General features: G+C 42.5%; 1 protein-coding gene across 1 annotated transcript; it reads left to right on the top strand.

The window, feature by feature from the left end:
* The first annotated feature begins 25,524 nt into the window (after positions 1 to 25,524).
* Positions 25,525 to 60,637, top strand: natd1. The gene is made up of 3 exons (XM_041206076.1): positions 25,525 to 25,715; positions 43,579 to 43,697; positions 55,848 to 60,637. The coding sequence occupies exons 1-3, from the start codon at positions 25,616 to 25,618 to the stop codon at positions 55,989 to 55,991; spliced, it is 363 nt and encodes a 120-aa protein (XP_041062010.1). The 5' UTR covers positions 25,525 to 25,615; the 3' UTR covers positions 55,992 to 60,637.
* Positions 60,638 to 61,173: the final 536 nt, after the last annotated feature.

The following is a 61,173-nucleotide window of genomic DNA, read 5'->3' on the forward strand; positions in this document are numbered from 1 at the left end:
TAGCAGCTGTAATATGTGCTATGTTTGAGGACAAGGGGAAAAGCTGCAGGGAGGAGAGTCAATGCAGACCAAGGTGTGGGCTCAGAAGGCATAGGCAGAATAGAAATGTAGTAGTGATAGGTGATTATAATTAGGGGCATATGTAGAATCTTCTACAGCAGTGCTCCCCAAACATTTTCCCACTGTGACCCCATTTTGGGGCTTGAAAATTGCTGTGACCCCTCAGTGGGAGCTGTGAGAGAAATTGGAGGGGGAGACTGTAAGAATGGAGTGGGGGCCTATGAGAGTAGGTGCGGGGGGAGAACTCTGATAGCTGGGAAGGAAGGGGGTGACAGGCGTTTAATCTTCATGGGTTTTTAAAAGCTTACCTTTTCAATGGGTCTTCTGGAGCAGCAATCAGGCTGCAAACATTGGTCATTTAGGCCAAGGCCACCATTAAAAAAGAAGCAATGATTTAAAGGGGCCTCGCAAGTTGGAGCTCCATGGCAGCCATTGTTGCCTCGGAGCTCGTGACCCCAGAAATTCATCTTGTGACTCCCAGTTTCGGAAGCCCTGCTCTACAGTCACGAATAGGAGTCCTGAAGCCAAAGTAAGGAATACCTCAAGGCAGCTGGAGGGGATTTTGGAAAGGGAGAGGGAAAATCCAGTTGTCATGGTCCATGTCAGAACAAACATTGTAGGTAGGAAGAAGAAAAGGTTGTGCTGAAGGGAAAACAGGATTTCGGTGCTAAAATGAAATGGTGGACTTTGGGGGTAAAAATATCTGGACTATTGCCTGAGCCTTGTTCAAAATAACATAAAGATAGACAGGAAAGATTAGGAAAGAGGGGCTTCCTTTTCATGGGGCACTGCTAGCACTGGGACAGGGCTCTGTCAATGGTGATAGGCTCCATCTGAATTGGAGAGTGTAAATAGGGAGATAGTAAAGTCGTTAAGACTATGGGAGGAATTGACAAGAAATGAAACAAGTCTAAATATAAGCAAAACAGGGAAGGAGAGCATAGGACACACCATAAAGAAGGACCTTAAATGGCCAGGGAATAAAGTAAATTATAGAATAGGAGTTAATAGATGGTTAAACATAAAGTATAAGGGGCTGAGAATAGAGCTTGGGAACACAATGGACAACAATATAGGCAAACATTGATGGGAAAGCTTTAGCAAAACGTTCAACAGAATCTAGAAAAAATATAGTCTGTTAATAAACACAGAAAAGCTAAACTCTAATGAGACATCATGAATGAATAAAAACATAGGGGGAAAAAATTAAGGTAAGGAATGAGGCATGCACTAAGCCATTGGATGGCAGGGGAGAGCATAGGGAGAATACAAAGAGATTAAGGGAAAAGTCAAAGAAACCATTAGGAAGACAAAGAGGAACAAAGAAATTATATTATCAAGGAACATAAAACAATAGTAAAATATTCTACTAGCACATAAATGAAAAAAAGAAGGTTGGGATGGCAACAAGGCCGCTAAGGGAAAATCAGGATAAAATCACAGGCAGTAATAGTGAAATGGCAGGAATTTAAATAAATTTAAATAAATTAAATAAATACTATGCTTCAGTATTTACCAGGGAGACAGATCAAGTGAACATGAATGACATCAGAAGATGAAATTAGAAAGGATATAACTGCATTTAAAATAAAAAAAAGGAGAAATATTAAATAAACTAATTAAATTCATAAAGGATAAAACCCCTGGTCTGGGTGTATTGAATCTGCACATTTAAAAAAAATTAAAAGAAGAGGTACTGTTACACATATTTAATAACTCATTAGGGAATGTTGTAGTGCCAGAGGGCTGGTGGGTAACCAACATTATATACATATTTAAGAATAGAAATAGAACAAGTCTGGGGAACTGTAGACAAAACAGCTTAATATCGATAGTAGGAAACATAATGCAATGCCTACTGAAGAAGAAAATAGAGGAACATCTAGAAATCAAAAATGTAATAAAGAGTAGTCAACATAGATTTCAAAAGGGAATGTTTTGCTTGACCAATATCATTGAATCCTTTGAAGAGGTAACATGGAGGGTAGACAAAGGTAATATGGTAAATGTAATTGATCTATGTTTTCAAAAAGCCTTTGATAAGGTGTCACATGACAGATTAATAAGTGAGGTTAAGGTGTGTGGAATCAGGGGACAAGTGAAAGAATGGATTGCTAATTGGCTGCAAGCAAGAGAAGACTGGTGGGTAACCAACATTATATGCATATTTAAGAATAGAGATAGAACAAGTCTAGGGAACTGTAGACAAATCAGTTTAATATCGATAGTAGGAAAAATAAAAATAATAAGTGAGTAAGGGTGAAGGGTGGAAGTGGTATCCCACAAGGACCAGTGCTGCGATCAATGTTGCTCATAATTTATATAACCACAAAGACTTTGGAATCAAAAATACAATTTCTAAATTTGCTGATGAAACCAATTTGGGGTAGATAGTCAATTCTGAGGAGGATCGAAACAAATTATGAGAGAATCTTAATTAACTTGCAGAATAGGCATACAATTGGCAAATGAATCTCAACACAGATAAATGAGAGATATTACATTTTGATGAGAAAAATTAGAAAATTATATATTCCTTGGAAAATAAGAATCTAAGTGGGGTAGAAGGATCTGGGCGTACAAATACAAAAATCATTATAAGTTGAAATGCAGGTTGATGAGGACATTAAAGAAAGCAAACCATTTTGGAGGGATGGAGTTGAAAAGTAGAAAAGTTATTGTTAAACTTGTCTCGAACTTTGTTGAGATTACATTTTCAATGCTATTTGCAATTCTGGTCACCATATTATAAAAGGGCATCAAGCAGGTGCAAAAAAAAAGATTAAAAAGATTATATCAGAAAGCAAGGCTATGTTAATCAGTGGCTTCTATAAGAGGCAACTGAACCACAATTTTTACCCAGACAGCAAGATGAAAATTTATCCCACTATTGTCACTTTAATATAAGTGAAACTTTATTCTGCACCTAACCCATGCTGTACTGGGAGTACTTGATGCCATTATTAAATGTCAAAAGTATTCTATTCCCAAAAGTACCAATCCTTACAAAGTCCCTCATCCCTAAGAGTAAAAATGAAGTATCATGAATACTGAAAACCTAAAATAACAAGTTGGAATGTACAGCATATTGATAGTATCTGAAGCAAAAAGATAAGTTAACATTTCAAGTAAAGTTGAATGTTTCTTTGAAATATCCTATCTGAAACATTAACCTATTTTCCTCTTTCAAATGCTAACTGGCTTACTATACATATCCAGAATACTCCATATATTTTTTACTTTTACAAGGTACATAATCATAATTGCATAGAAAGTCCTGTACCATATTGACAATTCAACTCCATTTAGCAAGGGAGAGAATTAGAGAAGTTTATTATCTTCAGCAATTTCGAAACCAGCCTATGCTGGTTGAAGAAATCTATGACTGCCGCCAAGTAGATATTAGGCCTGGCTCCAGAATTAATTATGTTTCCAGTTTGAAGCCAATCAACATTTAACGTTTGGCTGACTGCAGAACATAATACTGTATTTTTCACTTGGTGACTTGCCCTTTTGCTGCAATAATTGGAGCTAAGTAGTTAGATGATGTTTCAGATCCACATGATTTATTGCTCTGAAAGAAAAGAAAGACTTGGATTTCTATAGTGCCCTTCACAACCTCAGAATTTCCTCAAGCATTTTAATGCCAGTGAAGTATTCATGAAGTGTAGTCACTGTTGTAACATAGAAACTGCAAAGACTATAGGCCCTGATAACATTCCAGCAACAGTATTGAAGACTTGTGCTCCAAACTAGCCATCAAGTTGTTCCAATACAGTTACAACACTGGCATCTACCCGGGAATGTGGGAAATTGCTCAGGCATGTCCTGTACACAAAAAGTAGGACAAATCCAACCCGGCCAATTACTGCCCCATAAGTCTGCTCTCGATCATCAGTAAAGTGATGGAAGGTGTCGTCGACAATGCTATCAAGTTGCACATACTCAGCAATAACCTGCTCACTGATGCTCAGTTTGGGTACCACCAGGACCACTCAGCTCCTGACCTCATTACAGACTTGCTCCAAACATGGACAAAAGAGTTGAACTCCAGAGCTGAAGTGAGAGTAACTGTCTTTGACCAAGTGTGGTATCAAGAAGCTCTGGAAAAACTGAAGTCAATGGGAATCAGGGGGAAAACTCTCCACTCATTGGAGCCAAGCACAGTGAAAATGGTTGTGGTTGTTGGAGGTCAATCGTCTCAGTTCCAGGGCATTACTGCAGGAGTTTCTCAGGGTAGTGTCCTAGGCCCAACCATCTTCACCTACTTCATCAATTACCTTCCTTCCATCATAAGGTCAGAAGTGGGGATGTTCGCTGATGATTACACAATGTTCAGCAGCACTTGTGACTCCTGAGATAGTGAAGCAGTCCATGTCCAAATGCGGCAAGACCTGGACAATATTCAGGCTTGGGTTGATAAGTAGTAAGTAACATTCACATCATACAAGTGCTAGGCAATGACCATCTTCAAAAAGAGAGAATCTAACCATCGCCCCTTGACATTCAGTGGCATTACCATTGCTGAATCCCCCAGTACCAACATCCTGGGGGTTACCATTGACCAGAAACTGAACTGGACTAGCCATATAAATACTGTGGCTATAGGAGCACATCAGAGGCTGGGAATTCTGCAGGGACTAACTCACCCGCTGACTCCCCATAGCCTATCCACCATCTTCACTTTCCTGGATGAATGCAGCTCCAACAACACTCGAGAAACTCAACATAGTTCAGGACAAAGCAGTCCACTTGATTAGCACCCCATCCACCACCTTAAACATTCACTCCCTCCACCACCGACGCACAGTGGCAGCAGTGTGTACCATTTACAAGATGCACCACAGCAGCTCACCAAGGCTCTTTTGACCACACTTTCCAAAGCTGCAACCTCTACCACTTGGAAGGGCAGCTGACACATGGGAACACCACTACCTGTAAGTTCCCCTCCAAGTCACTCACCATCCTGATTTGGAACTATATCGCTTTTCCTTCACTGCCACACTGCCGCTGTGTCAAAATGCTGGAAATACCTCCCTAACAGCAATGTGGGTGTACCTACACCACATGGAATTCAGCAGTTCAAGAAGGCAGCTCACCACCATCTATGGACGGGCAATTAGGGGTGGGCAATAAATGCTGACCTAGCCAGTGACGCCCACATCACATGAATGAATAAAAAAAGTCAAAACACTGCAGCCAATTTGCACACAGCAAACTTCCACAGAAAGTAATGTGGTAATGACCAGATAATTTGTTTTTAGGTGCTGGTTGAGGGATAAATGTTGGCCAGGACACCAAGGGGAATTCCCCTGCATTCATGGAAATAGTGTAATGGGATCCTTTCCATACATCTGAGAGGACAGTAAGTCTCTAAGTCAATACCTCTGACAGTGCAGCATTCCCTCAGTATTGCAACAGCGTGTAAACCTAGATTATGTGCTTAATATGCTGGATTGGCACTTAAACGCACTTGGACCTTCTAATCCAAAGGTGAGACCACTGAGCCATGGCTGAGACAATCCCAACTCTCAATAGGTTTGTGTGAAATGGGAGAAGTACACAAGAGCTCAGTGGGAGTAGGGCATAGCTTTAATTCTAATGATAGGGTTGAACTTCAATAACTGAGCTTAAGATCATTTAGAATTTTGCTATTTAGTGAATGTAGGACAAATTTAGTTAGAATGCAAACTATCTCCTTGCCTCTGCTCTGTCCAACTCATCTTTAATCCGAGTATACTTTAATGCTTCTGTCAGATGTGCACAACAAGATTCAATTTATGCAAAGCATAACACACCCAAAAAGCTATTAAAATACTTTTAGAATAAACTGCAAACTAATATAGTGCATTGCTATGGGACAGAAAGTGCAAATTGTGCTGTTGAGTAGGAAGCATCATTATGTAATTTAAGCAGAGTGTATGCGCGGGACTGACGAAAATGGTTCAATCATGAGGAGGTCTAAATAAATAAAAGAAAATCATCAATAAATCCTATAAGGTAATTCAAGAGAAAAATCTTTACCCAGGGAGTGGTTAGAATGTAGAAATCACTACCACACTGAGTAGTTGAGACAAATAGCATAGATTAGTTTAAGGGAAAGCTGGATAAATGTATCAGTTGGGCCAAATGGCCTGTTTTTGTGCCATGTAAATTCTATGTAAATTCTTTGCTTTGTGGGAATTGATTAGGTCAGTAGCCTGAGTAGATAAATACAGAGAGGACTAAAGGCAGGAGCTATTACACCAGGGAATCATTTTCCAAGAATGCTTTGATGGCAAGGAACTTTGGCCACTGCCAATTCTCAGAAAATTGTGGACAAAGTTTTAGTATTTTGTCTTATAAGTAAAATCCCACAAGGGAACTTCTGGGATTTTTTGTTCTAAAGTTTTTGCAATGACAGATTCACAGGGGTACTTATGGAACAAGACTAACTACATAAGGCTAAATTTTGCATTAGTCTAAGTTGAGCTCATTTTAGATTTTTCCCCAATTCTGCCTCACTTAAATAATCAGAAAAGGGTCATTTTCTCAACAAAAACATTTTTTATTTTGCAAGGGTGTAGAGACATGCGTTCACTTCAATCTCAATTGCATCAAGTACATGCAATGCAGATTCCAGCATAATTCCATGCATTCCCTCCTGAATTTCCATTCACTCATGAACAAGGCCCCTGCCGCCCATGAGCTTATTGTGGATGATTACATAAACATTTTCGTCTTGACCAAAACTTAACTGAGGGAAGCTAATACCTTCCTCCTAAATGAAACTTCCCGCCTGACTAATCTTCCACTACTTGCCCCACCTCTGGCACCTTCTCCTCCTTTCAGCATCATCCCTTGTTCCACCACTTTAATTTCATCCTTGGAAATGTCAACCTCTATCTCAACTCATCATGTTCTCTCTCCTCTGATTCAATGCCCTCCAATCCTCCCTGTGATCTCCCCCTCCTTGTAACTCTTCTTAACCACATACACAGCCACTCTCTTGATCTTTGTCATTTACTTGGCCACACTAGCTGTACTTTTATAGTGCCAATCACAGGTAAGACCATCTCTGATCACTTCTTTGTATTCCTCTCCACCCACTTCCCCATTAAAACCATTACTCTTTCTCACCCTCGTCATTGCCTTCTGGTACAGCCCACACCTCCTCTCCCTTAAATCCAAGGCCAGAATCTTCTGGTCGATAGTAAAATGGCACGCGGTGATGTCGGGCGAGTATCTTGACGTCACTGCATGTCATTCTGATCTTCAGTTCGGCAGGCACGCACTGGAGTCAGCTGCACACCTGCCAAGCTGGGTCTATTAAGGCCACTTATCAACTAATTGAAGTAGTCGTCAGGGCTGCCCGTCCAACCTTAAGGTTGGCATTTTTCATGGAACCTCATCCAAGGGCAGGATGAGGTTTCATGAAGCGTTTATAACTTTAATAAAAATTTCTATTAAAATTCATTGACATGTGGCAGCTCTTGTGACACTGTCATATGAGGGGGCATGTCTGAATAATTTTTTTAATTCTTTTTTTCAAGTTTTCCTAATCAAACTAATCTCCCTGAGATAGCTCTGTGCCTCAGGGAGATTTCTGCACTCTTTCGCACGCATGCGTGAAAGAGCACAGGCCCCGACTCAGCCTCCTTCCCCCACCCGCACAGGGAGTGCTTAGCCTACGTAAAATGGCGGCGTGGGTGGTGATGGGTTCCGCGCCCGCCCATGCCCGCTTCTGCTCAGCCCCCCCGACGGGGAGAAAAATTCTCCCCCAAGTGTTGCAGCCTTGAACAGATATGCTGGACAACTGATTTATCTATCTATCGCCAAATCTGGCAAGACCATATGAAGCACTATTGGATCCCACAGTCCTCTGCCAAAACTGTTCACAATTCCAACATCATTCTGGAATGTAGAGGTAATGGCCGGCTTCTTGACTCTATTGAAAACCATTCTTTTAAACCCCTTTCCCCCTGTCTCCTCCACTGTCACCTGCAATAACAAATGTGAGGAGCTCATGGATGTTTCTTTCACTAAGATTGAGATAATCTGTTCAGCTGCTTCCCTCCTATCCCACCGGTCTGAGCTCCCTCTAAAGCTTTCCCCTGTGCTAATCCTGAACTTACATCTTTCTCCAGTTTCTTTCCTATCTCCCGTCATGCCCTCCCCCAGTTCAATTCATCCATGAAATTCACCTGCAGCTCCCTTGACCCTATCCCCGCAAAATTGCTGACCACCAAACTTCCCTTCCTGGCTCCTACGTTAGCAGATATTAGCCAGGATTTTACATGATTTTAATAAAAAAATTAAAGCGGGCATGCTCGATGGGAGCGGGTGGGGTGGTTGCAGAGCCGACTACCACCCGCGATCGGCTCGGCACCACGATTTCATGCGGGCAAGCCAATTAAGGCCTGCCCAGCGTGGATCGTGAGCAGCAGCACTGAGCGCTACAAGTGCGGGTGGAGCGAGGAGGGAGAGTTGGGTTCAGCACTCTTTCGTGCATGTGCACAAAAGTGCACTTCAATCTCTCTGAGGCACAGAGCTGACTCAGGGAGATTGAAGCGCTTTTTAAAGAAGTTATTAAAAACATTAAAATTTAATGTGGCTGTGTCACATGAGATGGGACATGTTTTTATTTTCAAAATAAAGTTCTCATATAATCAATATTAGGTTTAGGAAACCTCATCCCACTTATGGATGAGGTTTCCTAAAAAACATAAAGGCTGCTTGGCCTCTTCGCCTGCCTGCCAACCATTAGGTTGGACAGGCAGCATAAATTTGGAGTTAATCAGTATGTTAATGGCCTTAATAGGCTCTCAATTATCTGGGGGCACGCAGCTGACTCCGGCACGCGCCCGGCAAATGAAATATCACAAGACAGTGCGATGACGTCGGGATGCACACCCTACATCATCCAGCGTTATTTTACGTTCCGGCGTGTCGGGCCTGTCCCCGTACACCGAATGTAAAATTCTATCCATTGTTAATGGTCCTCTCTCTTCAGGTATCGTCTCTCTCTCCTTTAAACCTGCCATCATCACCCACTCGCTTGAAAAAAACAGCCATTGACCGCTCTGTCCTTGCAAACTGCAATCTCATCCTCAACCTCCCTTTCCTTTCCAAGGATTTTGAACATGCTGTCACTTCCCAAATTCTTGCCCATTTTCCCTATCGAACTCCATGTTAAAACACGTTCAGTCAAATACTGGGTATTGTATCCCAATAGTGTGTTTGCTGTGTCAGTTCTCCACTTGTCTTGATGGTGAAAAGGCCAAGCCTACAGTTAGCTCCCTTTCCAAAGTCTGCCTGTGTTAATGACTGTGTGGGTGTGCTCTGTAAATTACCCTTTTTCCCACAGAACAACATGACATGAGCTCTACACTGTATTTATCTATAGATTTCTGGCTAGATCAGCTGGAAAACTCTGTTGCTCCTGGGCTAACCAGTTTTGCTTGTTTTCAGTTCACACACACTGGCACTGAGTAGAACATGTATTTTACCGTAATATATTTTCTCAGAATCAAGAATTGCTTTATTGCTGTGACATAAAACACTCAAAACATTGCTTAAGAATTGTAAACCATTTACCTGTGTTCCTTCTCTGCTGTCCCTTTTCCCTCCTTGTTCTCCTTCTAACTCTTAGTCACATCTCAGTGGATAGCACCCTCTTGCTTCTTTGTTGGAAAGTCATGGGTTCAATCACTGTTCCAGAGACATCAACTAGTCAGGTAATCCAGGTGCAGTAATGAGGGAATGTTGCTCTGTCAGAAGGGATGTCTTTTGGGTGTCAAACCAAGGTCCCCATATTCTCTGTTTGATGGATATAAAAGATCCTGTGGTGCTATTTTGAAGAGGTTCAGGGGAATTTCCCCAACACTTTTAGGTGATTACAACAAGTCCAGGAGACCATTCCAGTCTTGAGTGAGGTCAGACAATCACTTCTTTTTTCCTTCTATATTTCCCCTCATAGAAGCCAGCTCAGAACCAGCTGACCTCCTTTTGTTTCTTTTACCCGTCAGCATTCCACAAGCCGTAAAGAGATGGATAATAAATTAATCTGTGTTTGTTCCTTTTGGTTGACAAAGACCAAATAAACTCCCTGATCTTGGTGCAGTATTGCTATGGGGATTTATACCTGAAACAGGCAGACAAGACCTTGGTTTAGTGTTCGACGACAGTATCTCCAGCAAAGTGAAAAATGCTGTGGGATTTTTCTGAACTGACAGATGGCACTTTGATTTAACATTTCTTCTGGTGTTGGGGGCAATATTAGATTGAAACTATCAGAATTTCATTGCTGAGGACAAGCTTGCTATTGTTCTTAACTGCAGTCTATTAACCCCTGCCCTCCAATCTGAGATCATGATTATATTTTTTTATTCGTTCATGGGATGTGGGCGTCGCTGGCTAGGCCAGCGTTTATTATCCATCCCTAATAAAGCATAGTACACAATACCTGACTCTCTGATATTTTCTATCAACTCAAACGTAATAAAACACTTTGTTAGGTCTCAGCTGGAGCATTGACATTTCTGGGCAGCACACCATAGGAAAGACGTAAAGGCCTTAGAAAGGGTACAGAGGAGCTTTACCACCATGATGAGGGACTTCAGTGATGAAAAAAAAGGCTGGGAAAGTTAGGCCTGTCCTCCTTAGAAGGGAGAAGATTAAAAGATGACCCGAGAGAGGTTTTCAAGATGATGAGAGGTTTGGATAGAGTAAATACTGAAAAGATATTCCCTCTGGTGAGAGGCCATAGATTTAAAATTATTGGTAAAAGATCTAGAGGGGAGATGGGAATTTTTATTCACTCGAGAGTTGCTGGAACCTGTAACATTCTGTCTGAAAATGTTTTCATAAATAATTTAGAAATGAGTTAGACAGGTAGTTGAGGATGAGGCACTTATAGAAGAGAGAGTATGTATGACTAAGCACAGCTTTCAAAGAGCCAGCAGAGTCATGATGGGCCAAATGGCCTCCTTTTGTACTGTAAGTTTGTTATGATTCTATGGAACTCAGATTTCAAATAGACACATTTTGTGTCTCTGATCCTCTTTGAGATGTGAAACCCAGTTTCCATACCCACTAGCCAGTTCAACTGAGAGGATGGACTGGGCTGAGTTATTAACTTGTTATCATGTTGTCCTTGGGGAAGAATGTACTTAATTGCTCCCAGCTAGCATCCGGACCTACCAACACATAAAGAGGGGACAGGTAGGACTATGTTTGAATGACAGCTGACTAATTCAGTCCATTGAAAACTAGATTTGTGCAATACTAAGTGGAGAATTATTGGTTTATAAGGGTTGCCAATGTTCCAGGATTGGTCTGGAGCCTCCAGGAATTGAAAACTCAATCTCCAGGACACTGGTGTGTGTAATCCTGAAGAAAAATCATCAAGACATTAAAAAAGATAGTTTTAAAAAAAAAATTTCTTTGACCAACTCTCTACAGGAATAAAAATATTGAAAATGGCCGGGGGGGGGGGGGGAGGCTGTTTGGCTGACAGGTAAGCATCATCCAATTGGATAATGAGTCTTTTTGCTTTCCAATTGGCATAGCAAGGCAATACGTCACAAGGATGGATATGTTGGGGGAAGAATGGCTGGAGTATGGGGACAAGTCATGTGATGAAACCTCCAGAAATACATATAATCAACCCTATCGACTTAAGGTTAATTTTAGCAAACACTTATAGTTTTAAACATGCTCTTTATTTTCTTCTGTGAAATACTGAGGTAAAGCATTCCAAATTACAGTGATTGAAAGCTTTATAAAAGGTCTGGACAAATACCACATTGATACTGGAACTGTGTTTGTTATTGAGTTCCATAGGCAACTGCCCACGGAAGGCTGCATGCAGTGATCAATCATCAAACAGTACTGAGTCAGAGGGCACAGTCATGGAACTTCCTGTGCTTGGCTTTATTCAAAGTTACATCAATACTGACTCAGCAGAAAATAAACTTTTTAAAGAAGAATTTCATTATCGACAACAGTATAATCTTCGATGCTAAATCCCTACAGTTCTAGTATTAACAATTCCAAGTCACAGTGTGGGTTTTGCATTATTCTTCTCATCCTTACGGTAGAGAGCTTGTTAGTTGTAGTATCATCAGAGGTCCTAGTTGGCAAGTTTTATCCACTACATCTTTTGGTTAGGAACAAAAAGGAAAGGCCATTCAGCACCTAAAGCTTGTTCCACCATCCAGTTACATTATTGCAACTCTGTCTTTTTACCCACCTCATGTGATGCAAATCAATCTCAGAAATGTCCCATTTTCTCTTTAAAGCATTTCCAGTTGATTGGCAAATTTCAGATTGTTCTAGTTTTGCTGGCAAAAGTACATCTTGAGTAATAGGCCTGGAGGACTGTAGAGTGGTTTGACAATTTTCACTTTTAGTTTTAAATGTTTTTTTGGCAGATAGTCATGCAAGCAAAAGATGGCCCAAAAAGCAATATTTGATCGGGTAACAGCACATTTGAAATACTTGACGGAAAAGAACAAAGCTGTAGGAAAATGGCTTTTTTACATCAGGTTTTCTTTTTTATTCTTTTGCATATCTTTTTCCAACATTGTGGTTGATTCAGGGATGTGACTTCCAATTCTGAGTGCATGCAGTTTTTAGTTAATACATTTTATTGATATGTGGAAAAGTTTCAGGGCTCCCAAATACAGTGGGCTTAGATTTTCTGTTGAAGTTAACTGTGGTAGCAAGTACCAAAAGAATGCAACGTAAAATTCCTGAAAAGCAAATTGACTGACTTATCGCCTTTCCACTTGAGTTCTGAGATTTCCCAAGGGAATTTACAGAGGACACAGAGGGAGCAATGCCATTGTTCAAATAGAAACATAGAAAAAACAGAAAACTTACAGTGTAGAAGGAGGTCATTAGGCCCTTTGCGCCTGTGCCGGACAAAAAAAAAAATTCCCAGTCTAACCCAAGCTTCTGTGTGTATATTAATTGTGTTTAATTGTATGTGGGTGGTGGGCATTTACTGGGGCTTCACTTGAGTCCCTATAAATAGACATGGACTGAAATCGTGGTTCTTAGCTTAGGAGGTATATACTTGTAATGTGTAATTCTGTGAATAAATATATAATTGTATGAAGGCAAAATACTGCAGATGCTGGAAATCTAAAACAAAAATAAAAAATGCTGGAAAAACATCTGACAGCATCTGTGGAGAGAAGGACAGAGTTAACATTTCGAGTCCGCATGACTCTTCTTCAGAGCTAAAGGGAAGTAGAAATGTGGTGAATATATATACTGCTTAAGTGGGTTGGAATAGGTGAAGCTGGATAGAAGGCCAGCAATAGGTGGAGGTAAAGCAGAGATTGGGAAATATGTAATAAAGAAAAGGTCAAAGTGTTGTTAATAGTGGTGGTACTGGCTGATGGTGACATTAAGAGTGGAAAACAGAATGTAATAATGGCAGGACCAGGGTAAGCACTCTGGAAAGTGACAGATGGCCCAAGTGGGGTCGGGGTGGGGGGAGGGGACGGTGGTGGGAAAAAAGATCGAAAAGGCTAAAAGCTGGGGATAAAACAATGAATAAAACCCTACCCTGATGTTTATCACATTGTGAGCCAATCAGCCTCACTGAAACTTTGTCTTTTTCACGAGGGTTTCCAATCTCCACATTTGAAGAACTTGCCTTGGAAATCTCTCCAAACATCACTGCCACTCAGGTGGTTTCAACAAAGTTCCACCTCCAGGGTTTCAATCTCACCTTCTGAGATTCCTTTCCCCTGGATCTCCGACTGCACTCAAACTTCACCTATAACTTCAGACCCTCAGCCACGCCAAGCAGAACACCACCACTCCAAAAAGCCCACAGCAAAGGGCCGCCAATCTTCAGCTGCCTCCTCGGATCTTCAGGGCTTCTCTCAAACCCACTTCACTTCAAGTCTGCTCCCAGCAGCTCTCTTTACCTCGGAGCCTATTTGTTAGCTTCTTTCTCTCAACTTTACTTAGCAGGATCTGTTTCTGATCTCTGTCCTTGTCCCTTACCTGGGATATTGTTCTGGAACCTCTTTCTATCCCACTCTCTGGTTTGGGACCTTCTCCCTGACCCCCTTTCTGTGTCCTGCTCCCTGGAGCACCTTCCTCCAGAATGGTGCTCTGGTTCTAGGTCACCTGGCCTGCAGTTTCTCACCATTTCACTACTTTGCCTCCTTTTCTTCTGTGCATGTGCGCAGGGCTAGTTCCTGGCCTGAAGACGCGAAAACAAACAAAATTGCATGTGTGGCCTCTTCTCGGTCGGCGCTTGCACAGAAGGCCTAACGCCAGCTGGGAACTGGAGTTCCCAGCCTTCGACTTCAGGTTAAGGCAAATATTTGCGTTTTGTGGCATTTTCAATTCAGTATACTATAATCACTGTTCACACTGTGGTCTCCTCTACACTGGGGAGACCAAACACATACTGGGTGGCTGCTTTGTGGAACACCACTATTCATGTTCAACGAACATGGCCCCGAGCTTCCTGTCGCTTATCATTTTAATTCTCCACGTTGTTCCCACTCTGACCTTTCTGTCCTTGGCCTGCTGCAGTGTTCCAATGAAGTTCAACACAAGCTCGAGGAACAGCACTCCATCTTTTGTCTCGGCACTCTACAGCCTAATGGATTCAACATTGAGTTCAACAATTTCAGGTCCTAACCTCTGCCTCCATCTTGTTTTCTATGTTTGTTTTTGCTGGGATGGTTTTGTCTCATTTCTTTCTTTATCCTTTCATGTTGCTGTGATTAGCATTCACATATGGACACATATGTTGTTTCTTTACTATTCCCATTACCACTCTCTTTGGCCTTTGCATCATGAAATCTTTTTTTGTTTAATCTATCCTGCCCTCCAACCTATCACAGATGTTTCCTTTTGTTCTTCTGCATCCTCCCCCCTTAAGCCACCAGCTCAAATCCTATTGACTTTCTATCTTTCTTCTGCTCTGATGAAAGGTCATCTTGACCTGAAATGTTAACTTTGTTTCTCTCCACAGATGTTGCCATGCCCGCTGAGTATTCCTGGCATTTTTCGATTTTAACTGTAAGTTGTTGGGGTATGGTTACCCTCCAATGTCCTAAGAATCTGAACCATACAACTAGTGGAAGAATGAGGTGGATATGCGAACACAAGTTTGGAGATATGTGTGAAAAGATGAACATAGTCATGCATACCACAGCCAACTATAAACTCTGTGAAAGGAATCATGCAGTGATTGATGAAATGCTGCATAAAATTTTTCGCTGATCAACCAGACTGCAAGTTGACCAGCATGGAGCATGGGCAGTTCATGCAAAGCATTCGCTCCAAATAGTTGGGGGATATAGTCCTTATCAATTAGTCTATGGCAAAATTCCAAATTGCCTTCTGTGCTGTGTGACAGTGCTTCTAATCTAGAAGGAACTACAGCTAGGTCAATTTGCTCTGCACATTTGAATGCTTTTCATGTAGGGATATGGCTTTCATCGAGGCTGAAGTCTCAGAGAAAATTTAGACAGCGTCGATCATCGTGCAAGATTGTAAGAGACAGAATTTAATTTAGGAGATTGGGGGCTTTGTTCGCCTTCAGCACCTGACCCCTTCAGAAGCACAGCGTTACTGGTCACAGATGCTAGTATGATAGGGACCAAGCCCACCTTAAAGGTGCTGAGAGCACACAGAGAGAATGATGGAACTCTGTGACACCTGCCCACTATATTCTGGCAGCAATGACAAGCACCACCGGTGGTGCATCAGTAATGTTTCCAGGGAGTGTGAGGTCTGAAGGCTGCACAGAGCACAGGGAAGAGGCCCTGGACTGGGACACCTGCCTTTATCTTGTGCAGTAAGGTTTCACATCTGAGTGACAAAAACACTGCTCATCAGAACAAGGAGCCACAGGCAGGGAGACATTCTTGGGAGTTTATTGACAATAGTGAACTGTATATACAAGTGATTAACACCCATGCCCAGGCTGTGCAATTACATCTTCTTAACTTTCCTAACCCTGCCGCTATGTCTTGGTGCTCCTCGGACATCCACAGTGGATGTGGAGGCAGCCTGCTGACTGTAATGACTCTGGCGGGCATTTTCTGGAGGGCCAAGACCTGGAGGGCCCCGGCCTGCTTTCAGGGTCTTGTTGTGGCACCCTCCTCAAGCTGTGGAGCTGGAGCTGCTGAGGTCACAGGAAGAAGAGATTAGGATGAGCTGGACGCTCCCAGAGTCATCTGGATGGATGGCCCCAATGGGGTACACCTGCTGATCCTCCTCCTTATGGGTGCCCAAGGGCCCCTGGCTGAATCCTTGAGGAGAAGGGATAGCTGGGGTGAGATCAGTCTGCCCCGCACCCCTTTCCTGTACACACTGTTGGAGGCCAACTATGATGTCGGTGATGGAGTTAAGCCCGTACAACAGTGCAGGACCAATATCCTAAACCAAGGTCTCCATGGCGGCCACCATCTACCAGTGTTGACCTCAGTGCGTTGGCATGCCAGCACTATCATCTTCGCCTGAAGGAGGATGAAATCCGCCATTGTGCCTTGCAATCTGGGGAGTGCAGCGGACATCCCTTCTTGATGTTCCCTAGCTTGCCTTTGCAGCTCCAGCAACTGTGACATGACCAAGTCCAGAGGCTCGTCATCTGACTTGGACTTTGCAATGTTCTGGCCTCCATCAGTTCTCCGAGTGCCAGGGACCTGGGAAGTCCCAACCGCCACCTGCTTTGGATCAGGAAGTGCAATGTTCTCACCAGATTGTGACTACTGTAAAGCTAGGTCCTACTGAGGTGTGTATCTCTGCACTGGTGGAGGGTGTTGGTGAGCACTGGACTTCAAGGAGGGTGCCTCCAGGTTTTTCTTCAGAGGTTTCTTTGGGGCTTGATTGGAGGCCCTGCGTCGTGGACTCCATTGGTTGTTTCCCAGATGTGCCTGTGGAAGAAAAGGGGAGATAATTTGTGCATGGCAGTGGCCTGTGAAACAGGATACATCACTCACTGAGTGGTTATCTGATGGATGTTTCATTGCTGGGTCCTCACTTGGTAGAGCAGCACCAACCTCACCATCAGCACAGGATTGGACCAGATTGTGGCCGGCCAGCTGGATGGCTCTATTTTCAAAGTCAGTGAGGACCTTGATTTCAGGCATTCCTCCATCAGCCTGTGACCTCTCCTTCTTGTTGTGGGCCAGCTTGTCCTGCATGAATAGAGATGGGGAGAGTGTAAGCAGGACGCCTGCCAGGCCTGATGATAAGTATGCCTGGCATGTGTGGGTGGTGAGTGGTCCCATGGACAGGATGAGGACAATGAAGGTATGTGTGAGGTATGTGTGAGACAGTGAATGGTGATGTCCCTTGAACTGGCTGTGAGTGAGGGCTCTGTGGATGTGTGATAGGTTGGGGAATGTGTGAGTTGACAGTGATGAGAAGAGCGACTTACCTTGGGAGAACGGAGGAGATCATGCATCCTCTTGCAGCACTGGGTGGCTGCCCTCTTTTGAAAGGCATTGGTGCTGACCACTGCTGCCACTGATTCCCAAGCAGAATTAATGAGTTTGCTGCCCCTCCTACTGCCAGAGCGGGGGTAGAGAACATCACGGCGGGCCTCCACTGCACCCAAAAGGTGCTTGAGGGACGCATCATTGAACCTAGGGGCTGCAGTCTTTTTGCCTTTTAGGGCCATGTCTTCTTTGCAGTAGTCCTGGGTGGGAAGCACTGAGAGGTGTGCGAGTAGCTGGACTTTAAATATGGCACCCAGCATGCTGAAGTGGCAAGGTGAAGGCGTGGCGGGCGAATGTGAGCCCACCTGCCCGCCACGGAAACAACGTATTTCCCAGGAATGGATAATTAATGTGGCAGGCTTGGGATGATATGGCGTGAGAAGCCGCCATTGGAGTTGGTGGGTAAAGCATAATTTTACCCGCCCGCTATCACACTTAGTGCAAATCTGGGATGATTCTGCCCTTGGTCTATTTTAAAAGAGAGGGTCGTGGAGAATATGAATTGCCTGGTAAGGAAATAGGTCATGATAATAAAGACAGTCTTTATCAAACATGGCAAACTGTGAAGGTTCATTAATCGGAATTAATGACCAAATCCTGGACACAATGCAATTGATAGAAGTAAATGAAGCACTTTGCACCTTAAGTGCTGATATATTTTGTGATGAAGGTCTTGAGGAACAGAATATGGTTGATCAAGAGCTGGTTAGTGGTAATTTGAATAATCATGATGCAAAAGATCACTGATGTAAGGGTTGTTTGTTGTCTCATGGAAGGGTCTGGAAGCTTGTGTGGTTGAACATTAAGGCTAGGATTTTTCCCTGGTCAGGTGGGCTCGGTGGGGTGGGCGGGAGCGGTCAGGAAGCTGACGACCACCCTTGATCGGAGACAGACCACGATTTCATGCTGGTGGGCCAATTAAGGCAGCAACTTCTTTAAATCATAAATAAAAACAAAAAAACTGCAGATGCTGGAAATCCAAAACAAAAACAAAAACAGAATTACCTGGAAAAACTCAGCAGGTCTGGCAGCATCGGCGGAGAAGAAAAGAGTTGACGTTTCGAGTCCTCATGACCCTTCGACAGAACTTGAGTTCGAGTCCAAGAAAGAGTTGAAATATAAACTGGTTTAAGGTGTGTGTGTGTGGGGGGGAGAGAGAGAGAGAGAGAGAGAGGTGGAGTGGGGGTGTGGTTGTAGGGACAAACAAGCAGTGATAGAAGCAGATCATCAAAAGATGTCAACAACAATAGAACAAAAGAACACATAGGTGTTAAAGTTAAAGTTGGTGATATTATCTAAATGAATGTGCTAATTCAGAATGGATGGTAGGGCACTCAAGGTATAGCTCTAGTGGGGGTGGGGAGAGCATAAAAGATTTTAAAAAAATTTAAAAAAAAATTTGTATTTTTTTTAAATTTTTTTAAATCCCCTTTCTGCCTGCTGTTGTGCCTGGTTGTACATCTGATTGAGTCTTCCAACTCAGCTTTGATATGAACATTTTCTTGTGGAATAGCTTCACCTTCTTTTTGCGGGTTTTGTTTCTTTTGGGTTATGTCAGATAACTTTCCTTCATTCATAACCAGCTGCTCATTCCACACTGTCACCTGCTGTTGCAGTTTGGGTAATGTGTCAGCACTTTCACAAAGTTCAATTTTTGAGCCTTTCAGCTGCTTCTCAGCCATTTCCTCCCTGTGCACTAAACCCTTTGGCTCATGCACTTCATTGCACTGACATGGCCTGTGAGCAAGTTGTGGTTTGCTTAGGTATTGTTTCCCTCAGCCTGGGGTCATCTATCTCCTTTGGCCTGGGGTCGTCTGTCTCCCTTGGCCTGGGGTCGTCTGTCTCCCTCGGCACGGGGTCTTCTTGCTGCTTTGGTGCTTTATTGGTCCTTTATCTAAGATCTGTACTCTCCACCACTTGAAGTTCAGAATAAATTAAACTAAAAGGCTTTTAGTATCTCATCAAAACTAGCTGAAGATTCACCAATGACTCGCATTAGGATTACTTCATCCGCAAATACACCAAACAAGTATAAAAACCTATTAACTAGGCCTTCATCTGATCTCTTGCTTAATCCTGATGTAATCTAAAAATTTTCTTCTCCATGACGCCCAATTTTGGGTCTTGTTTGGCCCTTGCCTTAGCCTAAATTGGTCTGGTAAGGTTACTTAGCTATTCATGGCTGTTTTGGGGAATAGCTTTAAATGGGGAGTACTGCATTAATTTTTTTTTCTTTCAAGGTGGCTCCACAGTAACCTTCTTTTTTCTTCTGTTTGTTCTTCCGGAGCTTGTTGGGTTTCAACAGGCTCCAACTGCGTTGACAGGAATAGTTTTTTTAAACTTATTACCTTTGCATAAAATAATTAAAACAAGGGGCAAGATTTTTAGTTCGGCGGACGCCCATGATTGTGGCGGGCTTGGGAGCAGCTAGGGAACAGATCCCCAACCACGATCAGCCCCTGACCATGATTTCACGTTGGCTGGCAAATTAATGACCAGCCAGCATGAAAGGTGCACTGAAAGGCTCAGCGTTGTCAGGGTTGGGGCGGGAGGAGTGCAAACATTGAGGTCAGCGCGGGCGCAGGGGAGCGCGGAATGAAAGCTCCCTGAAGGCAGAGAGCTGCCTCAGGGAGCTGAAGAATTTAAATGTGAAAAATAAGGATGTTAAAAACTGGGAAAAAATGCCCACATGTCACCAGAACACATGGATGATGAAAATTTGATTCAAACATTTTTTCTTTTCTTAATTAATATTGGAAACCTCATCCCGCCCGTGGATGAGGCTTCCTGTAAAATGCAAAGGTTGCCTGGCCATTTTGCCTACCAGCCAACTGTAATATTGGACAGGCAACAAAAAATCTCAGTTAATTATTACTTTAATGGCCTTAATTGTCAGGGTGGGGCATGCTTCCAACTCTTGCGTGCACCCGCCGGCCGAAATATCACGCGAGCGTCCCAAATTCATCACGCACTATTTCACGCTCGAGTGGGTCAGGCGCATCCCCACACACTGAGCGAGAAGTTTGGCCCAAGAAGTTTGGGCCATCTAGTGGATATTTAAACCCGCGAGATGTAGTGGAAGGTGATTTTTCAGCTCTGCCTTCAGTTTCAAAGCTTTCTCTGTTTATTGAATCAAGCTTGGCCACCATATGTTATGGTGAGGACTGTGGACCCATGCTGCAGCTTTCTCCCAACTGTGCTCTGGGATGCTAGTGCTGATCCTGACTGCTGCTGATTTTAAAAGCTAATTTCTGCTTTTTTACTGTATTTTGCTCACCCTTTCTGCAATTTGGTTCTTCTTTTCATCTGCCTTTCAGCCTTTTTATTTCTTTTTTTGAATGTTCTCAGAATCACAGAATCACACAGTGCAGAAGAGGCCCTTCGGCCCATCAAGTCTGCACTGATACATGAGAAACACCTGATCTACCTATCTAATCCCATTTACCAGCACTTGGCACATAGCCCTGAATGTTATGAGGCGCCAAGTGCTCATCCATGTACTTTTTAAAGAATGTGAGGCACCGCCTCCACCACCCTCCCAGGCAGTGCATTCCAGACTGTCACCATCCTCTGGGTAAAAAAGTTTTTCCTCACATCCCCCCAAACCTCCAGCCCCCCGCCTTGAACTTATGCCCCCTGTGACTCAACCTTCAACTAAGGGGAACAGCTGCTCCCTATCCACCCTGTCCATGCCCCTCATAATCTTGTACAACTCGATCAGGTTGTCCCTCAGTCTTCTCTGCTCCAATGAAAACAACCCAAGTCTATCCAACCTCTCTTCATAACTTAAATGTTTCATCCCAGGCAACATCCTGGTGAATCTCCTCTGCACCCCCTCCAGTGCAATCACATCCCTCCTATAATGTGGCGACCAGAACTGCACAGTACTCCAGCTGTGGCCTCACCAAGGTTCTATACAACTCTAACATGACCTCCCTACTTATGTAATCTATGCCTCGATTGATAAAGGCAAGTGTCCCAAATGACTTTTTCATCATCCCACTAACATGCCCCTATGGACACATACGCCAAGGTCCCTTTGTTCCTCAGAACTTCCTAGTGTCGTGCCATTCATTGAATACTTCCTTGTCAAATTACTCCTTCCAAAGTGTATCACCTAACATTTTTCTTTAGAAGTCTCCCACGTGGGACCTTGTCAATGGCTTTGCTGAAATCCATATAAACTACATCAACTGCACTATCTTCATCTACACACCTGGTCACCTCCTCAAAAAATTTTGCTCAGCCTTTTGTGATCTGGCTAGGTCCCTTGACTCTGCATTAGCATTTGATCAGGTCTGGCAATGGAACTTTGTTGGGCGATTTTTCAGCTGTGTCTTTGATTAAGGCACACTTCTCACAGGTCAGACAGCAGTTCCTTTACTTTTTCATATTTTTGGGATTTTGGGGTCCATCCTTCACTGCCACCATGTTGTAAATGTTGATTGGTATCTCACTGAGAGGTCTGGAGGCTTGTGTGGTTGAACATTAAGTGTTTATTAATAACTCATAACTATATACATTTCCAGGGTATAGACCTGCATGGGTGCTGTCTCCATGCTGACTTCTTCCAGACTACTACTGTACTCAGTCTGTTATCATGTGATTCTCTCCATCAGACTGTGGGCTGTACTTTTTCCCCACTCCCACATTAACCCCTGCTATGTCCGAAAACCTTTATACGACAATCATATCCAAAGGCCAATTGCCCAGTATGAGTATTCAGGGTTGATATATACATATCAGAAGGGCCAATGAAGGGATGTGATAATTGTGGAACAAGCAGGAAAAGCTAGTTTAGTTTGGGAAGTTTAAATGTCGGTTGAATGTTCAGGATAATGGCCAAGGAATGAGATTGATGGATCGATGAAAGAGTGGGAAGTAAGAAAACACAGTGCAAGTACTGTTGGTGGGTCTGGAAGTAACTCTTGTGTCAGGGAACAATAATGTATTGGAGAAAGATCCTCTGGTAGTACAAGAGGACAATCTCCCAGTAGTGATCCTGACAGACATAAAAGTGCAAGTAAAGGCCACAAACTTGAATGAAAGAAAAGTCACAGAACAATCTCATTAACGAGCAAGAAGCAGAAGTCCTCAGATTCATGAAGTTTTGATGGTTGTCAATAATCTTGAGGATAAACTAATAAGAAAGATAAAACAAAGGGAATTAGATAGTTGGAGAGAGTTTGGATACCGAGGTCACCAGAAAGGATCATCCAGCTTTGTCACAATTGTGGATTTGTACTGAAATGGTCCTTGCAGATGGAACTGAAAGAGCTAACGTAATGTTAGCCACCAGACGGCTACCGAGTGATACAGATGTTGACGGTCCAACAGCTGAAAAAGTAATTTTCGAAATCAGTTTAGTTCTTTCAGCCACTTATTCACAGAAGTGTAGATCAATTGACATAAAAGCTACATTTCTGCCGGGTGATACTTTTTTAGCGAGAAGTGTTTCTGAAACCACCCAAAGAGGTAGCAGGTGCAAAAAGGAGTCTATGGAGACTAAACAAATGCATCAATGGCCTGAATGCTGCCTCCAGTTTCAGTGAGATCTGTTTTGCTGAAAATAAGTTGTGTTCAATTAAAAGCTGATCCCACACTGTTATATTAGGACCACAAAGGAAAACTGTCAGGCATCTTCAGGATGCACATTGATAATTTCTTATGGGGTGGTACTGTGGAATTTGAGAAATGTGTTATTAATAAAAGTGGAGTAGAATTTAAAATTGGGAATCAAGCTTTTAAATATATTAGTATAGATATTAAGCAGAGTAGGCCTGAAATAACTTTAAATCAACCATCCTATTTAGAGACGTTATTCCCATCCCAGTTAATTGTCCTAGGTTCTCACAGAAAAATAATGTTATAATAAAGAAGAAAGAGGGCATTTAACAAGCTTATTCATCAGGTGAATGGCTTATACACTCAGACTAGACCAGGTGCCAGTTTTAATGTGTTGGAGTTAAGTATGACCATGAAATGCCCTAAAGTCGAGAATGCTTTAAGGTCAAATAAGACATTGAAAACATTAAATCCAGAGAAATGCGTACTTATGTACCCATTCTTAGGTGACCCAAAGAACATGAAACCAGTCATGTTTAGTGATGTTTCACATGCTAATCTTCTTGATGAGTATTCTGGTGTACCTATTTCATAATATTTTTATGGGTGAAAATTGGAAATGTTGTCCTTTAGCTTGGAAGCTAAGAAAATAAAAAGTGTTGCTAAAAGTACTTTGGCTGCTGAAATACTGTCTCTACAGGATTATTTTTGTCAAATGTTTTAAGGGAGATTCTTTACAATGGGTGCGCTGAAGATAGTATATCCATTGGATGTTATGCAAATAATCATTCATTATTGGATAATATGCACTCAGCAAAAGTATGTTTGAGAAAAGGTTACATTTTCACCTTGCTGGCTTGAAATAAATGATGGAGAGAAAGGAAATCTCTAAAATTAAATGGATGCATGTATGTCATCGGTTTTCCGATTGTTTGATGAAAAGAAAATGCATGTAGAAAGAAATTGTTAGGGGTCATAAAGGAGGGATGACTTGCAATATAATGCTTTTGAAAGAGTATGAAGGTTTTTGATTTAATTTGCTTTGAAATTTTGGTTGTACATATAAACTCTATTTTTTTATTTAAAGAGAGAGAAGGGAATTGGTTAATTGTATATTAATGGTGTTTAATTGTGTGCAAGTGGAGGGCATTAACTGGGGATTCACTTGAATTCTGATAAGGAGACACAGACTGAAACAGTGGTTTTTGGGTTAAGAGGTGTCTGCTTGCAATGCATAACTCTGTAAATAGGTGTGTATAAAAGTGTGTAAAGGTTGGCTCCAGTTCAATCCATCACAACTGGTTTTCTGGATTGCACATCTTGGTCTACAACCCTGTAGGTTCTGGCACTTCAAGAGCATGCACAACTATTTTTAAACACAATGACGATACATCCTTGCAGAAGACCCTCACGCCCTGCACTCCACTACTGAGTGAAAGATCTAAGGCTGTGCCACTCACAGGTCAGATCTTTCACCTGAATTTCATACCACAGTCAGTCACACAAAAGGAATGGTTGGGGATCTCTCTGCATTTGACGATGGATGCTAAGCTCCAAAGTATAGACAGAACAGACAAAATTAGCTAGCATTCCTGCTCCAGTCATGCATAGTATAAAGCATGCATGTGTTTGTGTGTGTGTGAATACTGGATGAGGACAGCATCAGACTGGGGTTAGATGCTGCCCTCGGTTGAATAGCCTATTGACGATAACTCACTTGTGCAAGCTGCATTGTGTGTAGTGCATGTGTGAGCATGTATGAGAAAGTGTCTGTTTGTATGTCCGTGCGAGAAGGTTTGTGTATGTGTATATGTATAACTACTGTGTGTGTGTAGATGTGTGTGAATTTGCAAGTGAGTGTATGTGTGCGAGAACATTGCATATGTATGGATATATATTCTATAATTGCATGAATGTGTATCTGCGTGAGATAAAATGTGTTAATATTGGTGTTTATGTGTGTATATAACTATACAGGTGTGTATGTGTGCAGGAATGTGTATGTACATGAGAGTGAAAGCATGAGTGTATATAACAGTGTGAATATGTATGTGTGCAGAAAAGTGTAAGAATAAGTGAGTGTGAGAGAGCATGTGTGCACGTTTATGAGTATATGCAAAAATGTGTATATATGTGTATGTGATAGTATGTATAACTATGTATATGCGTGTGAGAATGTGGGTGAGATCAGTGTGCATGTGTGTGAATGTATGTATATGTATGAGAGTGAGTCTGTTTTTAAGTGTAAGAATGAGTATAAGTATGTGTGACTGTATGTGTGTGTGTAAGAGAGAGAGAATGTGTATACACTGGAAATAAATGTGTGATTGTGAACTCAGCCAACCCCAGCTATGTAAAAGGTAGGCGTGGAATGTATCAGGAACAGTTTGCAGCAGGCGGATTGGCTCCTGGTGCCGCACGTGGTTTCACAGCTGATTTCCTGTGGCAATGTTTATGTCAGTTTCCCGAAGCGATCGGTGAACATGAAACCCTAAAAGAGAGAGGAAAACACTGGCTCCACGGAGATGGCCGAGTCCAACGCGATCCCGGTGCAAGACGAGAACAACTGTCCCATCAAAGTGGACCACGACCGCAAAAGGAGACAGTTCGAGGTCCGGTTGAACGGTAAGCAGCAGAGATCCTCTCCATATGTGTCTCACCTTTGTTTTCAACCAAAGGGAGATTATACTCCTTAAAAGGGCAAACGCTTTCTCTGACAAACATCTCATTTCCATCCCCACCTAATTCCGCAAAGCAACAAACAATATTCAGCGTTAAAAACTTAAAGGGCCTTTTTACACATAAAAAATGTTCTACACCTTGTTTTTACCAAGCTATTTATAACCCCAATGGGCCGAAAGGTTAACCCTTTATTTGCTCCGTCTCTGTTGTTTCCGACTCTGACTCCTGCACCCCTCCCCAGCCCCAGTCCCTTAATTATATCTCCCGCAGAAATGCCCCTCACTCCCAGTCACTAGAAGGGGCGTTACTGTTGTCCCCAATGTTGATGTGATTTCTCCCATAATTCGGTGTAAAAATCTAACCTGGACGTCGTGCCTTTTAAGTGGACTTTTTCCTGGCCTGTGCGAGCTGCATTGCCAAGTTATATAAAGTTGAAGCCACACGCCCTGCCTTTGAACTGAATGCGAGCTCGGGGTAGATGTCAGGGAGGTGGGGGTTTGGCTGGGCGGAATAAACTGTATTGTATAGGGAATAGCGGATATTCAGACTGTGGCCTCATCCCAGGGGACTCCTGTTAGGGTACAACTCCAAGGAGGGAGCTTGCCCTCCCCCCGCGTACCTCAGTCAAGTGGCTATTTGGAAGCACTGTACCCGCAGAAGCCGTGGGTGGGGAATAGTGGAAGAGGCAGCGACTTCATTGCTGCGACCCTCATCCTACAGATACCACCCCCCCCCCAACAAGGGGCTCAGTGGACAGTCCTCAGGTACAAGGACTCTGAATGATTTTCGTCTCATCTGTCTGTCCAATCCATGGAGTGCTGAAAACAATTTTAAGACCTCCGTCCCAAGCAAAAATTAGTTTAACAGCTTCCATTTACTGGCACGTTTTAAAATAGCAGAATGTCCCAAAGGTGTTTCATAGGAGTGTAATGAGACAAAAAATTGACACTGCACTAAAGAAGGAGGGTTTTTCTTAATCCTTTCATGGGATGTGGGTGTCACTGGTAAGGTTAATATTTATTGTCCATCCCTAATTGCTTTAAGAATGTATCAATATGGGTGACTAAAAGCTTGATTTAAAGAGTTCCAATGAGCATCTTAAAGGACATGAGAAAAATGGACAGCTTCAGGGAGGGAATTCCAGATTTTAGGAACAGGATGGAGGTTGTGGCTGCTCATGGTGGGACAAAGCAATTGGAGGACTGCAGAGTCATTCAAATGTTGTAGGGCTAGAGGAGGTTACAGGGTTAGGAAGGAGTGAGGCCTTGGAGGGATTTGAAATTGAGGATGCAAACTTTAAAATGGAGGTCTTACTGAGCTGGGAGCCAGTGTAGATCAGTGAGCACAGGGTGATGGGTGAACTGGATTTAGGCTAGTAAGGGTCCAGGCAGTAGAATTTTGGTTCAGCTCATGTTTACAGAGGCTAGATGATGAGACCAGTTTGGAGAGTATTGGAATAGTTGAGTCTGGGATTGATAGATAAGGGTTTCAACATATGATGGACTGAGGCAGTGGGCGAGATGGGTGATGTTACAGAGGCGAACGTAAGTGGTCTTTGTTACAGAGTGGTTATGGAGCTGAGCTGAAATAGGATGCCAAGGTTGGTATCAGTCTGGCTTAGGCTTAGGCTGAGACAGTGACCAGAGTGGGGGTTGAAATCGACAGCTAAGGAACAGAGTTTGTGGTCCCGTGGGTGTTGCATCTGAGAAGCTGCTGTTTTAAATAACTCAGTATCACAAACAAAAGTCACTTCACTTGAAAATATTTCATGATATTTGAAGCATTTCTGAGCTATTTCTGGGAGCTGTGATAAGCTTATGTATAAATGCAAGTTCTTCCTTTTGGAACACAATGAGCAGCACATTTGAACACGGAGCCAACAGCTCCTCCCAAGGACAGCAGGCTCCCATGGAGTTGTTGCATAGTGATATCCATTGAAGGGATTACCGATTGCAGCCCAAGAGGTTCTTGGGGTAAGTATTCAGAGTGATAGGGTGTGGAATTCACAACCAAAATCCTCAGCACAGCAAGGTCCCAATCTCCATCCTGCCAACAGAAAATGTCTGGAGGTTCATGATCACAGGGAGAGAAAGGAGATTGATGCTGAAGCTGTGCTTGCACAAATCCTGGCAGTTATTACATGGAGGAGCCTGGTGACCCACTTGGTTTAGCCATGCTGCCCCTTTGTCAAAAGTAAATTATTGTTCACCCCCTACTCCAGGCACAACTTAGAAGTAGTGTGGAACTTAACTACTGCAGGACAAAATAGTCAGCCAGGGTTCCTGGTCCAGCTGACCATCTGTGATCCATACCCGTTATAGAAAGAAAAAGAAAGTCTTAGTTTCTATAGCATCTTTCACAAACTTGGGACATCTGAAAGTACTTTATAGCTAATGAAGTACTACTGAATTGTAATCACTGTTGTAATGTCAGAAACACGGTGGCCATTTTGCACACACACACAGCAATGTGATAATTACTAAATAATCTGCGTTTTAGTGATTTTGGTTGAGGGATAAATATCAACCAGGACACCGAGAATTCCCCTCTTCTCTGTAATAGTGATATGGGAGTCTTTGCGTCCATGTGAATGGGCTGATGGAGCCTCGGATTAACATCTCTTCCAAAAGACTCCTTCAGTATTGCGCTGGAGAGTCAGCATAGATGTTGTGCTCAAGTCTCTGGGAAGGGGCTTGAACCCACAATCTCCCCAAGAAGCTGTTGAGGTTGGGGGCCAATTGAAAATTTCAGAAATGTGATTGATAGATGTTATCAAGGCAATGGTAATAAGGAATTTGGAACCAAGGCAGATAGATGGAACTAAAAAAATCAACCATGATCTAATCAAATAGCAGAACAGGCTCCAGGAACTGAACCTATGACAGTATGAGCCAAGGCTGACAACTGGGAAGAAGCAATGTGTCAACCATCATCAGGAGAGGATCCAATGTACCTGTAAGGTATTCATGTCATGGTCACTCCTTCCTGATAAGCTATGGTTCCAGGATTGCAGGTGCATCAACTGAACAAAGTTGCAAACTCTCCAGGATTGCCCTTCAGTCTCCAAGAATTAAAGATTAATCTCCTGGACACTGCAGCGAGCAACCACCCCAAGGCACCAGCACCCTCTCTACCACCCCCTCCACCGACCTGCTCCTCACCACAGGAGAAAAATCTGTTGGGGAAAAGAAAGTGTTTATTTTTTTTTCATTTTCTTTGAACATTTTTCTTTATGAATTCTAAAACTATTGGAGATGGGGGAGCTGCTATTTGATTAGGGCGGAGCTGTTGGAGGTGAAATGACAAAACCTCCAGGAATGCATCCAACTAGAGTTGGCAGCCCTACAGTGAAGTGTCATTTTTTTCTGTGAATGGATCTGGATAGACACGGTTGGAAGACACAAGGGTGGTGGTGAATGAAGGTGGGGATGGGATATGAAAATGGCAGCTGACCCTCCCCTTGCCTATCCTTGTCCCATTGCTACATATCTGTACTTAGGGGCAGGGGGCTAAGCATGTAACAGGTGTCCAGTGCTGCTACAGCTCCCCATGCTATCCCTCGCATCAGAGGGTGAACAGTGAGGACTAGGCCTCAGGCCTCAGGCCTCCAGTGCTATGCAAGAGCAGCCTCCTTTCAATGCCTCTCCAATACTACATACAGAATCAGGAAATCTCAGTTTGTTGGCATGGGGCGTGATGTCTACTCAGGTTATGTGTTTCTGCCATGAGTCTTCACGTGACTGAACAGGCCGATTCTCAACCTGCATATCTTTGGCCATGTGGGACAGGCCGACATATAAAATAGCAGGGCCTGGAGTGCAGGATTTGCTTCCTTTTCTTTCCTTCTTTGCTGCTGCTTTGCCTCATCATTAAGGTGTTGGACTCTCAGCATGATGTAGCTTGATGGACAAGTAGTTTCCATTCTGAATGATGAGTGGCAAGCGCCATCCAGTCATTAAGGTCAATGCCACCATGCTTCCAGGTGAACTTAAGAGTGCCTTTGAAGCACTTTCTTTGCCCTCCCCTAGAGCGTTGGCCATTTGAGAGTTCAGAAAACAGAGCATGTTAGGTGAGACGTTTTTCAGGCATCTGGACACAGTGTCCAATCCAGTGAAGTTGATTTTGCAGGGATTTTGCCTGAATGCTTATGGACCCGGCTTGAAGAAGGACACTAGTATTTGGCTCAATGGCCCTCACGTTGAATCCGGAGGATGCAGCGGAGGCATTGCTGATGGAATTTCTCTAGATCGCTTGAGTGTCACTGATGCACAGTCTAGGTGTGACTGCGGTACATGAGTGTGGTGACTTCAACTGCTCTGTTCACTAGGACTTTTGTTGAGTTGCGAAGGTTTTTGATGTCAAGCACTTGCTGCCATAGATTGTAGATAGTTGAGCTGTCACAGCTGATCCAGCGTTGGATCTCCTCGTCGGCGGTGACTTTTTGAGAGAGGTGGGCTGCTAAGATATGGGCAGTGCTCAACATATTCAACATACATAGGAGGTGATATATTTGGCTGACCAGACATGGGCTGATATGAGTTTTGTTTTAGTAACATTCATGGACAGGCAAAGTTTTTTGTATGCAGACTTGAAGAGATCGAGTGGCTTGCAAATTGGGTGTAGAGTAGGGGTGGGTGAATTGCAGACACCCAATTCTCATGCGGTAAAGAAATCCCATTTACTCTTGCACCACAATCAGCATTGAGATTAGAGTTGCCAAACCTCCAAAATTGGCCTAGAGTTCCCAGGTAGTAAAGATTAATCTCCAGAACACTGCTGTAAGTCAATGCCAAGAGGAATGAAGCCATTGGAATGGTTCTTTTCAAAATTACTTTTCATTTTCTTTTAGTCATAATAATATTAGTGATATTTGACTGGTGAAGAATTAGTCAATCAAGTAATAATGAGCAGGGCCTGGGAGAAGGGGGTGCAGGTGGTGCCATACACCAGTGCCTGGAGTGAGGAGGGGCCTGGGCTACATGGTTTAAACAGAGGTTTTCATTGCCCAGACTGAGCAGCCACAGTGGCAAACTGGCTTAAAAAAATTGGACACAGAGTTTAGGTCTTCTTAGATCAGTGTCAAGTCAGTTTCACTAGTTGCTGCACTGCTGCTTTCCACCTTCGGGCAGCTTCGTGGTTCCGATCTTTTCTTTTGAAAAGCCCACCAGAAAACCATAAAGCTGACTGAAGATTAACAGCAACGCAGTATCTGTTAGGAGAGTCTTCTGGCTTGAAAGATTGTAGGTGAAATCCTTTTGGGGTGGGGAGATCAGAAGAGGGGTGGGGAGAGGTTGGAAGGGAGGGTGAGGCAATTTGGAGGGGATTGGGGGAGGTTGGTGTTGGGGAGAGGTTGAGGGAGTGGTTGGGAGGTGGTTGGAGTGGTCAGGAAGGTTGGAGTGGGGGTTGGGGAAGGTGACAAGGTGGGTAAGGGGTAGGTTGAGGGGAGGTTTGAGTATGGGTTGCGAGGAGGTTGGGTGGATGCTGGATGGGTGGTAGGGGGGTTTGGAGGGAGGTTATGTAGATTTTTTTTTGTAGCCACTTCCTAACATCAGTTGATTGCTCTGTGATTAATTGTCCTCAGAATTGGGCCTCCAATTTCACTATTGCCGCTGTTACTCTGCCTACTCCATGCAGGTGTAATGAAAGACAAAACCTACATTTTTACAGCACTTTTCATGATGTCCCAAATTGCTTTACAGCCAATTAAGTTCTTTTGAGTTATAGTCATTGGTACAATGTAGACAATGTTGTCAAATGGCAGAGCAGGCTCAAGGAGCGAAATGGCTGACTCCTGCTCCTAATGTGTATGTCTGTATGTCATTCTGGGATGGATGAAATCAAATGGGCTAGATGGCCTTTGTCATCCATAGTTATCTTATGGATAGAATGTGGAATCATGGCCAGAGTTCTGTTTATTTTGTTGCTATTGAAAGTTTATTGTGAGTGGGCTTTGTGGGGTGAGATTGCCAAGTCAAAAGTACGTAATGGGCTCATGGTGAATGAATAACCTGTTTTTATCCTGAACATGATTCTCAAGAATTTTTTCTATTGTCTTGAATTTTGTCCCACTCTATCTTGGTGTTTTTTATGAGTTTTATGAGGTATTGAAATATTGCAATAAAGTTGTGTTGCGTAGTTGATATTGAAAATATATTGTGGTGAGAAGCAGTGATCAGCAGAGTCTTCAGACTTTCTGATCAAGAAAATGCAGATACAATTGTGAACTATTCAGTCTTTGCCCGCTGGCTTCTTAAAGGTTATGTTGCACAGAGGCACTGGAGGGCTCCAACACTTCTCATTGACAGTGAAGACCTATGTTGTTCAATCATTCAACTGTGTTGCTCAGGAGTCATTTGATCTTTTCTACCCTGTGAGATTACTGATAAAATAGAATCCAAATACACCTCTTGTGTGAAATAATTATACTGAATAATATCAAGCATCCAGGCAGAAGAAAATTTTCTTCTACTCATACAAAATGGAAAAGATCTTGTGCACTTTATCTGTGTGCAAATGTTGAATCTTTTCCCCAAATGTGAATTTACTGTCACCATGTCCATATGCTGTGATGTGCAGAACATATTAATGAGGGCTGATGCAGTCACTGAAATCAGTGTTATTGTCTGCACAGTGTTGTGAGTTACTAATGCGATATTTTCCTGTCAAATTAACAATATTGCACAATACTGTTAAAGTAAATGTTGTACTTTCTGGTTTATTTAATAGTCATGGTGGGACCACTTATAGGGCATGCACAAACTAACATTGCATTGTATCATTGCTGCTCTTAATATTAATAACCCATACTGCATATTTATTGGGCGATATTTGTAACCAAATGGCAACAATGGGCGTTATCATTTTACCAGGGCCTTCATGATTGTTTGGTGAATTGATTGGTGAATCTTGAAAAAGGAAAAAAAAATCATGCATGATTGAGGAGGAGAGTTAAAGTGGGAGATGAGGGGGGGCGGTGTGGGTTGGGTGTGGGCAGCAGATGAATAAGGGGCCTGGAAACAATAGATGCACCAAGGCCAATGATTTCTCTCCCTGGCCCTGATAATGAGTCTATTCACTTTCCAATTGGCCATGAGAAGGTGGGACACTGCAGGGCTGGACATGATGAACAGCAAATGATGGGAGCAAAGGGGTGGGACAGTTGGAGGCAGGAGGTCTTGCGATGAAACTTCCTGGAATACATTCAACCTGAGTTGGCATAGCCAGTCGAAGTACCTCAGGAATTTAACTGATCTGATTTTCCTTCCATGTCGCTCTAAAGTTAAAACATTGCAAAAAATCCTCTTCAAATTTTGAATTGCACGCATGCTACAGACATTTAAAAATGTTGCCCACTTCCCTCTGTGGCATTTTGTGTGGAAAGTTATCCCAGCCTCAACTTATGGCCTCATTTTCAAATTAGTTCGGAATATCACCCTTGCTGTTTGATATTTCAGAGACTGGAGTGTTCTCTAAAAACTGTTAATTATAGCAAGTGCCTAAACTGAAAATCAAGCAGGAATAAGATCCACTGTCAAGAGTGAGGAAGATTGTACCAGTGAGATTTTATATTGAGAAACTGAGGCTGAAGCACACTCATTTCTGGGTCAGAGGTCACGGGTTCAAAGCTCACTCCTAAGACTTAAGCGCACAGTCCAGGCTGATGCATTGGTACTGCGGAAGTGCTGCACTGGTGGAGGTGTTGTCTTTTGGATGACTGAAACTGAAAGTCTGTGCTGCTCAGGTAGATGTAAATGATCCTGCACCACTATTTTGAAGAAGAGCTAGGGAGTTCTCCTGTTGAACCGGCCAATATTTATCACTCAAACACAACACTAAGAACGGATTATCTGTTCATTTAACTCGTTGTTTGTGGAACCTTGCTGTGTACAAACTGGCTGTTGGGTTTCTGACACTATTACAGTGACTGCACTTCAAAAAGCGCTTCATTGGATGTAAAGCACTTTGAGATGGCCTGAGGTCATGAAAGGCAGTGTATAAATACTTTTCTTTCATTCCTTGAAAAGCCAAAACCCACAATACAAAAGAGCAGCAGCAGTGTTGGAAGCAACATGTGAGATCAAAAATGAATGAACTGGCAGTGAGGTATGCTTGCAGGAAGGGCAGACTGAGGAATTCCTCAGTTTTGAGATTTCAAGGTGGTTTATAAAGATTCTGTTAATAATGAGTGAGTAAATCATTAAAGTTCTCTATTGGTCAGAAGTAGAGCTGCAGACACCAGATTGCTTTCTCTCCCTCATAGCAGTGGAAACGGTGCATTGAGAAAATCATTAAAAAAATCTCATAAGTGGTTCAGTGACACTGAAGTTAGCTACTGCATTTCTAGCATGACTTTCAAAATGGATGGAGTCAGTATTCATTATAAGTCTACCGACTCCCACAGCTACCTCGACTACAGCTCCTTGCACCCAACTTCCTGTAAGGACTCCATCCCATTCTCTCAGTTCCTTCACCTCTGTCGTATCTGTTCTGATGATGCCACTTTCAAAAACAGTTCCACTGATATGTCCTCCTTCTTCCTTAACCGAGGTTTTCCACCCACAGTGATTGGCAGGGCCCTCAGCCGTGTCCGGCCCATCTCCCATGCATCTGCCCTCACACCTTCCCCTCCCTCCCAGAACCATGATAGGGTCCCCCTTGTCCTCACTTTTCACCCCACCAACCTCCGTGTTCAAAGGATCATCCTCCGCCATTTCCACCAACTCTAGCATGATGCCACCACCAAATACATCTTCCCTTCACTCCCCCGGTGGCTTTCCGCAAGGATCATTCCCTCCGGCACACCCTGGTCCACTACTCCATTACCCCCTACACCTCAGCCTATGCAACGGCAGAAGGTGCAACACCTGCCCCTTTACTTCCCCTCTCCTCACTGTCCAAGGGCCCAAACACTCCTTTCAAGTGAAGCAGCCCTTTACTTGCACTTCCCTCAATTTAGTCTACTGCATTCGCTGCTACCAATGTGGTCTCCTCTACACTGGAGAGACCAAACGCAGACTGGGTGACCGCTTTGCGGAACACCTTTGGTCTGTCCGCAAGCATGACCCAGACCTCCCTGTCGCTTGCCATTTCAACACTGCACCCTGCTCTCGTGCCCACATGTCCATCCTTGGCCTGCTGCAATGTTCCAGTGAAGCTCAATTCAAACTGGAGGAACAGCATCTTCCGACCTAGGTACTTTACAGCCTTCTGGACTTAACATTGAGTTCAACAACTTCAGATCATGAACTCTCTCTTCCGTCCTCACTGCCTTTCCAATTCCCCCTTTTTCCAATAATTTATCATTTTAAATATATTTTTCTTTTCTCAGCTATTTTTAAATTTATTGCGATCTATCATTTTATCTCCACCTTTTAGCCATCTTCCCCCCACCCCACCTCACCCCCACTAGGGCCATCTGTCACTTGCTCATCCTGCTTTCTAACCTTAATGTCACCATTAGCACATTCCTTACATAATATCACCACCATCAACACCCCTTTGTCCTTTCGTCTTTGACAATCTCTTCTTTGCCTCCACCTATCACTGGCCCTCTATCCAGCTCTACCTGTCCCACCCCCCTCAACCAGCTTATATTTCACCTCATTTCTATATTTCCTTAGTCCTGATGAAAAATCATACGGACTCGAAATGTTAACTGTATTCCTCTCCGCAGATGCTGTCAGACCTGCTGAGTTTTTCCAGGTATTTTTGTTTTTGTTTGTTGCATTGAGTATGCATCTTCCTGATAGGGGACGAAGTGTTGTTCTAGCCCTGCAGCAGAAATTGTCACCGAATACTGAGTGAAAGAAAGAAAAAAGACTTGAACATTTATAGCACCTTTCACAACCTCTGCACATTACTAAGTGTTTTGTATCCAATTAAGTCCTTTTGAATATGGTCACTGTTGTAATTTAGGAAAAGCAGCAGCCAGTTTGCAAACAGCAAGATCCCACAAACAATAGAATAATATAAACCAAATAACGTGGGGGTTTTTGTGTGGTTGAGGGATGAATCTCCCCTGTTCCCTGGGGAGAACTTTTCTACTGTTTTTCAAAACATAGTGCAATGAAATCTATTACGTTAATCACAAAGAGGTTGTGGTGGAAGAATTAATCTAGGCTGGTCTCTTGGTTAAAACTGGTTTATTTCCAAGACTACTCCTCAGTGCTAGTAACTTCCTAGTAGCTTCCACACAGTGCTCCAGCTGTACCTTTGTATTCTATTTAGATGGGATAATTGATGCCCATCACCTGTTTAACTAACAATTGGTTTTAACAAGATGATGGCCATATTAACAGATTCCCTTCTTTTCACACACACACTTCATTACAAGACACACCTCTTCCAACACATGTAATAATTTTTTTTTAGAGCAGGCACTTCTTTTTGTAAAACAGTCTGATAGTTGGTGACTTGTGTCAGCCCATTTTATCTGAGAGATCTCTTTTCTCTCTAACATCTCCTTTACGCTGGCTAGGTCTATTCGTAGCCTTTTTTCCGTGATACTTTTCATGGAATGAACGTTGTCCCAAGGAGACCAATTATCAACAGAACATTCTATGGGCAAATTTTTCCCACGTTGCCCCTTATATAATATTTCTGTCAATATATTGGACAAGTAATCCCCCATATCTAATGCTTCTACTACAGCTAATGTTTCAGCAGCTAAGGTGCTTTTCACTACCCTTTTTATTTTCTTGGCCACCCAAGCCTGTTGGCAACATTTATCGTTCTTTCCCACCAAGAATAAGAACCCTGCTGTGCTAGAGTACCCATCCGGAAGATTGGCATGTGAAGGATCACTAAAAAGGACCAACCTCACATCTTCTGGATCACCCAAGGCTGGAAACTTGAGCACACATCTCTCAGAATTTAATTTTTTTTTTAAAGTGTTTTATTTGCTCTCAGAACTTGCTCAACTGCAGCATGTTTCATCGTGGTACTCAGCTCCGATACATCATAACTAGCGTCAGGCCTAGTCTGAGTGCACAACCGGTTCAACTGCCTAATCAAGCTTCTCAACTGTTCCATTTCTTCCTTGGTAGCAGGAGATCCCCTTTTTATGAGGATCTATCATGAGTCATTGGGATATAATTAACATTTTCTAGATAAGATTGTTGATTCAATGTCACTCTTACTTTGCTCTGCTTAATGTCATAACCTATGTAATTAAAGGCCCCAGAAGCCTGACTTCTGACCTGGAATTCGTTCTTTAGCTTCTCGATTACCCATTGTTCAAATTCTACAGATCCTCCCCACAGGAAATCATCAACATGCATGATAAGGATCCCAGCTAGTTTATCCTTATGGTACCAGTAGAACATCGCGGAATCTGCATTTAACTGAATGCAACCTGTTTTCAACAAGACAAACCTCACGGAAAAATACCAAACTCTTGATGCATTGTTCAACCCATAAACACACTTATTCAATTTCCATAGCTTTCCTTCTACATCCCTGGCTTCTTTGGGTGGTTTCAAAAATCTTCCCTTTGGAACTTCTCCCCCTGCAAAAACACAGCCTTTATATCAATCGATTTGCACTCCCAGGAATAGGATATCAAAATAGCTCAAAAAATCTTCAAACTCACTTTCCCTGCAGTAGGCGAGTCCAGTCTTGACATCCTGATCTCTTAGTCTCTCTTCAAAGCCTTGGGCTATTAATCTTGCTTTGGCTTTATATGCCATCTAGGAGTACCTTTTCTGTACAGATCCATCTGAGATAAAGCTGGCTGTCCTTTGTCAGGTATTTCAGAATGTACTCCCAAATTCCTTCCAACTTTCCTTCCAACTCTTTCCGTTTGGCTCCCTTTATCAGCTTACTTTCCAATTTATTAGCAGCTACTAGAATCTCTGTCATAAGGACTTCTACTTCTATTGAGATTGCTAGCTTGCTCTCTAATCCTCCTTGTTAAGCTACGGTCTCTAATCACATTTTTCTCCCTTTCTGGACTGCTACTATATGATCGTCCTCCCAAGCGACCAGAACTCCTTTCGCAAGTCCGTGATTTTTTTCTAGGGTCACGACCACTTTCAGGTCCACTATCAGAACTCATACTCTGCTTTCTGGGTTTCCACATCTTTACTTTGGTTTGCCAATCGATAGGTCTTGTCTCTTGACCTTCATCCTGCACGTTTAGCCAATGTTTGTATTTACCAGTGTCCTTTCCTGCTCTCCCTATGATGGGGGCATCCCTCTGCACACTGGTCCCTTCTGGCATGTACGTTACCTTTGTTCCTACTTTGGGTAATTGCCCTTTTGGACGAATAGCATTGTCCTGTACCTCAGTATTACCTTGTTCATAGTCAGTCAAACTTGTACCTGCCATGTCTGCTCCTCATAACTACCCAGTATGTGTATATGTATGTGAAGTGCCTCCTCATGTTCTATATCCTTTTCAGAACCTGTAAAGATATAGCCAGTACCAATTAACCGTGAAGAATGTACCCTAACAGTTTGATTACCGTGTTGGACAATTACTACTTTGCCATCACTCCCTATAACCTTGCCAGGTCCTTTCCACTCTTTCTGGCCTTCCCTTTTATAATATGCCTTGTCTCCTTGTCTAAACTGTATTCCTGATGGTCTTACATGGTGCCATAGGGCCTGCTGAATTTTCTCCGAAACCTTAGCTTTAATGAAAGCTTTTCTGCCCAGATGAGCAGAAAAAGTGGAGCTAATGCTAGTCCCTTCTAGAGCAGGGGAGCATCTGATAACACCGAAGGTAACTTTGGATTTCTTCCGTACACAACTGATACGGACTGTACCCTGCAACCATTTGCAGAGAGTTCTTTGCTTGCAACTGCCCAGGCTAGAGCCATTTGCCATTTACAATTTGGTTGATCAGCTAATATTTTATGTAACATATCATCTATTACAGCCTGGTTTCTTTCACAAAGACCATTACTAAATGGGCTCTCAGCTGCAGTATGCATAACTATGATGTTTAAATTTTCACACATATTTCAAAATTCCTCATTGGCGAGTTCCCTGCCATCTGTGAGGAACTTCATTAGTATTCCTAATCCTGTTCCTACCCATTTCTCTATGACCTTATCGACAATGGTCCTTTTGTCTTTACTATGCTTCACAGTGGATAGACTAAACCTAGTTGCCATATCTATGAAGTGTAGTAAAAAATACCGCTATCCTTATCCCAAACTTTCAAGGCCATTGCCACTGCATGGATAAACTCCCTGGCTAGTGGCAAGCCTGTAACAGGCCGCGGTGGTGTCTTGCGATATTTAAGGCAAATTTCACACTGAGCAGTGATTTGTTCAATAAGATCATCATATCCTTTATCAACCACTCCCACATCTCAAAGCAGAGTCTTCAGTTTCTGTGGCGCCGGATGTGCAAACTTGTCTACGTAATTTCCAGATGATCTTTTTTGTCCACCAAATTGTCATTCTCAGCAGTTAACAAAACGTCATGAACTTTTTGATGAGAAATCTCTGGCTTCCTTAATAACATGTTAATGTATTGTCATCTCCAAACTGGAAGCAGGTAGAGCTTTCATAATCTTTGACCTTCCGTCATTCTGCCTCATCGAGAGACTCCAGATAGCAGTCAAGCCAGTCCATGCCACACACCGTAGAAGTGCAACCACTGTCCGGAACTGCACTGTTGAAAGAATCTATTATCAAGATACTCATCACCAGATTCAAATTCTGTGATCAATACAATTCCATCATGGCAGTCACCATCATCATTTTCAGTTTTAGATGAATCCGTCTTGTGGGTCACTTCAAAAATATGATTCCTTTGCTGTGGGCAGTTCATTGCGTAATGGTACTGGGAATCACACTGAAAACACCGATTAACCATTCCCCGTGCATTTTTTGGGTTTAAACATCTACCAGACACCATTCTAGATATGCTTTTTGTCCCGACTCTCAAATTGGCTAGGGTTACGACCATTTTCAAACCTCATGTCATTAACCTAATCTTTGTATTGGAATCTTCATCTAATATTTAGTCAACCACAAAATATTTTCACCACTGAATCCTCTATCCGTTTTACAGGATATTACAGGCTTTACAGTATAGTTGTTTGCATTTGCTAAGAAAGTGGCAGAAAACGACTGTTTCCCCAGAAAACTCTTTATGGCAGCAGCCATTTGATCTAAGAGAGATTCTTTCCCCCAGAACTGAACCCGTTAGTACTAAAAGACGATCAACATGGGAAGTGCGAGCACAGTCCAGTAATTTAAATGCCAAATCCGATTCTGGAATTTCAAGTTCAAATCGCTGTAGTCTCCTGTACCATTTATCAAAATCCATGATATATTCTTCCATGGACTGATCATCTGATTTTCTAAACCTATCAAAGATCGCCAAAGTTCATACACTTCCAATTACTCATCCTTTTTGTAGAACTTATCCAAAAATTGTATCAGACAGTTTAATCCCTCTTCATGATCCAAATCATCCACTTTCCACTCTGAAAATACTTTACTCCTTATCTTACTTTTGGCTGGTAATGATCACACCAAAGCCATACCTTGCTGCTTCCGGTGTATAGCAGTAACCCGGGTCTACTTTTCAACTTCAGCCTTCCATTGCTGATAAGGTTCAGAGTCAGAAAAAAATTGATGGATACTCAAAGCTTGTGATTTTGCACCGTCCTTCCACCATTTTGTAACTTAAATTGTTAGCAACAGTACACTTGTCTTACCTCAGAGGACTGAGACAGAAATCTTCATATACAGCAATCAATAGCAAAGCTTAAAGTTCATCCTCTACTACCATGTTAATCACAATAAGAGGTTGTGGTGGAAGAATTAATCCAGGCTGGTCTTTTGGTTACAGCTGGTTTATTTCCAAGACTACTCCTCAGAGCTAGTAGCTTCCACACAGTGTTCCAGCTGTATCTTTTTATTCTATTTAGATTGGATAATTAATGCCCATCACCCGTTTAACTAACAATTGGTTTTAACAGGATGATTGCCATATTAACATATTAGGCCCACTTAGAGTGCAAATGGGCTCTGGTTTAATGTCTCATCCAAAAGTTGGCGCCTCTGAGTACAGCACTCACTTGGTACTGCACTAGGAGTGTCCACCTGGATTATGTCCTCAAATCTCTGGAGTAAGACTTGAGCCCATGAACTTGTGAGTCGAGATGCGAGAGAGCTACCAATAGAGCCACAGCTGGCGCACCGTGCACTATCCTGCAGGATAATTGGGTATCAATCACAGCCGGAACTCTTGCTGATTTCTCTCTCTCCCCTTCTAAATTCGGGAACAATGAGGCAGATTGTAGTGTCCTCGCCATTACCACCATCCACAAATCAACACAGATTGGAGATCAAAGCTAGGATCTTGCAAATGTATGGTTAAGTAACTGATCCCTGCTTTAGTTCTGCATCAGGGAAACCCTGTGTCTGTGTGTGTCTGTGTGTGTCTGTGTCTGTGTGTGTCTGTGTCTGTGTGTGTCTGTGTCTGTGTGTGTCTGTGTCTGTGTCTGTGTGTCTGTGTCTGTGTGTGTGTGTCTGTGTGTGTGTGTCTGTGTGTATGTGTGTGATACTATATATAATATAAAATGACCTGCAACAGCTTCAGTCCAAATTGTGCCTAAAAATAGGTAAGTTGTGTGGCCAACCCAAATAGTTTGAACAGAAGGATTGTTTTTCCAAAAGATTGAGACTGTCAGAGGTTTTACACACAAGTGGAATCTGAGGTTTACCACATTTGGATTTCTTTCACAGTACTAAATAATAGGCTGTAAAACAGCTGGTTAGTAAGTCAGAAAGTCACTGGCCAGATAGCTAAGGGAAGCAGTACCATCAGCACATCTGCACGTAGCAGATGGACCTTGCTCGCCTCTACCCCTTCCCTGTCTCCAGTCTCAAAAGGGTGGCCAGTTCTTGCTCCAATCTCTCAGTGAAACCGCCCATCTTTCTGTCAGACATGGTGTGCTAACCACCCCATGTCCATGCCACGGTCCTACATAATTACAACCTGTAGTAATAATTTCATTGCTTTTTATATATAGAAAAAGTGCCTGAGCATCCAGCATTAACAACCAACTGGAACTTGCACTCTTCAATATTTTGGTTTCCACACTGAGCTCAGTTTCTGGATTCAATGGGAATGTTGGGGGCAGGGTGACAGACTAGTGTGACATACCATGACAGCAGCTCTCCTGTTAAGAGTAGTTACTAGCAGTAGCAGTAGTTGGGAAATGGGATTGGAAAGAACTGAAAGAATTTTTTAAAATGAAGAACTTGCATTTATCCAGCACCTTTCAGGACCTTGGTACGTCCCAAAGGTTTGCTTCTGAAGTGTAGTCACTGTTGTAAGATTTCGGCAAAAATATATTTTTCCAACATCGCTCTCAAACCTGTGACCTCTTCCACCTAGAAGGACGAGAACAGCAGATGAATGGGAACACCAACACCTCCAAGTTCCCCTCCAACTCTCACACCATCCTAACCTGGACATTGATCACTGTTCTTTCATGTTGAAAGCACACTGGGTCTTGGCCTCCTTTTTCTTAGATAGATTGCAACAAAGATTCACTAAACTGATTCCTGGGATGAACAAATTGTCCTACATGAAGAGATTGAGTATCTAGTCATATATTCTCTAGAGTTAAGATGAATGAGAGGTGATCTCACTGGATCACAAAATTCTTAAGGGACTTGCTAGGGTAGATGCTGGGAGAATGTTTCCCCTGGCTGGGGAGTCCAAAACTAGGGTTCAAAGTTTCAGAATAAAGGGCTGGCCACTTAGGAATGAGATGAGGAGAAATATCAACCTTCAAAGGGTAGGAACTTTCGACCTCAGAGGACTGTAGATGCTCAGTAATTGAGTATATTCAAGTCAAAGATTGATAAAAATTTTAGATACTAAGGGAATCATGGGATATGGGGATAGTGTGAGAAGATGAAGTTGAGGTAGAAAATCAGCTGTGATCTTGTTGAATGTTAAAGCAGACTTGAAAAGCCAAATGGCCTACTCCTGCTCCTGTGTCTTATATTCATGTGTTCTTATGTTCCTACGTTACACAGTGACTAGATTTCAAGAGCACAATTGGCTATAAAGCACTTTAGGATATCCTAAGGTCATGAAAGATGCTATATATGTGCAAGTCTGGTCTTTTTCTCTCTTGCTAGGTCAAAATCCTGAAACTCCTGACCTAACAGCACTGTGGGAACTCTACAACCACACAGGTGTTTAACAGGATTCAAGCTGGTTGGTGAGGTTAAAACCAAGACACAGAGCCTTTCCTTGCAAAGAGTGTTTATTGACTTTGTCCAATGTCCTCACCCACACCCAGTGTCCCAGATGTCCCCTATTTAAGTGCGTACAAGTACCCATCACCTGTTTCCCATAACAATGTAATTGACATTAACAAACCTTAACAATGTAATTGATAAGGCGTTGACACAGGCAGCAGCAGTTCAAGAATGACTCCCGCTACTACACCTCCTCGAGGACAATGAGGGATGAGCAATAAATGCTAGCCTTCCTAGTGATACCCACATGTTGAGAATGTTTGTTAATAAAATAATCATACTGTGCCCTCTTGAACTGTGAAAAACACCCAGAGGCACAATTGTGGATTATTGTTGCTCCAAACCTGGGCTGTGTCTGTATAACACTAGGGGATTGGTAGTTCCAGCTCTGGCTCTTGGGAGTGGTTTGAGCTGGTGGGTTATGAGTAAGGCATGAGAGCATATTGGGGCAAAATTAAATGATCTGTACAAAGTGGATATTTTCACCCAATAGTGCGAATGGCATAAATACACTAACATTGCTGATCATTGTCCACTGCTAACCTTGTTTCCTCCTCTTTTAGGTTCACACGAGCGGGCTGTGCTCTTATACGAGTATGTTGGAAAGAAAACAATTGATCTGCAACACACAGAGGTTCCTGATGCCTACAGAGGAAGAGGAATAGCAAAACTAATGGCTAAGGTATGTGTATGTCATTGGACTAAGCATCACACCTGAGGCTTAATTTGCTACTTTACACACTTGCTGCAGAGGCTGGCACAATATGAGCAGCAAATCTCTGAAGGTATAAGGATGCTGATTAGGCTGTTTTTCAAAAAAAAACATTCAGGATCCTTGAACTTTTTTTAAAAAAAGACAAAAACAAGGGAGTTATGCTATGCAATGGATGCTGAAAGGATGTTTCCCCTTGTAGAAGAGGCTAGAATAGGGGGGCCAGTTTTAAAATAAGGGGTCACCCATTTAAGATCGAGATTAGAGGAATTTTTTTCTTTCAGAAGGTTGTGAGTATTTGGGGAGAGTGGTAGAGGCAATGTTACTGAACATTTTTAAGGCAGAGATAGGGTCTTGACTAACAAAGGAGTCAAAAGTTAACGGGAGTAGGTGGAATGTGAAGTTGAGGCCACGCTCAGATCAGCCATGATCTAGTGAGCAGGCTCAAGGGGCTGAATGGCCTACTTCTGTTCCTAATTCGTATGTAAAGCTTAATAACTTGCTGACTATGGTCTCAGCTGGAGCATTGTATCCAATTCTGGACACTACACTTTAAGAAGGGTGACAAGGCCTTGGACAGAGTGCAGAAATTTACTAGAATGGTACCAGAGACGAGGAACTTCAGTTATGTGGAAAGACTGGAGAAGCTGAGATTCATCTTAATAGAGCAGAGAAAATTAAAGAGAGATTTAATAGAGGTTCAGAATTACACAGGCCTTTGATAAGAGTGGTTGGAAGAAACTGTTTCTAGTGGCAGAAGTCAGTAAACATTGGACAAAGATTTAAAATAATTAGCAAGGAAAAATGAGTGGTACACAGTGAGTTGTTATGATCTGGAAAATTTGGTGGAAATAGATTCAGGAGTAACTTTGAAAATGAATTAAAAGGAACAATTTGCAGGGGAGTGAGACTAATAAGATAACTCTTTCAAAGAGTTGGCCCAGACATAATGGGATGAATGGCTTCCTTCTGTGCTGTACAATTTATGACACCTGGTTCCTCCCTGATGCCAATTTTAAAGGCAACTGATCCCATCCAAAAAAAGAGAAAGTATTCCTTTCCACGTTAAATCATAGGAAATAGCAGGAAAAGTGAGGTGAGATGAAGGCAGCTTGTGCAAATCTCCTAGTAAAGGTGACCTATTCTTGAAGTATTAAGATAAAAACTATTGGTTCTGTTCATGTTGTCATAACTGTAGTGACATTTGTAATTGGCTAGTTCAGGCCCTCTATTGATTGGTGACAGCATGGTTGCTAAGGTAACCCTTGTTGTTCAAGTGTGACGATTTTCTGAAGCTCATGGCTTAAAGCAAAACATCTGTTAGAGGGTGTTGTGTATTGGCTGTCTAAGATAGCTCCATGAAAACTGTATCTCACTGCCTGAGCAGTCGGCCTAAGGCAAAATTTTTTTTGAAATCACGTAGTCATCGCATTTTTTTTCTCAAAAGGAAGTTTTGCTCAAACCAGGAGGTTTGTCAACATGTCATGCAACCTAAGTTAATTGGGAAGGGGCATCTCAGCTTTGTTTTTACTCTTGATTTACTTACTCCTGGGCAATAGTTGTCCCTTAACCAATATTACTAAATATGGGTGTTCCAGGCACAATTTTAAAGTTGCAGCTGGCAGTTTTTTTTATTCGTTTATCGGATGTGGGCATCATTGGTTAGGCCAGCGTTATTGCCCATCTCTAATCCCTTGAGATGGTGGTAGTGAGCTGCCTTCTTGAACCACTGCAGTCCATGTGGTGTAGGTACAGTATGATACACCTGAGTGGCTTCCTAGAGCCATCCACATTGCTGTGGATCTGGAGTCACATGTTGGCCAGACCAGGTAAGAATGGCAGGTTTCCTTCACTAAACAACATTAGTGAACCAGATGGGTTTTTACGACAATCGACAATGGTTTCATGGTCATCATTAGATTTTAAATTCCAGATTTTTATTGATTTGCATTCAAGTTTCAGCATCTGCTGTGGTGGGATTCAAACCCAAGTCCCCAGAGCATTACCCTGGATCTCTGGATTACTAGTCCAGTGACAATACCACGATGCCACTGCCTGCAAAAACTTGGAAGCTTTGTGAGCTGTGAGTAGGTTAGTGTGGAACTTCAAAAGGATACAGACAAGATGAAGTTCAGTGTGGAGAAATATGAAGTGACTCATTTTGGTAGGAAGAATATGGAGAAACAAGAAGAAATAAAGGGTTCAACTCCAACAAAGGGACCTGGGTGTATATGTGCATGTCATTGAAAGTGGCAGAACAGGTTCTGAGAGTGGTTAATAAAGCATATAGTATCATAGGCTTTATTAATAGGGACATAGAGTACAAGAGCGAGGAGGTTAGGTTGAACTTGTATAAGGCAATAGTTCAGCCTCCGCTTGAGTTTTATGTCCGATTCTGGGTGCAATACTTTAAGAAGGATATGAAGGTACTGAAGCAAGTGCAGAAAAGAGTCATGAGAATGGCTCCAGGATGAGGAACTTCAGTTATGAAGATAGATTGGAGAAGTTTGGACTATTTTCCTTGGAGAAAAAAGGCTGAGAGGAAATTTGATAGAGGTATTCAAAATCATGAGGGATCTAGACGGAGTAGATAGGGAGAAATTGTTCCCACTCGTGAAAGGATCAAGAACGCAAGGGCACAGATTTAAAAGTAATTGGAAAAGAAGGAAAAGCGATATGAACAAAACTTTATCATGCAACGTGTGTGGTTGAGATCTGGAACACACTGCCTGAGAGTGCGATGGAGGCGGGTTCAATTGAGGCAATCAAAAGGGAATTAGACTGTTATTTGAAGAGGAAGAATGTGTAGGGTTACGGGGAGAAGGTGGGAGAATGGCACTAAGTGAATTGCTCATTCAGAGAGCTGATGCAAACACGATGGGCTGAATGGCCTCCTTCCATGCTGTAACCATTCTGTGATTAGTTGATCATTATTACATTGCTATTTTGGGAGCTTCTGTGTGTAAGTTGGCTTTTAAGTTTCCCAACATAACAACAGTGATCAAAGTTTTAAGAAGTACTTCATTGGCTGGCTTGAGGTGATGAAAGACGCTGTGTAAATGCATATTCTGCTCAGGGCAGGAGAGGAACTTGCAGTGGCAGTGGGAGTGGGAGTGGGAGGATCCAGTGATCGTGGTCCATGTAGGTACTAACAACATAGGCAGGATGAGGAAGGAAACTCTGCATAGTCAGTGTGAGGAGCTAGGCACCAAATTAAGCAGAACCTCAAAGGTAATCATTTCTGGGTTATTACATGATCCAGCTGCAAATTGGCATAGGACAAATAAGATTAGAGAATGCATGGCTCAAAGGCTGGTGTGGGAGAGGTGGGCCCCGGTTTGTGGGGCACTGGCATCAGTATTGGGGAAAGTGGGATATGTACCATTGGGACGGTCTACACATGAACTGTGCTGGGGCTGGTGCCCTCATGAGCTGTATAACTAGGGAAGTAGAGAGGGTTTTAAACTGAATAGCAGGGGCAAGGGATCAAATTTGGGAAAATGTGGTAAAGCAAAGAGTAGAGACAAGGCAAGAGGGAAAGGTATTAATATGGGAAATGATAGACTGCGACAAGAAGGGACAATGAGTACAAATCTAAGAGTAAATCAGCAGATAAGGCTAGATGCTGCAAAAATAATACAAGGACAGAACTAAAGGCTCTGTATTTAAATGCATGTAGCATTCAAAACAAAACAGATGAACTGATAGTGCAAATAGAAATAAATAAGTACGATTTGATAGCCATTACAGAGACATGGCTACAGGGTGATAGAGATTGGGACCTGAATTTGAAGGGTATGTGACACTTAGGAAGGACAGGAAGTTGGAGGGGTGGCTTTGTTAGTTACTGATGGCATTAGCACATTAGAGAGGGATGGCCTAAGTTCAGGGAACCAGGATGTAGAAGTGGTTTGGGTTGAGAGGAGAAATGATAAAGACAAGAAGTCACTCGGAGGAATGGTGTACAGGCCCCCTAATTGTAACTGCACAGTGGGACAAAGTATAAAAGAAGAGATAATGGGAGCTTGTGAGAAAGGTGCAGTAATAATCATGTGGGATTTTAATCTTCATATAGACTGGAAAAATCAGGTAGGCAAAGGTAGCGTAGATGAGGAGGCCAGAGAATGTTTTCGGGATAGTTCCTTAGAACAGCACATTCTGGAGCCAACCAGAGAACAGGCTATACTAGACCTGGTATTGAGCAACGAGATAGGATTAATTGATAACCGCATAGTGAAGGCACCCCTAGGTAGCAGCGTTTATAACATGATTGAATTTTACATTCATTTTGAGGGACAAACGAGTGCATCCAAGGTGAGTATATTAAACTTATATAAGGACAATTATTAGGGCGTGAAAGCAGAGCTAGCTAAAGTGAACTGGCAAATTAGGTTAAGGGATAGGTCAATGGAGGTTCAGTGGTAGACATTTAAAAGAATATTTCAGAATACACAGAATATATACATTCCAATGAGAAAGAAAAATTCCAAGGGGAGGGCCCAATATCCATGGCTAACAAAAAAAGTTAGTGTGTATCAAACCTAAAGAAAAAGCATATAATTACGCAAAGACGGGTGGCAGGTTAGAAGATTGGAAAGAATGTAAAGAACAGCAAAGAATGACAAAAAGATTATTAAGGAGGGAAAAATTAGAGTACAAGAGAATGCTAGCTAGTAGTATAAACATAGTAAGAGTTTCTATAGATATTTAAATAAGAAAAGAGTTAATAAATTGAGCATTGGTTGTATAGAAAGTCTGTTTGGGGAATTGATAATTGAAAGTAGGGAGATGGCAGACAAACTAAATAGGTATTTTGCTTTGTTCTTCACTATAGAGGACATAAGTAACATCCCAGAAATAGCTGTAAATCAGGAAATGAAAGGGAGGGAGGAACTCAGGAAAATTACAATCACCAGGGAAGTGGTAATGAACAAATTGTTGGAGCTGTGGGCTGACAAATCCCCAGGTCCAGATGGACTTCACCCTAAGGTCTTGAAAGAAGTGGCTGGTGAGATAGTCTATGCATTGGTTTTAATTTTCCAAAATTCCCTAGCTTCAGAGAAGGTGCCATTAGATTGGAAAATAGCAAATGTAGCTCCTTTGTTCAAAAAGGGACGGAGACGGAAAGCAGGAAACTACGGGCCAGTTAGCTTAACATCTGTCACAGGGAAAATGTTAGAAGCTATTAGTAAAGATGTTATAGCAGAACTCTTAGAAAAATTCAGGGCAATCAGGCAAAGTCAACATGGTTTTGTGAAAGGGAAACCATGTTTAACCAATTTATTGGAGTTCTTTGAAGGAGTCACAGGCGCTGTAGATAAAGGGGAATCTGTAGACGTACTGTACTTAGATTTCCAGAAGGCATTTGCTAAAATGCCACATTAAAGGTTATTGCGGAAAACAAAAGCTCATGGTGTAGGAGGTAACATATTGGTATGGACAGAAGATTGGCTAGCTAACAAGAAGCAGAGAGTTGGCATAAATGGGTTTTTCCTGGTCGGCAGGATGTGATGAGTGCTGGGCCACAAGGATCAGTGCTGGGGGGCCTCAATTTTTAACAATTTATATAACTTACTTGGATGAAGGGACCAAAGGAATGGTTGCTAAATTTGCTGATGACGCAAAGATAGGTTGGAAAATAAATTGTGAAGAGGACGTAACGAGGCTACAAGGGGACATAGGTTGTGAGTGGGAAAAGATCTGGCAAATAGAGTATAATGTGGGCAAATGTGAAATTGTCCATTTTGGTAGGAAAAATAAAAAAGTTTGTTGTCTAAATGGTGAGAGATTGCAAAGCTCTGAGATTCAGAGGGATCTGTGTGTCCTAGTGCATGAATCACAAAAGGCTAGTATGCAGGTACAGCACGTGATTAGGAAAGCTAATAGAATGCTATCATTTATTGAGAGGGGAATTGAATACAAATGTAGGGAGGTTATGCTTCAGTTGTATAGGGCACTAGTGAGACCACATCCGGAGTATCGTGTACAGTACTACTCTCCTTAACTAAGGAAAGATGTAAATGCATTAGAAGCAGTTCAGAGGTTTACTAGACTAATACCAGGAATGGGTGGGTTGCCTTATGGGGAAAGGTTGGACAAGTAAGGCTTGTATCCACTGAAGTTTAGAAGAGTAAGAGGCAACTTGATTGAAACCCTTAAGATCCTGAGGGGTTTTGACAAGGTGGATGTGGAGATGATGTTTCCTCTTGTGGGAGAATCTAGAATTATGGGGTCACTGTTTAAAAATAAGGGGTCACTCATTTAAGGCAGAGAAGAGGAGAATTTTTTTTCTCTGAGGGAAGTGAGTTTTTGGAACTCTCTTCCTTAAAAGGTGGTGGAAGCAGAGGGCAGAATTTTGCCCTTGGTGGGCGTGCAGGCCCCACCGGCTCGGCGGTGGGCGGACAGCTGATCCCCGCCACCGAAACAGGGCCCCCGCCATCTTGAGTGGGCGGGCCAATTAAGGCCCACCCAGCAGCCTGCCCTATGGGAAGCGTTATGCACTTCCTCTGCAGGGCGGTGGTGGGGGGGGGGGGGAATCCCCAACTGTCAAAGTGCACTCTTTCACGCATGCGTGCGAAAGAGCACACTGCACCCTGAGGCAAAGTGCTGTCTCAGGGAGATTAGTGACAGTCCAAAAAACTTTAAAAATAAAAAAATTTAAAAATTGTTAATGTCCCCCTCATGTGATAATGTCACACGAGATGGGACATGTTAATAAATATCACATAAAATGTATTAAAGTTTTTAAAAACAGACATGAAACCTCATCCCGCCAGTGGATGAGGTTTCATGTATTATCAGAAGCCCACTGAGGCTCCTGGCCTGCCCACCAGCCTTAAGGTTGGACGGGCAGGGCCTTTAATTATCTTAATTACTCTGTCAATGGCCTCAATTGGCCATTGACAGGTCAGCGAGCAGACAGCTGATTTTGCTGTCCGCCCGCCCGCCTTCCTAAAAATTTAAAGGGACAGGGTTGAAGTTGGGGTTCCTCCCGATGTCATCCCGCATCATTTTCCCGTCGGCGAGTGGGTCCTGCCCCCAAGTCATCGACGGGAAAATTCAGTCCAGAGTCTTCAAATATTTTTAAGGCAGAGCTAGATAGATTCTTGATTAACAAGGGGTGAACATTGGGAGTAGGCAAGAATGTGGGGTTGAGATTACAATCCGATCAATCATAATCTTATTGAATGGCGGAGGAGGCTCGAGGGGCCGAGTGGCTTACTCCTGCTCCCAATTCGTATGTTCTCTCTTTTCTGCTTCGAATTTCACTTTATGAAGAAGAATTCCCTGGCTTCATCCATGTAATGTTAATCATATTCATTGGAACGCAGTTGAAATCATACCTGTGTGTAGAACTAGTGTTCCTGTTCCCAAATCCTACAGAATAATTGTACATAGTAATGGTCATTACTTGGGCCTGACAAACAGATCTCAATCAATGCGACTGTTTACACAAAGCTGTGAAGGCTCCATTATTAGCAAGGATAGTCACCCATATGCAAGTTAATAAACCTTAAATTAGTTGTCAGGGAAAGTAATATTTACCAAGATGCTATTTAACACTGCACTTCAGGACCAGGAAATAGGCACAGAATGAGTCACTTACTCTAGTCCTACAATATGTCAGCTGTGGCTCAGTGGGCAGTACTCCCATTTCTGAGTCACAAGGCTGTGGGTTCAAGCCCCACTTCAGAGAGTTGAGCACAATATCTGGGCTGGCACTTCAGTGCAGTACAAGACCAAGTGTTCCACTGTTAGAGGTGCTGTCTTTCAGGTGGGATGTTACATTGAGGCCCTGATTGCTTTCAAAGATAAGAGGCAAGGTAACTTTGGAAATTGTGTTGAGTCAAAATTATTTCAGCTATTGTATAATCCAGATGTTCAAAAGGGCTTCAGCTATCCTGTTGCAGGATTCTTTGTCATCTGCCTTTTTGCTAGTTCTTTATTTAGAAAGGAAGAATTTGCCTTTACTTAGCACCTTATCAGGACATTCACAATGCTTCACAATCAATAAATTACTTTGGAAGTGTGATTGCTGAGTAGGCAAACATGGCAGCCAAATGAATCCAGCAAGGTCCCACAAACTGCAACAGAATTGAAGAGCCAGTTATTCTTGTTGATGGTAATAATCCATGGAGGAATGTTAGCCAACACAGCAGGGGAATTAGCCCACCCAACTTTGAACATTGCCACAAGATCTTTTACATTTACCTGTCCAGCAAGCCCGTCTTCTTTTGCACTCCCCCAACCCCTCCGTTTGCCCCACTATTAGCGGCCTTGCCTTCAATCATCTAGGCTCTGAGCTGTAAAATCCCTCCTCAAACTTCTCCCTCTCTCCTACCTCCTTTTAAACACTCCTTGAAACAGGTTTCTTTGACCCAGCTTTTGATCACCTGTCCTTAATATTGCCCTATGTAACGGTCCTGTGTAGCACCTTGGGGTCTTTACTGTATTAAAGGCACTATATAAATGCAAGTTGCAATTGTTGCTGTCACCATTGTTGTCATTGACCTGCTTCCTCCATGTTTGGTCCAGAGCACTGAAATATAAATGCCATTTACTCCTGACCAGTATAATGCATCCTGATTTAAAATAAAGTGGAATGGTAAGAGAAAAAGGAATTCTCGATAACCAGTGGTCAAAGGAAAACATTCAGGAATTAGTTGGAAAAAGTGGAAAAAATCCAAAACCAAACCAGCCCTGCCAAATACTGTGAGGTTGTAGAATGGTTAAACCTGACTCAGAATATATCGTTGCAACTTGGAGCTTAATTGTTTGTTGCACGTTCACCGAGTTCCCTGGAAGTTTTGCAGAACCCATACCAGTGTTCTGCTGGCATTCAGGGTGGGCTGCATTCAGTGGGCAAATGTAAAACAATGTGGGTTTATGTAATGGCTGAAACCTGGTCTATGAAATAAATGCTCTTTATTAACCACACTCAACTGGTGTGTCTGTGTGCATGTGTCTGAGGATGTGCCTGTAAGAGAGAGAGAGTGTTGAGGACAATAACCTATGGATCTTGTTCATTGACTGACAAATTATCCACTCAAAGTTGCTTCCTTAAAGAGGCAATGCTGAGCAGAGTGAGATTCAAAGAATGGTTTCAAAACTACTAATAGTTTCATAGAATCTTACCATGCAGGAGGAGGACATTTGACCCATAATGGTGTGTGTTGGTTCTTTGAAGAAGCTATCCACTTAACATAGCCTTGCAAATTGCTCCTTTCAAATATTTATCTAAGTTCCTTTTGCAAGTTATTGAACCTGTTTCCACTGGCCTTTCACACAATGTATCTTAGATCATCATAACTCTGCAAAATATTGATGCGGGAAAAGTTTCATTTATTTTTCTTGAAGGATAAATTAAAGAAATTACATTTATATAGTATATTTCATGACCAGCGATCATGCCAGAGCACTTTACAGCCAATGAAATACATTTTTGAACTGTAGTCATTATTGTAATACCAGCCAAATTGTGCACAGTAAGCTCCCATAAACAATGATGAGATAATAACCAGATAGTCTGTTTTTAGTGTTGTTGGTTAAAGGAGCCCTCAGAACACTGGGAAAACTTCCCTGGTCTGTCCCAGGATTGTAAAACAACGTAAGGGAGCAGGTGGAGCTTCAGTTTAATGTTTCATTTGAAAGACAATGCTTCTGGCAGTGTAGCACTCCCTCGGCGCTGGAGTGTCAGCCTGGATCTTATGCTGAGGTCTCTGGAGTGGGCTTGAACCCACACCTTCTTGACTGAGAGGTGAGAGTGCATCCCATTGAGCTACGGTTTCACCAAACTATGAAGTAGGTCTTCTACGCCTGATATAGGCTGATGAGATTCTGAATTGATGTCTATGAAGTCAACACCTTTAAAAAGCAGGAGGGAGAAAATAGAAGATTAATAATATTTAACTGTCCTCAGAAACTCAGGAATGAGATACTGAAGTCATTCCTTTCCAGCTTTGATAAACTTGTAATTAATAAACCTGTTAAGTATGAAACTATTCTAGTCAGATACCCGATGCCTGCCATTTGGTATCTTTTCTCGGGACATGAAACCACCAAAGGGCTGATGGATAAATCTAGGTCAAATTTTTCCTGAAGGAAAATTCCTGTAACATAAACAGTTTCTTATGAGTTACCTTGGACCATTCATTAAATATTCAAAAATTAAGCTGTTATTTGAATCTATTGATCATTTAAGGACCATATAGCCCTTCAGAATCTGAATCCCATTAAAGAGCATCCTTGTTAAATTTCTAGTGATGGATGTCATACAGTAGAATTGGGGAAAATGACAGAACACAAGGACATTGACATGCAAGTTGGAGTAATTTGTTCTAGACGTGCCCTTTCACAACTTACTGAAAAAAGCAATGTAGGTTAACAAGACCATACAAATGTAAACAGAGCTCTAGGGTTCATTTCTCAAGAAATAGAATTGAAAGACAGAAAAGTTGTGTAAACGTGTATTGAACCTCTAGGCCACACTTGGAGTACACTGCACAGTTCTGGTCTCCATGTTACGAAAAGGATATAGAGAAACTGGCAGGGGTGCAAAAAAGACTTACAAGGATAATACCAGAAGTGAAAGGTTGTAATTATTGGGAAAGGCTGAAAAGTATGGGGCTCTTTTCTCTAGAAAAAAGAAGGCTGATAGGTGACCTAATAGAAGCCTTTAAGATTATGAAGGGGTTTGATACTGTAGATGTAGTAAAGGTATTTCCAACTGTGAGTGACACAAATATAAGATTGTCACTAATAAATCCAATGAAGAATTCAGGAGATACTTCTTTTCTCAGAGAAAGTTGAAGATGGAACTTGCTATCATAAGTAGTTGAGGTGAATAGCATTGATGCATTCAAGGGGAAGTTAGATAAACACAAGGAATAAACTCCCATCTGTGCTGTTGAGCTAGCTACTTATCTATCAGACTCACTATTTAATTACTGAGCTATATGATCTTATGCTACAAATTAGCACATGGATTACAAGCTAATGTACCCCTTCACACAATGAACACTTCTGCCTCTTATTTGCTCTTTCCTGCCTCTGTTGGTGCTGATAGGTCAGCTGTTTTGGAACCAACAGTGGTTGGTGCTGTAAGTGCAAATGCATCTGGTTAACAATTGTGGTGATGTTATGTCTTGTTGGAGTGCTGTCATTCAGGCGACACATTAAACTAAGGGATAAAAACAAAAAAACTGCGGATGCTGGAAATCCAAAACAAAAACAGAATTACCTGGAAAAACTCAGCAGGTCTGGCAGCATCGGCGGAGAAGAAAAGAGTTGACGTTTCGAGTCCTCATGACCCTTCGACAGAACTTGAGTTCGAGTCCAGGAAAGAGCTGAAATATAAGCTGGTTTAAGGTGTGTGTGTGGGGGGCGGAGAGATAGAGAGACAGAGAGGTGGAGGGGGTTGGTGTGGTTGTAGCGACAAACAAGCAGTGATAGAAGCAGATCATCAAAAGATCTTTTGATGATCTGCTTCTATCACTGCTTGTTTGTCGCTACAACCACACCAACCCCCTCCACCTCTCTGTCTCTCTATCTCTCCGCCCCCCACACACACACCTTAAACCAGCTTATATTTCAGCTCTTTCCTGGACTCGAACTCAAGTTCTGTCGAAGGGTCATGAGGACTCGAAACGTCAACTCTTTTCTTCTCCGCCGATGCTGCCAGACCTGCTGAGTTTTTCCAGGTAATTCTACATTAAACTAAGGCCCTGTTTGCATTCTTGGGCGGGAGTCAAAGATTCCACAGCACTAAGCTGAAGAAGAGCATGGGCATTCACCAAGGTGTCCTGACCAATGCTTTATCCCTCAATTATCTCAAAACAAACAGATTATCTGGTCTGTGAGAATTTGCTGTGCTCAAATTGACTGCTGTGTTTCCTGTATTATAACATACAGTTAACGAGGTATTTTGAAAGTAACATGCTTTGGGACGTCCAAAAGATTTTGAAAGGTTCTGTATAAATGCAAGGCATTCTCTTATTTGAGCATTTATGGTCACAAGTGTGTTCATTTTTTTCCCTTTCCTCTTCTAACTCTCTCTCTCTCCCACTCATTCTTTTATGCTGTGTTCCCAACTCATTTCACCAGCTTGCTCTTTGTACCTAGGCTGCCCTGGACTTTGTGGTTGAGGAGGATCTCCGAGCTCACCTGACCTGCTGGTACCTCCAGAAGTACATCAAAGAGAATCCACTGCCACACTATGTGGAGCGAATACAGCAGCGAGCGCCCACAGATTTCCAACTTCGCTAGGATCTGAGGAGGTTCTGGATACAGTGATCACTGTTACATACTTGATTTTTCCTTTCTTTTTTGAGGGGGGGCAGTGGCGGGGGTGGTCATATTAATTATCTGTGTGCAATTTAAAATGCACAACTATATCCAGGGGTGGGTAAGGGAGCAGGAAATATTTTCTAAATGTGTGAAGCTAGTGTATTTACTTTGCAGAATGTGCCCATTTTAGCCTCTGGTGGACTCTTGACTTTGTACACATGGAATTTCTTCCTCAGTGAGAACTCTGAAGAATCAGCCCCTCTCCAACTGACTCAGGAAGTATTTACATGGCAGGATATTACCCAGTTACCAGTTCAACATGATGGATTAGACAAAGGGATTATCCTTTCCACACCTTGTCCAGCATAATGCTAAATGTTTCATTTTGTAATTCTTTTTAATTTTTCCTTGTTCAAAATCCGTGGTTTTGAGCCTATGTATTTCCTATTTGATTCATTTTCATCCAGCTACACTTTTTAATACAAAATTGAGTCCAAGTTAAAAGGGTCATTGGTCAGCTTGGAGGACACCGTCAAGCAGGGCCAGGGAAAGAAATCATGGGCACTGGTGCTTCTTCCGTCTCTGGGCTCCTTATCCCTTTCCTATCCTTTAATAACACCCCCCCCTCCTCAATCATGCATGCTATTTTTTCCCCTTTCAGGATTCACCAGTCAATTCACCAAACAATCACAGAAAGGTCCAGGTAAAATGATAACCCCCATTGTTGACATCTGGTTATAAATATCATCCGATTTTATATGCAGCATGTGTCACTAATATTAAGAGCAGCAACGGTATAATGCAGTGTTAGTTTGCCTGCACCCTATAGGTGATCTCACCACAAGTATTAAACAAACCAGAGAGTACAAATTTTAGTGTAACAGCATCATGCAATATTGTTAATTTGACAGGAAAATATCCCATTAGTTGTTTATAACACTGTGCAGACGATAACATTGATTTCAGTGACTGCCTCATTAACATGTTCTGTACATTGCACCATATGCATATAGTGACAGTAAATTCATATTTGGGGAAAGATTCAATACTTGCAACCCAGATTGCAAGAAAACCTCAGGTTTTTTTTTACAGATTTCAACTACCTGTTGTGTATAGGAAAGAAAGACTGTCTCCATGCTGAAGCTCTCATTGTTTCATTGTTGGAGAGTTGTAGAAGGGGAAAAGGAAGGGGAGGATGCGGAGGGGCTGTCCCAGTCACTTGCGGCTGCCTAAGCTCCCTCCCCAAACATCCTGACACAGCACTCACTCAACTCGTTCAAGATAACGCAGTATCATTAGAAGCAAAGTTCCAGTTCCCTGGGAGTGTCTGATGCTGCAGATGTGGTTGACAGCTGGGTCCAACCTGGCACTTGCCTGAGCTCCCCTGGGGCCAGCTCTCCCCGTCCCCAGACCCGCTCCCCCTGGGAGCCTGCTCCTCCTGGGGCCAGCTCTCCTCGTCCCCAGACCTGCTCCCCCTGGGGACCCGCTCCCCCTGGGAGCCTGCTCCCCCAGGCCTACTCTGGCCTCATTACCAGTGGAGACCTGTTCTTTCATTTTTCTGCTTCTCCTTGCCTTGACCTCCTGGAAGATGTTGTCACAAGTTATTCAGTGCAGCTGAAAGACTCCTGCATGGTGGCCTTAACCTTTTAGGCCCATGAATTCGATGCTGCTGAAAACTCTAACGATTTATAATAGGTGTACAAGTAATTACTTACGCCAAAAGAAATGCCATTCTGCAGATCTGCCCTAGCACTGGTCCTTCAAGAATATTAGTTTTATTTTGATGTATTGTTAAGTTCCAACACGTGATTATTTATCGGGTTCCTTTGAAACCATAAATAGACAAATTTCCATAGAAATCTTAGACTCGTTTCGATTCCAGCTGTTTTATCCACCTTCCCCCACCAAGAATACCCACAAAATCTAAAAGCCCAAGAAATCTTTGCCACTTTATCTCCCATCCCTGCACACATTTCCATATTAATCTTTGTCCACCTCTAGCTTGCCATGGCCGATGTGATTATAGACGGAGGCTTTATTCCAACCCTCCCTCTTGCTCTCTCTCCATACCCACCCTGCACCCCACTCTCCCTTGGCCTTACCATCTCTAAATGCACATCCTTCTTTCTGATCACCCTTGTTTCCTTTCTCCCCCTTGAGTTGAATGCATAAATCCCAGAATAAATGATCTAAAAAAATAAATAAACAACATTCACTGAAGGCTGGCAGGAGAATTTGGGGGGGGCTGTGCACGAGTGGGAGAAGCAGGATCTGTGATTGGAGGAGCAGGTCTGTCTTTCCCACACCTGCTGCTCCTCCAATCACTGCTCTGCTGTCTGTTCGACCTTTGGGCAGCTACATGGTTGACGGGCTTAAAAAAAAATTGGAATTACGAAGCTGGCCAAAGGTCAAACTGACAGCAAACGCGGTGAAGCTGACCTGGAAGACCAGCTCAGTCAGGCTGACTGGTCCAATTCCTTTTTTAAAGTGGTCTTTCATGTCTGCAGCTCTACTTCTGGCTGCTCAGGCTGGACAAATTCCATTTACAATACTGAGCCAAGGCCCTCCCCTAGCTCCCAGTGTTTTGTACCAGTTACAGCCCCCTATCCTGGGCCTTGCCACCAAGGTTATAAAACAGTAGGAGGAGAAGCCTAAACAAATCGGGATATCGTGGTGAGGGGACATTAGGCTGGGATTTTAAAAGCTTGTGAGATGTAGGAGGAAGGGAAGACTGACGGAGTTGAGGAATAGACAGGGTGGTTTGAGGGAGATGAAGAGGGAAGGAGGCTGAGGAACTGCCTTTCTAAAATGCCGTAAAGGCAAATTGCAGACCTGCAATGAGACCAAGAAATTGGACAAATCTTCAAAACACTTTAACCTCACAACTGAAAACACCTTAAGGCTGTTCTGAATTACCAGTTTGTCCAAAAGCTCTTCCTGGAGAGAGTTTTAGTTAATATGAGTGTCCAACCACCAACACTTATTTTAAAAAAGAAATGGAACCATCAAAAAGATTGTGGATTGGCATAATTCTCATCCTGGTTTTCACCATGCCTATCCTGTTAAAATTAATTGTTCAATTAATTGGCATGAAAGGGGGTACGGGTCAGGAACAAATGAGTAGACTTCACCTTCCTTGGGGACTAGCTCCTTGTAAAAACAAGAGCATAGCCGATATATTTAACAATGAATGTGTTAAACCACTCATACAAGGTGTCATTGTCCCCTAGTTTAATGAAGACAATAGCATCACCCCGACCCACCTCCAAAAAATGGATAAATCAATTGTTCAATAGTCTTTCAGCACATTAGTGATATTATGTACAATGTGGTCTAATTCAGTCTCCTCCTCAGCCCTATATTAGAAAGGTGATTTTAAAACAAGTTAATAATCAATTCTACCCAATTCTTAAATATTTTTCAATGGGGCCTCTCAGTGCACAAATGTGACTTTGCTAGGTTGTGAGATCACTGAAGATTGCTCCCTTAAGAAGTTTTGGAAATTCCAGTTTTCCCTTTTAGACTGGAGTTGGTCTAGTGAGTCCATTTGCATTGACAGAATTGGGTACAACATTAGTTTTACATTCCCCCCCAAGTATTATTCTTTGTTGAAGTTGTTGTAGTACATCAGACCGGGTGTTAAACCAGTATTCCTCCTTGACTCCATGTCTTTCTCACTTAGCGATTTGTGTTAAAATTACCACCCCAATTTAATTCCACAGAGGTGACCTTTGGATCCCTTGACTGTCTCCCTTGTAATTGGGCTGACTGTAGTTTGAACACCACTGGAAGAGGCAGCACTTGCTGTCAAACTGTCAAGAGCAGCCAATTTACCAGCCTCACTGCAAATACCACTCACATCCCAAACAGGCCCAAATTCCTTCCTTTCAGTTTATTGTGGGTGTGGTGATATAGGTGTGGGACCTGTGGCCCTAATGAGAGCCTGAAACTCAATCTTAAGCAATTTGTGTCATTCAACCATTCAAAAGAATTCCCTTGAGTATAGAAGATTCAGGGACAATCTAATTGAGATGATTAAAATAATTCAAGGAATTAATAGGATAGATGGAGAGAATCAATTACATATGGTGGGGGAGTCCAGAACATGGGGGCATAACTTTGTGATTAGATCTAGGCTGTTCAGGGGTAATGTCAGGAAGCATTCGTCACACAAAAGGTAGTGGAAATCTGGAACTCTCACCTCCCATAAAACGGTTGAAGCTGGATGATCAATCATAAAATTTGAAAATTGAGATTCATAAATTTTGTTAGGTAATGGCTAAAGAAGTTGTATAACTGAGGCAGGTAGGTGGAATTAAGATGCAGATCAGTGAGGATCTAATTGGATGGTAGAGAGGATGAATAGCCTACTCCTGTTCTTAAAGATTACCCTCCGCCCTCAATCCCATCTGCCCACTTTAATATTGTTTGTCTAACCTTGTACTCTGTGATAATGCTGTGTTAACATTCTCTGGAGAGATGGGCTCACTCTCCTGTTTGATACTTTCATTTCAATGTAAACTCCTGAGTGATATTTCAGAACTTTTATCTATCTTTTATGCACAGAATCCAATTATTTAGTCTTTAGTTTTACAGAGAAAGCAATAAATTTCTAGCAAACAGCATCAGATTGAAGTTGCCCTGGAGTTTAATTTGTGTTTTAGATTATACCTGTTACCTGAAGCACAGCACTGTGTGGTACTGGACTTCATTGGAGGCACATGAGAAGTAAGACTTGCATTTCTATAGCATCTAGCATGGCCTCAGGATTTCCCAAAGTGCTTTACACCAAATGTTGTGGTGCAGGAAACACAGCAGGAAATTTACGCACAGCAAACTTCCACAAACTAGCAATGTGATCATCTGCTTCAGTGACACTGGTTGAGGAATTAAGACTGGCCAGGATACCAGAAAAAAACCCACCTTCTCGATTTCAAAATGGTACCATAGGATGTTTTACCTCCACCGAAGAGGGCCAATATCAATTTAATATCTCAACCGAAAGATGGCACTTCCCACAGTGCAGCACTCCCTGGGTACTGCGCTGAAATGTCAATCTTTACTCTCAAGTTTGTCAAGTCTCACAGCCTTCTGACTCAGAGACGTGAGTGCATTGGGCATGGCTGGCATATTAGGAGATGGCAGGTCCTTTTGGATCACT

The sequence above is a fragment of the Carcharodon carcharias genome, chromosome 15 (assembly GCF_017639515.1).
Source record: "Carcharodon carcharias isolate sCarCar2 chromosome 15, sCarCar2.pri, whole genome shotgun sequence".
Classification (NCBI taxonomy): Eukaryota; Metazoa; Chordata; class Chondrichthyes; order Lamniformes; family Lamnidae; genus Carcharodon; species Carcharodon carcharias.

Bases quoted from the DNA above. Each gene is read 5' to 3' on its own strand.
- natd1 (XM_041206076.1), top strand. From the start codon at position 25,616: ATGGCCGAGTCCAACGCGATCCCGGTGCAAGACGAGAACAACTGTCCC. The intron at 25,716-43,578 runs GTAAGCAGCAGA...CTCCTCTTTTAG, and splicing joins GTTCGAGGTCCGGTTGAACG to GTTCACACGAGCGGGCTGTG. The intron at 43,698-55,847 runs GTATGTGTATGT...CTTTGTACCTAG, and splicing joins TAGCAAAACTAATGGCTAAG to GCTGCCCTGGACTTTGTGGT.